Below are 72089 nucleotides of genomic sequence, written 5' to 3'. Positions count from 1 at the left end.
CTGTTTTAGGTATTGGGAAAGGAAGGGGGAGGGTTGGTAGGTAATATCTGGACTGAAATATTGAAGGTGGATGGAACATTGCTGCTATAGGATGTGATCAATATTTAAGCTGCAATTTCTTTCCCAAGCAGGAAACTGGAAAGACTATTGCAGACTGTTTTTTTTTTTTTTTTTTTTTTAAACCTTGGGTTCTTACTAATGGGGCAAGTTTCACCTTTCTCTATTCCCTAGGGCTGGCTTGTTTGTCTTCTGCCTCTCTGCTTAGTCATCCATCACACAGACTGAGCTTTGGTGATGAACTCAGGCCCCAGCCAGCTCTGTGTGCCCACTCACTATTTGTCTTTATAGACATGATTGGAGCACAGAGTGGCAGAAAGGAACCCTCATCCTTTCATTTCTGAAGTCAGCTTCTTAATTAGATTGAGAGATAAGGAAATGGGATCAAAGCATCCTGAAACCATTAATTTTTTTCCTTTTTGAATGAAGCAAAACCATCAGAAAAATTAATAAATGATGAGGTAAATCTAGCTAATGGGAAGAAAGGGAAAAGAAAGACTTCTAAGGTGGAAAATTATAGTGAATAAATTAAGTTAGTCTAGAACACATTTTGATAGGAGCTGGAAATAGGGAATTAATTGCACACCACAGTTGAGAGGAGAAAGTTCTGCTGAGAGAGGTGGAATAAGGAATAGACCACAGAGATAAGAAAGGCAAGAAAGTTCAAGAGCACTTTACAGCCATAGAGAGGCCCTTGTGTGTTGTTGGGCAATAGCCAAGTCAGGTCAGAATTACTTTAGCTGGGGAGGTGTAGAGAAATGATAAGCCTGGGCACAGTATTGCAGCTATATGAAGGTGCTGGTCTCAGCACACTGATAGAGGCTGGAAACATATAGCAATGTTCAAGTTGCTTCAGAGTAAGATGTGAGAAACTTTATGCATATGAAAATTCAAGTGTTTGGAGAGATATTACAGGAATTCAGGTGTTTTTTCTGTTTGTTTTTGGAAGTATTTTACTGTTTTGAATTGCATTACAATTGGTATGTTTAATAATTTTTTAAAATAATTTTTATTGACCAAAGTGAATTACAAATATTTTACAGTAATATTTAAGGTACATAGCGACATTGAATCAGAGCCATTCCCACCACCAGTGTTGTCCTCCCTCCAACTCTGTTCACAGCATGTATCTCATATCCCCTTCCTTTGCCCCCTGGACTGCTAGTATAACTGGTCCCCTCTGTGTCTAGCTTGTTGTAGGTTGGGTATTGATTCTGTTGTCGTTGACTTTGGATTTGGTGTTTAAGTCTGATCATTTTTTAAATTTTCTACTCAATGTTAATACTACTGTTTGGTCTTGGTACCACCCATTCCCCAACTCCCCTCAATTTATGCATGTGGCTAATATGGTTTCATTCCCTGAGCACCAACAGGAGTGACCTTGAGCACAGAGCCCTAAGCAAAGCCAGGAGTGTCCCCCTCTGATTCCTCCAAATAAACAAGCAAACAAGCAAACAAACAAACAAACAAATAAAATGAAGACTAGGGGGCCGGAGAGATAGCATGGAGGTAAGGCATTTGCCTTTCATGCAGAAGGACGGTGGTTTGAATCCTGACATCCCATATGGTCCCTTGAGCCTGCCAGGGACGATTTCTAAGCATAGAGCCAGGAGTAACCCCTGAGCACTGCCGGGTATGACCCAAAAACAAAACAAACAAACAAACAAAAACAACAACAACAAAAAGAAGAGGTAGGGTTTGAGGGAGAGCTTGAATGGCTGGATAACTTGCTTTGTACAAGAGAGCTCTGGGAACGAGTCCTGGCATTATGTGGTTCCCTGAGTATCACTGGAAATGACTCTAGTGTGACTCTAATATAACCCCAAGCCAAAAAGATAACACAAAACCAAAAACCAAAAACAAAACTCCAGAAACCAGTATATGCATATGCACACATACACTACACATAAACATTAGCCCATATTTCTACCTTAACATATGCTCAAAGTACTAGTTCCTAGTGAGCATAGCCCAAAGCAAACCCTGTGTTTTTCCAACTAATGAAACACTACATCTAAATGTGAAACCTGACACAGCCTAGCTAAAGTTCAATCTTTATAGTGCTTTATTTCAACCATTCAGTTGACCTAGTATATTTCCTTATATCCAGCTTGTACTGGGTTCAGCTGGTCCATCTCAGATGTTCTACACTAGTTTATGTCCCAATTTATATACCAAGAAACAAGGTACATTATTGCTACTGATCTATATTCACCCCTATGCATGCTGTCTTTCACTTTCTACTCATAACAATGTAGTTTTTGTGCCCAAAGCCCATCAATATTTCAAGAAATATTTAAATTCTATGCATAGACCCTGTCCTAACAAAATATATAGTTTTTCTAATTGTTATTAATTAATATCTACACTGTACTCAATTATTGAGGGATAAGACTCTTGTCCGCCTCTTCAATTAAACTGAAATGCTATTGAAGACAGGACTGATTTCATCTCTGTGTCATATATGTTGGACAAACACAACATACAACACTTGCTCATGCTAGGCATGAAAATTAATATCCAGAAGAGAAGAAAAAACTTGTTTTTCTTCATTAATTATCTCATATTTTGAACTACAATACTTGCATTACAAGAGAAAAAGTAAAACATCAGCTAAATGCCAAAGTGAAAAATATTAGTGGGAACTATTTTTCTAGTTCCGGAAAAAATGTGAATATGCTATTGATCCTCTTTTGAAATATTCTTTAAATATACAATCACAGCTTGATCAATACAGCACTTTCTGCTATTCTTTTTTTTAATTTTTAATGACTTTTCTTTTTTTAATTTTTTATTTTATTTTATTTTTTAAATTTTTTTTAAAATTTTTTTTTATTTAAACACCTTGATTACATACATGATTGTGTTTGGGTTTCAGTGATGTAAAGAACACCACCCATCACCAGTGCAACATTCCCATCACCAATGTCCCAAGTCTCCCTCCTCCCCACCCAACCCCCACCTGTACTCTTTTACACTTGGCAATGCTCAGGGCTTACTCCTGACTTTGCACTTGGGAATCACTCCTGGCAGTGCTCAAGGACCATATGGGCTGTTGAAAATGGAACCAGAGTTGGCCATATGCAAGGCAAATATACTACCTCTCCAGTCCCTGTTAATCTTTATTGATTTTATTCTCTTTATTTTGCATAGTGTTTCCAAATAAAAACTCTTTCCAGTCTTTATGTTCTAAGAAAACAATGTAGTCTGTTTAGCCAGGGGAAAGGTGTCAGGTAAGAAAAGAATGATGTGACGAGTAAAAAAACAAGATCAAACTATTTTAATCTAGCAAACTATATACAGAATCTCAAAACAAAGCAATACCTGGGCAGGAAATGGCTGCAATGGAAGGACCTGTCTTATAAGAATAAGCTATAAGTTTGGAACCCAGAGTTGTCCACATGCTGTGATCACAATGGTAAATATTTATCTTTCCTTCAGGTAATGAATGCCTTAGATTCCCTCACTATTGAGTGAAGACATTCTGGAAAGGAGACAGCTGCTTGCTGTGGTGGCAGCTTTTCACCACTGCCTGGGGGCAAGTAGAAGATACTGGATTGTTGAACAGAATGTTCAACAACTCTTTGAACTAATTCTAGGAATCATAGATTACAAGAGTGACTTTATGAACTCCTTACAGGAGGGAGCAAGGTCTGGATTCATGGAGATATTTACAAGAAAAAAGAGTATTTCAATTATTGCATGGTTTCGGCTGGAACTGCTTTGTTTGTGAATATTGGTATCAGGCAATGTAATGTTCCTAGAAGAGGCTCATTCAGGACTAGGAAACATTTTCCCTTGGAGACATCAACAATCAGGTCCACAGAGTGACATAAAGAGTGAACACACATCACTGAGCTTCTCTTGATGGCCAAGGACATTTGGAACATAAAATTCTATTTTTATTGGTTGAATACAGCAGAAACCAAATTAATACAAAATTTTGCTAATGAATGCTTGATTTATAGGGATGAGATAGGCTAGTAAAACACAATTAATTGGCAGTTTAATGCAGTGAAGGCAAAGTTTATTTATTTCAATTAATTAAAAATTTTTTTTTTGTCTCAGAGATCACTGTGTTCTCTGCAATCACTCCTGGCGCTGGGCTCAGTGATCCTGGCAGACTCAGAGACCATCTGCGGTGCCAGAGATCAAACCTGGGTCAGTCACATACAAGACTATCCCTCTGTTCCCTGAATGTAAAACTTTAGAGAACATTTTTTTTTTGTTTTTGTTTTTTGGGCCACACCTGATGACGCTCAGGGTTACTCCTGGCTATGCACTCAGAAATCGCTCCTGGCTTGGGGGACCATAGGGTACGCCGGAAGATCAAACTGTGGTCCGTCCTAGGCTAGGGTGGGCAAGGCAGATAGATGCCTTACCACTTGCAACCCCACTTCAGCCCTTTAGAGGACATTTTTAAAGCTTTGTAATATTTACATGCTTACACACAAATATAATTTTGTGTTATTATTCACTCCATCTGCTGAAATTTGTGACATTCAAGATGTAAGTAAAGAGTTGCTAATTTAGATACGATGAAATGTCTTATTCATCCTGGATTGCTATAACAAAATACTAGAGACTTAAACAGTGGTTTAAACAATAGACGTTTCTCCCAGTTCTGGAGACTGGGAAGTCTAAGATGCTGCTGATGACAGATTTAACTCTTGGTGAAACTCTCTTTCTGGCCTGACGCTGTCTGCCTTATTGCTATGTTATGATGTGGTAGAGAGAAGGAGAGAGAGAGAGAGAAATGTAAATTCTCCCACTGATCGTATCATGGAACAATGAGAACATGATCCCAGTAATCATATTATTATATTCATCCTCAACACAGGCAACACCTCCTTTAACTAGGAACTTAGAATTTCAACAGGATACTATGGGGAAACCCACCCACAGACTTCATAGCAAGACAATGGGGACTTTATTGCTGAACAATATGTCTACGTATCACCAGTCTAAGAAAGAGATCAACTGTTTTGATGAAGTTAGATTGATGACAATGATTTCAGATGCTGTTTATTGACACAATCTTGACACAGTCCTTTTTTTTTTCTTTCTTTCTTTTTTTTTTTTTTTTTGTTTTGTTTTGTTTTGTTTTGTTTTTGGGCCACACCTGGCGGTGCTCAGGGGTTACTGCTGTCTGCTCAGAAATAGCTCCTGGCAGGCACAGGGGACCATATGGGACACCGGGATTCGAACCAATCACCTTTGGTCCTGGATCGGCTGCTTGCAAGGCATATGCCGCTGTGCTATCTCTCCGGGCCCGACACAGTCCTTTTATCTTTAAGAAATAAGCGAGGGCCAAAGTGATAGTACAGTGGATAAAGTGCTTGCCTTCCATTCAAATTAATCCCAGTTTGGTGCATGGCATTGCATATGGTTCCCTGAATACTGCCAGGGGTGATCCATGAACACCCAGAGGAGTTATCCCTGAGTATCTTGGTTTGACACTCTAGAAAAACAAGACATAAGAAAGAAGGGTTCCCAAACCTGCTGTTAATTACAATAAGCTTCAAGATGAAATGGAGAATGGAAAGTTCCTTAGCTCCTGAAACTAACACTCATTAACTCAATTCACCATAGAGCAAGTTGATGTTGCCTGACCGAATGACTCTTCTCTCATGGATTTGATAAGAAATGGTTTTATTAACCATAGTAAAATTTCTCCCCATACCTCCTCTCTGTCATTGAACTAGTTTAGTTTTGTTTTTAAAGCAAAATTACTCAGTATTTTCTCAGTAAACCTTAGGGATAGCCTCTTATTATTGAGTTTTCAATCTAATGCACAAAATGGTACTCACTGGGATGAGACAAGTCTGGAGAATATAATCCATTAAAGGGATTCCAAAGTACTTAGTACTTAAAAAAAGTGTATTTATCATCTCTTCTCTGTCTCTCTCCCTTTGTCTACTATTTCCTCCTTTCTTATTCTTGCTTTCAGTTTCTTTCTCTTCTGTCTCTCCCCCTTAGTTTCTAGCCCTACTCATTTTGAGCTCATTGAGCATCTCCCACACAACTCAATGTGATTTTCCTTGTACTTGATGTTCATTCTCAGAATGATTTTTTGTTTGTTTGTTTGAAGATTGCTGAAGATCAAACCCAAGGTCTCACACATTGGAGGCATGTGCTCCATCACTGAGCTATTTTCCTTGGCCAACACTTTGTGTTTCAAGACTAAGCTATTTGGGGGGGGGGTTGGGTCATACCTGGCAGTGCTCAAGGGTTAATCCTGGCTTTAGGCTCAGAAATTGCTCCTGGCAGGCTCGGGGGACCATATGGGATGCCAGGATTCGAACCACCATCCTTCTGCATGCAAGGCAAACACCTTACCTCCATGCTATCTCTCTGGCCCCAAGACTAAGCTATTTTTAATTTCAGAGGAAACCAAACTAAAGCGAAGCAATTATTCCCCTCTAGAAGTTGATCAATATCTCCTCCCACTTCTTTCCTTTAGCACCCATCTGGAGACAGTTCCTCAGTAAATTTTTTATTATTCTAATATATGCTTTGGTCAAAGTCTGTCTTTTTCATATATGAAACCTTGATGCTTATCAAAACTGTATGCTCATGGAATAAATAAAAAAGCTAGTGAAGAAATTACATTAATAATTTTCAAATTTGAGGATTATAAATAAATACGACAATATTTTTGTGTCCAGGATTGCTTTACTCCGCCATAAAAATTGATTTTATTTATCAGTGTTGATTTTATATATCTATCAAGCTCTGTGTTTCTATGGATTACAAAGCAATATTGAAAATAGAGATTAAATATGCTTTAGGGGAACATATTAAAAGTAAAATTAAAGGGGAAAATGGCATTTTGTTTTATAAATTACAGGCCTATCCATCTTCTGTATCTCCCTTCACATCTGTATTCTGGCTTTATTCTCAATAAATGGCTGATATGGGACTCCCAATCTAATATCCTAGATGAGGAACAAGTTGATTTTGGGCACAGATATTTTGCTATTAGTTTTTTTCTTGTTTTTATTTTTATTTTTTTTACATCTTTTTTTTTTTTTTTTTTTTTGGTTTTTGGGCCACACCCTGTGACGCTCAGGGGTTACTCCTGGCTATGCGCTCAGAAGTTGCTCCTGGCTTCTTGGGGGACCATATGGGACGCCAGGGGATCGAACCGCGGTCCGTCCTAGGCTAGCGCAGGCAAGGCAGGCACCTTACCTCCAGCGCCACCGCCCGGTCCCTTTTTTTTACATCTTGAAAAAAGTATGGTTGAAGATTAATTTTAGGATTTATTGACTTCATGATTCTTTATATGTTGTTTATTAAAGTATATATTGAATTTTTTATTATTAATTCTTTGGAATTTATTATTGTTTTTAATTGCTTAGATAAAAAGTCCTTTCTGTAAAGTTCCTGACCAGTAAATGTTACAAATAAGCTTTTATTGTCAGACTCTGACAACCATGGTGAAAGAATTTACTAATATTCTTCATGAACTGCTTGTTATGACCAAAATTTTGAGTCAGATCCTCTTATTTTTAAGTCTTGTTTTAACAATTCAGGGAGGTTTTTTAGGAGAACTATATATACAACCTCTTGCCACATTATAAGAAAAATTTGTTTTCATAAAGTTGAATATTGAATTAATTCAAAGTAGCCTAGGTAGGGCTAATTTATATGCCAACTCACAGTTTTTATTCCACACAGGAAATGCCTTTTTCTTTTCAACTAAATAAGAAATTAGTCTTATAAAAATACATGAACTTCTAGTTATCTGTATTTAAAGTTCTTCCTAATCAGTAGCATGGGCAGATAGAAGATAGTGGTTACATAGTTGTTTTAACAATAGAAATTTAATTATTACTTGATATTTGACTTGTTGGCTGGGCTTTGCTGGGTGGTTCTTCTCCACACGGATGACACAACTCTTCTTTAGGCATTCCTGGGATGGCTGCTCATGGATCCTGACCATTGACTAGAATCCTTGTTTTCCCTTAGAGTGGCTACTCTGGTACTTTGGTCTAATTCAAACATGGTTGCATTCCAAGAAGTTGTAAGTGGATGGTGCCTATTGTCTGAAGGTTTCTGCAATTGTATTTCATTGGTTATAGCATGAAAACACAGAAAAGGCCTTTTTATAGGTTAGGTATAGTCTGTGCTCTAGTTCTCTCTATATATTATATATATTTCAAGGTATATATTTCAGGGTAGGAGGAAATTTTTAATGGTTCTCATGGGTTTTGTCTACTATTGATCCTTTGTTAAAACATTATTTCATATTATTTGCTATTTACCTGTATTTGAAACCATGGTAATATTTATTACTTATAGAAGTTGGAGGGATAGACTGACTACTACATAAAGGGGTTTATCAAATGAGAATGTAGGAACTAGATGTTAGCAAAAATATACCCACCCTTTGGGGGTAGCAGTTGTGCTTTGAAATCAAATGTTTATATGTGGCTTACTCAGATTCAGTGTCTGGCATCTTATACTCCCTGAGCTTGCCAGGAGTAAATTCTGAGCACAAAACCAGGAGTAATCCCTGAGCACAGTTAGGTGTGGTCCCAAAACAAAAAAATAAAATAAACTGTTTAGGTTCAAAAGTATTCTAAGTTTCCTTTTGATCTAATCTAAGCATTGTAATTCACGTACTAAGTTGTCTTATTTGAATAAATTATTTAAATCTTCCTAAGCATCTGTTTTATAATTTGCAAAGTAAGCACAATGTTTTATGTGTTCCATAGTTTGCTGTGAAATTTAAATGCAGATTTATGTGATTCACATAAAGCTTTAATATGGGGCTTGGAATATGGTAAAAACTCTGAAAATATTTGCTATTAATTAAAATATCATTATCATTTTTATATAAGGCTCCACATATATTTTATATAGTTTATCACAAGCAGTTCTTGGGGAATTTAATGCTGTCCTTCTTGAACTCTGCAATAGTTAAGAGCTGCAATAACCAAACTCATGAATGATGGTAGAGATCGACTGAACTCAGGGTCTCCCTCAAACTAGGCCCGTGCTCTGGCATTTTCACTATACTCAAAGCTCAGCAATAAATATTCTTGTAATGAGCCAGCAAGTAGCAAAATGAGTAAAAACCATCACCCTGGATCCTCTGACTGAAACTCAGTATTGAATTTTGGGATAGAGAAGTATAGTCAAAGGCTTAATTGCTGGCGTCATTCATTGAAACCATGCCCACTCAGGATTCAGATTGAACCAGCTGCTTATATATATATATATATATATATATATATATATATATATATATATATATATAAAATAGACCTGGAGAAAGTATCTGTGCATTTTATCCTGCTCTTTGCAAGCAGGCCACAGTGGTGGTGTGAAGTCACAGCTTGTTCTCTGCCTACTTATTGCTTACCCAGAAAAATGACTTGTATCTCAGATGGTCCTTTTTTCTTTTTAAATAATTTGTTTTATTTGTTTTATTTTTGCACCACACACAATCGTACTTAGGTTTTACTACTGGCTCTCTGCACAGGAATTCCTCTTGGTGAGGCTAATGGGACATAATAGGGTACTGAGAGATCAACCTGGGTTGGCTACATGCAAGGCAAGTGCTTTAACTCTGGTGTAATCTCTTCAGTCCTTCTAGAGATTCTCTTTACTGATCTCCCTGATTTTTTATTCTTGCCTCCTTGTTTCTCATCTCTCTTCATTCAGGGTTTCTTCACTGACTTTTTTTTTTCTTTTTGTCACCCCAGTGACACTCAGGGGTTACTCTTGGCTATGCCCTCAGAAATCATTCCTGGCTTGGGTGACCATATGGGACGCCAGGGGATTGAACTCTGATCTGTCCTAGGTTAGCGCGTGCAAGGTAAACACCTTACCACTTGAGCCACTTCTCCTGCCCCATTTCAGGCTATTAATTGAATACCTACATGTATGAGTTTCAATAGTGATGAGTCTATCAGCGTCTATGAATGAAGAACTCAAATGGGGTTATAGAGTAAAAGATAAATAAGAATGTATTGGAAAAATCTCTGGATATCAATGTCCAAAGTAGAAGGAACCAGTTGGAACTTACACATGACTCTTGGAAGTGAGGTAGATTTGACTGCTGGTATGGGTCCTGGAAGGACAGCTGGGAAGCAGATGAGGCAGTTGCCTTTGTCTACTGTGGACTAGCAATTAGGAAGAACTGAACATCTATGGAGGAGAATGGAGGACAAGTTCGAAATTTTTTTGCTTTTGTTTTGGATCACACCCGGCAGCGCTCAGGGGTTACTCCTGGCTCTATGCTCAGAAATCGCTCCTGGCAGGCTCAGGGGACCATATGTGATGCTGGGATTCGAACCACCGTCCTGCATGCAAGGCAAATGCCCTACCTTCATGCTATCTCTCCGGCCCCACGAGTTAGAATTTCTTACACTCCTATCATGTCTTTTGCCACACTGACCAAACTGTGTGTGTCTAACCACAGTACCTTCAGGGAGTCTTGATTGATACCATTAAGGGGAGAGGGAACACATCCAGTAGTGCACAGGGTTTACTTTTGTTCTCAGAGATCATTCCTGGAGGAGCTCAGGGACTCAGATGTGTTTCTGGGGATTGAACTCAGTTTAGTCAGATGCAAGGTAAGTACCCAACATGCTGTATTATCTCTCCAGCCTCCCTGGAGATATAATTTAGTTCTGCATCTAAAGCTCACCCAATGTTCTTTGGGTTTAATATAAGAGGTAATCCTCTCTCAATTTTTTTTCTTTGTTCTTGGGCTACACCTGGTGACCCTCAGGGGTTATCTCTGGCTATGAGTGTTTATGCTCTCAGAAATCGCTCCTGGCTTGGGGGACCATATGAGACACCGGAAATGAACCTAGATTTGTCCTGGGTCAGTTGCTTGCAAGGCAAATGCCTTACCTCTGTGCTTTTGCTCTGGCCCCAATAAATGGGAATCCTCTAAAGAAGCAATTCTGAATCCAGATTAGTCCAACACAAAGAACCATAATAGCTTACTCCCCTTGTTTTCTCATTTATGAACGCCTGACAAACATATTCTTGCCTGGGAAAACGCACATTTCGATATCCAGTGAAGAAATAGAGTGACATGATTCTGGTTATCTACATTGATATGTATGATAAGCCCAACAGATTGCCTTAAAAATTTAGACATCATGAATTAAGGAATTCTTTACCATTAAGTTTCAGGTATTCAGTGTTTTAACCTCTAATCCTACTACCTCTGACCCCATCCCTTCACCAATGACCCCAGTACCCTCTAACCCCAATCTGACTTCTTGAAAGGCACACTTTAAAATTTAATTATTGTGGTTTGGACTTCAAACTCTCTCCCTTTCTGCTCTCCTTTCTACTCCCCACTTCACTCCCCCCACTTTCTGCTCTCCCCTCTCTGCACCCTCTTTCTCTCAGGAACCTCCTTCTTAAGGATGAGGATGAGATTCTGAAGGATTACAAAGCTTTGAATGCTACTGCTAGCTCATGTCTGATTGCATTTTCTAAGTTATTTAGTTTGCTTGCACCCAAATAGGAGAGGAAGCTTATTAGAAAAGAATTCCCTAAGGCATAGGAGTCTAATCAATTTCCTATATAACTCTGTTAAACATAAGCACCTATTTACTTAATCTGGGGACACCTTAAACTCTGAAGCCTTGGCATCCTCTTCAGTAAGGTCGGTTAGAAGGAAAGAGAGACAGAATGATTCGTTTTCTATGTGGGAGCTAGAGATACTCAGTAATGGGGAAATACATGACCAAAGGTAACAGAATTTGAGAACTGCTCTATAGAACTTAGCTGAGGGTGTGGTTCTGGAAGACGAGTGTGTGTATTGGGGAGACTTTGGGATTTTGGTGGCTTTGGGATTTTTTGTGGTGTTTAAATGATTCATGCATAAAACTACCATTAACAATGGAGGCAATCACAATACCTCAATCAAGATTCAAAAAGACTTAATATTTTTGAAATATTATATTTCAATAATACTGAAGTCAAGTCAATCAATCAAATAAATGTTTATTTATTAAAGATAAACTAGATAGCTGTTTATCACTCAAAAAGATTTGTAATTGACAAAATAGATGGTAACTTCCAGGTAATATTAGTTAAGACTTTATTACACAATAATTTGAACAATGAACCTTAAAAATAGAGATAGTATAAACTAAGGACTTTATTCAAAGTGGGAAAAAAGCAAATAACTTCATGCTGATATTCTGAAGTCTCTCTTTTATTAGCTGCACAGGAACTTGAAGGATGATATATGTTTTATAGGCAAATTAGCCAATTTATGAATTCCCTGCAATATTTCTTTAAATATTATTAATAGCTTTTTAAGTCAGACATACTCTCTAGAGGAATGGTTGCCTTTAATTATTCAAAATATGATTTATATTTTTATGCCCAGTCAATATAAATATGAAGGTTTTTTTTTTTTTGAATTGGGGTACCTGTTAGTTGTACTCAGGCATCACTCCTGGGTTTCATGCAAGCCTAGTGACTGATCTGCTGTACTAACTCTCTGGCCTTGAAAGTGACATTTTATAAAAGAAGGCATCCATTGTAAAAATGATTTTCTTATTCAGTGCTCAGAAAAGAAGCAATTTCTTCAACCATGAGAGAAAATTAGAGTTAGATAAGTAAATGCTGGTGCAACGATTCCAAAATATTGATTCTCCAAATTTTCATTTTATTTTGATTACCACTCTTATAATTGCTGTTAAAAAAGCAATTGAATTCTTAGAAGTTCTGGGACTATTCTGGCTAGCTGAAAGGTACAGGCTTGGAGTCAGGTGGTGGTTGTAAATTAGTGTGGACAAGTCTCTGCTAGCTGCCTGGGCTGTATTCAGGACTCAACAATTCTCAGCTGACCTCACTCCCAGAGCAGTCAGACTTCTTAGGGAAGCTCTGCAGGTTTGCTTAGAAGATATGGAGTATACAGGGACTACAGCCAGAGGTGACTGCAAAAACCACAGGCTAGGATTAATGAAGCTGTTTTTTTCAGCAAGCTTTTGTGTTTCTGTAGTTCAGCTTCTGTATACACTACCAATAGGAAAGATAGTGAAATCCTGCTTAGGTAAGAGACATTTCAAGAGCCAATCTAAAGAGCGGCAGTGGGCTAGAGAGAGATAAGCAAGAGGCAAATGGATTTCTTTTAAATTCAGGAATCAGATTGGATGCTCAGTCGTGGGCTCTGCCCTGCCTAGTGTGGCTGTTTTACCCTCTCTCAGATTAAATAAAAATTTATTTTTATAATTTATTTACAAAAAATTTTCCCAAATGCCCAGTGCCATACATAAATAAATAAATCAGTTACAGCATTTTCAGTTATCGGTCAAGCTTATCAAGAAGATAAATAGGAGGGAAGTGGGAGTGGGGGAGATAAATAGGGGCCAGAGTGATAGCACAGCGGTAGGGCATTTGCCTTGCATGTGGCTGACACTAGATGGACTCGGGTTCGATCCCTGGCATCCTATATGTTCCTCCAAGCCTGCCAGGAGTGATTTCTGTGTGCAGAGTCAGGAGTAACCACTAAGTGCCGCCACGTATGGCTCTCCCCCCAAAAAAGATAAATAAAAGATATCTATAGGGTCACAGGAGGTAGGGCACTTGTCTTGCATGCAGCCAACCTAGGTTTGTTCCCTGGCATCATAAATGGTACCCCGAGAACCACCCGGTGTGATTCCTGAGTACAGAACCAGGAGTAATCTCTGACTATTGTCTAGTGTGGTCACCAAACAACAAATAAAGACATAATAGACAAGTTCTAATAAAATATTTCATTGATGTAGTGCAGAAATCTAAAAAAAGATGAATCCTGTCATATGAGTATTAGGGACTCTCAGGTACCATGTTTTGGATGAGGTGTGTACATGTAGAAGTGCAGAGAAGGTGAGTGCTTAGGGCCATCAGTCAGTCACAGCTCCAAGTCGACATCGCTTCCCTATAGTCCTGCACACTGACCTTGCCTCCTAGTCACTCAACCCTGCCAAGTTTCTGAGCCACTCTGAGTGAAATGCTTCAAGTTTTAATGTGTTGCAATATTCTTAGGTCTTCTTTGCTTTTCAGGCCCATAATATGACATCTGGAGATGTCCAGAATTCTTCCTTATTTTATACTGCACATATTTTGTGCATTGATTGTTTCCTCTCTCCACATCCTTAAAAATTTTTTTTGGAGGGTGGTTTGAGTCACAGTTGGTGGTACTCAGAGGCTATTCTTGGCTCTGTGCTCAGGGGTCAGTTCTGGCAGTGCTCATGGGACCATTTGGTGCCAGGCATTGGAATGGGGTTGGCTTCATTCAAGGCAAGCACCTTCACCACTGTAATGTCTCTGTCTCTCTGACCCTCCACACAAGAAGTTTGAAGTTGTAATTCCTGTTACATCTATGAATGTGACTTTATTAGGAAATAGGGTCTTCCTTTGCAGATGTACTCAAGTTCAAGGTGAGGATTACTGGATGAGGGTGGATGGGTGTTAATTACAAAGAAGAAATTGGACATAGAAACACAGAGGAAAAAATACTGTGTGAAAACACAGGTCAGGTTTGGAAAGATGAAGCTAGAAGCCAAGGATAGATGGTACCAAACAACTAGACGTGAAGAGAAAGGCAGATGTCCTTCTTTTTCTAGAACCATCTAAGGGAGCACACTTTGGCCTCAAGGATTTTTGGAAAATTTTTCTCAGCAGCTACTTACGTTTATAGTACAAATTTCTTTTTGGTGGTTATTTTCAATGCTGCACTTATATAATGGAGATGAGATCAACAACAGTCAAAAGAGTAGATTAGGTCAAGAAATGTTTGTTTCTCTCCATACCATTTGCTATGAAAGCATTAAAAAGAGGAAGAAGGATATATATCTTCCTGTGGAAATTCTACGCCTTTCAGTGAGAAAAGAAAATCATTTAACTTTGTTTAATATATTTATTTTAAAATGTAAATATAATCAAAGTTACATAAGAATAACCGCAAAAAGGAATCTGTTAAAGGCAAATAGTGGTTCACTGACAAAAAGATTAAGGGTAATTTATATGTATTTTTAACTGATAGAATTTTTTTGAATTTATCTAACCACATTTTTATATGTCACAAATTTATTTAAAAATTGTTTGACAGTCAATTAATGCTGTCATACTCAGCTAGGTCTTTTATACATTAAGCTTTTTCCCTTTGGCTGTTTTTGACATAGTTTATGCCTTCAATTGTTTTACATTTTACTTTCTCCATCCAGCACAGCAGATTTGCTTTATGGGTAAAACCCAATTGTGTGATCAATTCTCTCTTTGTGTTGCCTTTGGCTCTTGTTGCTACCTTGCTTTGCATTTTTTGTTGTTGTTGTTTGTCGGCTTCTGGCACTGCTTGGGGCTTACTTCCTGCACTCTACCAGCAGGCCTATCTAGTCAACAGCTGTGTTTCTTGTTTCTTTATGCTCCACATATGAGAAAGATCATTATGTATTTACCAATTTCCTCATTTAAAAATATATAAGCATAAATTACATTTCTAGATTCTTTAATATCTACAGTTCTAGCAAGAAAAAATGTTTAGAATTTTTAAGTTAGTTATCATTATAGAAATTTATTTGGATGCTGCAAGCAGAAATAACAGACAAGAAAATCTTACTTGTGAAATCTCACTTTCATAAATTCCAATTTTCCTAAGTAATATATTAAAACACACTTAGAAGTTGATTTTTTTATCTCATAGAGTAAATGAAAGAATAAAATTTTATTTTATAAAGAATAAATTTGAATTTTCCTGTCTCCTTTACATAACTATCTGAAACAACATTTTCCTCTCATTTTCACTGCATACATATCAGCCTACATATTCAAGTCTACATGTATCATTTCCAGCTTGTTTTAAAAATTTATTGTGCTGCACAAACATAAAATAATCTTGAATCCAGGCATTAACTAGACTAGAAGTCAATGTTAAAAAAAAGGTATCAGATGAAATAGATTATATTTTTCTTCTCATTTTTGTCACATTATTTGTTAATAGAACTAAATTTCTAGTTTTTGTCCATAGAGATACAAATGGTTCTGCCTAGTAGAAAAGAAAAGTGGAGAGAGTGGAGAGAAAGCTTGTTTCAGGTAGGACTAACTTGTCTTACATGCAGCAAACACTATTTTATTGTCTGGAACCTGCTGGTCCCCAAACAACAGCAAGAATGATTCCTAAACATAGTCCTAAGAACCACTGGCTATGTATGGCCCTCCTAACAAAACTGTTGGATATATAAACATCCAGGAAATAAATATGCTTAATTAGATAGATGCAAGTCTGAGTAGAGGGACTGAGAAAGTGGTTTAGGGACTCAAATACAAATTCCAGAATGATGGAACAACCTATTGGTGGGGGTAGTGTAGTCACTCTTATCTGCCTCCCCTCTCAGAAGACAATCCAGAGACTTTTTCATTAGCTACTCCAGGCCTCTTTGGTATGCAAAATACATAGTAGGTTAGATTAGAATAGTCTATTAACACTTGTCTTAACACTGTGTTTACTCATTCTAAACACTAACATGATATATTTGAAGGACAATCAGGGCTCTCAGTCCAGGAGATTGTGAGTCCCTTGACCTTATGCTTTTCTCTTTTAAATCTATCTTGTTTTGGGGCCGGGCGGTGGCGCTAAAGGTAAGGTGCCTGCCTTGCCTGCGCTAGCCTTGGGCGGACCACTGTTCGATCCCCCGGTGTCCCATATGGTCCCCCAAGCCAGGAGCAACTTCTGAGCACATACCCAGGAGTAACCCCTGAGCGTTACCGGGTGTGGCCCAAAAACCAAAAAAAAAAAAAAAAATCTATCTTGTTTTGTTAATCCTTGGGAGGGTACCAGGCACAGAAACAAAATTGTTTTGAAAAAAAAAAAGTCAACTCTAAACACTTTTTTTTGTCTATAGAATGCCAACTAACATATTACCTATCTTCAATCTTATTTTCTTACTTTAATATTCAATTCTTTATATATATGTATTTCCTTATAAAGGTTTGCAATGTGGATGTCTAAGGGATTCCCTAGATCTCAATCTGAAATGTATTCTCTTTCTGTGTGTCTGTCTCATTTCTTTCTGATGGGTGTCTACAGTCCTTAAATCCTATAGTATATAAGTGTCAGAAAAAAAAAGTCTCATTATGCTGAGTGAAATGAGTCAGAGGGATAGAGATAGACATAGTCTCACTTATCTGCAGGATATAAGAAAAATAAGAAACAGCATGGCAATAATATCCAGAGACAATAGAGATGAGTGCCTGGAGGACCAACTCATGACATGAAGCTTGCCACAAAGAGCAGTGAGCACAGTAAGAGCACTAACCACAATGACAACTACCATGACAATGAGAGAGATAGATAGATAGATAGATAGAGAGAGAGAGAGAGAAAGAGAAAGAGAGAGGCAGAATGTCTGTCTAAGAGACAGAAAGGGGTTGGGGTGTGGTAGAGAAATGGGAGATATTGTTGGCAGGAAGATTGCCCTAGTGAAGGGTGGTCTGCATTCTATTACTGCAACCCAGGTATGAATATTTTTGTAACCACAGTGTTTAAATAAAGATATAATAATAAAAAAAGAAGTCTTCCATGTATGGGATTCTGCAAACAAATGAAATGTATACTCGATGAAGTCATCGGTAATGGTGCCTCTGGCTTTGGCAGAAACAACAGGAAACTTTTGCTTTCTGGGGCTATATTGGGTCCTCTTAGACAAAATAATAAACTAATACTAAGGGAGAAGACAGTTTGGAAGTAGAAGGACAGAAGTGATAGGCAGAATTAGCTACCTAATATTTAAATTTGAGTTGGATATAATGCCTGTATGTAACTTGAAAATTTGGAAGTGGTGAAATGAATTTGAATGCTGAGAATACTTAAGTAAGAGATACTTTGAACATGACTTTTGAAAGGAAGCTTTTTAAGCGTAAACAAATTATATAGTAATTGTTGGTATTAGCCAGTTTTCACTTGGCCTAGTCCCTGCAATTGATGTTGGTATTAGCCAATATTCACATAGCCTAGTCCAGGCTCTTGGAGATGGTCTTTGCTTTCTCAATAAGCTGCTGAAAAATCCCAGAGGGGAAGCTGCCATCTTGGCTCGCCTTTTCATGTAGTGAAGCAGCAGGCTTGTGGATGTACAGCTTTAGGTGTGGGTTCCTGGCCTGTTATCCTTTCACAATCATGTGTGGATTATTTTCTGCATCAGAAGAGCAACTGGACTGGCCTCTCTTGTCCTACCCAGAATCTCTTTCCCTTGCTGGGATTTGTGGAACACTCATCATTCAATTTCACAGTAATATGTTATGAAATATATTTGTCATGTATACTTAAAAATTAGGCATATGTTTACCAATAATGACATTATATACATATTCCAATTTCCCGTGTTTTTGCTACAATAAATGCATTAAACTTTCAGAAATTTTTATTTTGTTATTATTGCACTATAAACCAACTCTGTAGGATTCCTCCAAAACTCAACAGCTTAGGTGATATTTCCAAACAATGTGAAGATCTACAGGCATCTGGAATCCTTCAAAATTGTGTCTGAAAAAAATGTGTCTGAGTTCCATGATTAACAAGCCCAGGTGAAAATGACTCTACCCTCACCTCAAGGATTTTTCAAGCTGAAAGCCTTCGATGGAAAAGTTGAATGCCACTGGTCATATTTGTCTATAATTCCTCTCCACTGTGAGCTGCTGGGATATCTAACTACTTTATGGCCAAGGGGGAAAGAAGGTTAGGGATGGGGACTGAAAAATTCCGTTTGATTTTTTGAGATAATCTGCCATTTTGGGATGCTTCCCCTTAGAATGCAGAAGAGACATTCTAGTGCCACAGAGATAGTACAAGGGGTAATAAGGCACTTTCCTTGCATGTTATCACTGTTCTTGGTTTCTTCCACTTCACCATATAGTTGCTGAGAGCTGGTATGGGTGATTCTAGAGCAAAGAACCAAGAGTAATCTATGAACTCTTCTGAATGTAGCTTGAGGGCACCCCTACCTCCCCCAAAGGCTTCTATTGAGGTCTCTTTACCTCTCCAAGAAAGTCTCAGAGGCAAAATTATTTTTAAACAGTTCTAGGCATGTTCTGCTCTTTAGTGCTACCTCTCTCTCTCTGTCTCTCTCTCTGCCTCTCTCTGTCTCTGTCTCTCTGTCTCTCTCTGTCTCTTTCTCTCTGTCTCTCTCTCTGTCTTTCTCTCTGTCTCTCTTTCTCTCTCTCTCTCTCTTGGTTCCTGGATCACACCAGGCAGCGCTCAAGGGTTACTTTTGGCTCCACACTCAGAAATCGCTCTTGGCAGGCTTGGGGGACCATATGGGATGCTGGGATTTTAACATCCTTCTGCATGCAAGGATAAATGTCTTACCTCCATGTTATCTCTTCAGCCCCATAGTGCCACTTCTCATTCAACCTTTTGCAGAAAATTTAGGAGTTATTTTTAATTGTTGGGAAAATGTTCGTGAAAGGAAAAGAAACATGACTTTATATTTCCTCTCAAGGTCTTGGCCATTCAGTTTTTGGACCCATCAGTGAAGGGTACTCTTTGGGTAATAAAACCACATCCTGTCAAAGCACCAAGTAAGGTACATGTCAGGATGAACTACAAGACTCATGTTTCATATTATCTCAGCTTGCCAGTCTTGGCACCAGGCTTAAGGGAACTTAAGGACTTGCTCAAATCATGACCTCTAAAAGGGTTGAAGGGTTGACCCTGTAGTCACAGAAAGTGCCTCTCTTGTTGGCAACTTCTGCTCACCCTAGAGTAGGGAACAGTAGTGAAATGGTAGAGACTGGCTCTACCCTGACTTTTGCCCAAGTACACAGTTTAACATGCCCAGTGGATCAATTATTTCATTAACAGAGTCCCACTGGATCTTATTATTATTTGTCCAGACCACAAAACACACCAAAGATCTTTTGATAAGAAATATATCCATTGATAATATAGAGCTCAATAGAAATGATTTTCATTTTAAGTATCTTATTATAATGGTCACAGTAGACATTGTTGGCATTTTTAAGTGGTTGAGTTCAAAGAAGATATGGAAGACCTGAGTGAAAGATTCCTTGGTGCTTTCAAATAGTCTCTATCTTTTGGCTTCAAAATACAGTAGATAGTCTCCCCAATTGTCTCACTTGTATTCTTGGCAGCATTTGATGCAACAAATCATTCCCTGTCCTTGGTTTTCTTTGGTTCCTTTAGCTTACTCATTTTTCTGAACTGTCTTATTCCTCTTATGCTGTTCCCCATTTTATTATTAACTATTGTTTTTAAGGTTCTGCCACCATCTTCTTTCTTTGATATTCTGCATGTTCTTTTAGGTAGACCTCTTGCTAATATCCAGGCTAGTAATTTTACTTATTCTCTAACCTATAATTGAAAGTTCCATCTCTAGATCCACTGTCTAGTTATCTACTAGATACTGGTTTTTCATTGGGAAGACTCATGGAATGGAAAAAAATCATCCTACTTCCTGCATCTTAAGCAGAACTTGTGGCCTCCATCCTTTTAAATCTGTTCTTTACCCCCTCTGTTTTTTTTACTGTACTATTTTTATGAAGGTAAAATAAATGTTTTTCTGATATAATTTTGAGCATAAAAAAGCTTTTTAGATTGAAAACATTTAGCCTACTTTTAAGATTAATAGAACTTAGAAGTCTCAGCCTTGATCTTGTTTTTCGAGAGAGTTTGGGTCACAGTTGGTGGCTCTCCTGTGCTTGCAGGAGCCATTCCTGGTTCTGTGCTTGCAGGTCACTTTTGGCAGTGCTCATGGGGCTATGTGGTGACAGGGATAAAAGCCAAGTCTCATACAATATACTGTGTTGTCTTTCTGGCCCCACTATTTATTTAGCTTTAATTACGTTAGCTGAAAAGTGTCTCTTAAAATATGTAACTTACAGTCATAAAATTATATCCTGTAGCACCCATTTACAAAGAAGAAAGAAATAAATCTGACTAGTCAATAACTATTAATCAAAGCAACTGACATTTATTGAGTATTTACAATGTCAAATGTACTTGACTAAGTGCATTATTTCATGTTCTCTTATTAGTTGAGAAGTTATTATTACATGATGAAAATTAGGAAACTTCAACCACCTGAACCTACTTCTGCTGGCTGTATCAGATAATGGACAAGCCATCAAAACTCAGGTCATCTGGCTCTAAAACCCAGGACTATAACTGTTTGCACCATTCTGACTGTTCATTTTAGGCTAAGACAAAAACAACAGAAGGCAAGAAGCAAAGATTTCTATTTCGAGAGCAGAACACAGGCTAGTTTAGGATGCACAGTATGCTGGCAATACCTGGCGAGGAAGAGAACAGATAGGATGCTCAAAGCCAGGATTCAGTGGGAGGAAGCATCAGCTAGATGAAGATTCAGAACTTTAGAGACTTGGGATCTTCATCATTGGACAATCTCTATGAGGCATGACCAACTAATTCCAGGATCTAGCAAGCAATAGGAGCATTAATATGCCAATGCTATAAATCTTGATATTACATTTAACTGTTCTTTTTCTACAGCTCACAAGGGGGCTATGTTTTGCAACTTTTAAATTATTGGGTTTGGCATGATTAATAGCACTCATCTGTACAAGGTTAAAGTTAATATTAGTGTAAAAGAATAGTGAATTTTAATACAGAGGAGCATAGGAAAGCTGAAAGAACACCATAGAGGCAATAAATTAGAATCAATTTTGTATTTACAATGTAATCACATTAATAGTCTGAGCACAATGTATTTTCCTGTTTCATCCAGGAGTGCTGTGGGGCACTGAGGGAGGATACAGGTTTGGCTCTAGCTTGGACTTCCATAACCAAATAGACCGGGCTGGGCAGGTTCAAAGATGGGAATTCATTTTCTCAATGTCTGGAGATAGAACTCTCAGATTTCGATGTTGCCAGGGCTGTTACTGGTAAGATTGTTATTTCTTATTTGTAGAGTGTATTCTCTTAGTGTCATCACATGGCCTCTTCTTCAGCACTCTCTTGAAAGAGAGAACAAAGAAGGAAATCTATAGTATCTCTACATGTCAGAACATCTGTTCTGTTAGGTGAGGGCCCACCCTCAAGACCTCACTTAATATTTTCCTTAATATCCTAACTCCACATGTAATCCTTTGATCTTAGGGCTGCAACAAAAAAATTTATGCCTATGTGGTAAAACTCAGCTCATAACACTAAATTATAACCTGATGTCAGGACTGACTTTAGGCAATAGGCTGGTTGCGTTAGTTCCCCAGAGTTCCACTGTCTGGGTTTGAATTTTACTTACAGAAAACAGAGAGTCCCTGACTTCTTAAAACTCTCTCTGGAACTCTTTTTTTCCCCTCCCCCATTTAGTGAAGATGTTAATAGTAATATCTCTCTCACAGGATTGTGCTGAAGATCAGAAAAAACAAACATTAAAGACACAAAGCATAGACAACCTGGCCTATGGGCAGGCTCAAAATATGTTATTATTGTTGTTACTAGATATGATTTTTAATATTTGGCTAAATAAGCCAATGGGTTATAAACAAGAATTTGCAAAATAAATGACATATAGTGTTTGTTATAAATGGGTAGAATTGACATGAGGGATATTAGAGAGATCCTACGGGATTGGCATTATTTAAAACCTAAAGGTCAACTTGTTTACATCTTTGCTCCTAAGAAGAACACAGTTCTAAAACAATGTGAAAAAAAGAAGTTATTTTGACCTTAGTTATTCTTGTGAAAAATGTCTGCCCTATGAAGAATTTACAAACTTGTACTGGCATCACATTAATTGCATTTGTGAAGTATGCCAATAGAAGTCAATATTTAAGTGTGTGAAGTTCTGAATAAAATAAAAATTTCTCATGAAATATAATAGTTTTTGCTCTAATATTTTGAGAAATAACAAAAATAAACAAATGTTAAAAGATCTTTAGCATGATAATTCTGAAGTGTCCTCAGGGGAGGGTGGTATTGTAAGGAGTCCCAACCCTGTCAAATCTCTGGCAGCTTCATGTATTTTCCTCAGTGGCCTCCATGCCAATGGTCCATCTTCACTACTCTGCCACTATTCTCTGCAGAGATACCTAACTAACAAAAACTCCACATATGCTAGTTTTTGGACTAATAACTCTGGGACTTTTCCTAGAGGGGCTGGGCAACCTCCTCCAACCACTCCATACTTCCAGAAGCTTCTATAGCCACACCCACACCTCACATAATCTTTTTGTCAGCTCCAAAATATAAAGGATCTTTTTCAAGACTAATAGCCTGGTATAAAATGAGTTGTGATTTTGTTTAAATCACATTGGGATTTTGCAGTAAGTGATAACCCCCTAATGAAATGATATAGTACAGATGATTTTTTCCTTGGGGATCATTATATCCTCAGAATTAGAATAACTATACATATATAGTGATTCACAGACAATGTCTATTTAATTATAAATTTATTTAGTGGTATTTTATAAACAAATCATTAAAGGTTTATTTATGATGCTGATTGGGAGAAATTTATTTATTTATTTTTATTTATTTATTTATTTTTGGATGGGGTATTACACCTGGCAATGCTCAGGGGTTATTCCTGGCTCTATACTCAGAAATCACTCCTGGCAGGCTCGGGGGACCATATGGGATGCCGGGATTCGAACTGCTGACCTTCTGCATGTAAGGCAAACCCGACCTCCATGCTATCTCTCTGGCTCCAAAATGTATTCTTTTATATATATTGAATCCTAGTGAAAAACTGATGCTTCAATTTGATTATCTCCCAAATGTAGCAGCTTTGTACATTTGGGAGATAATAACAATATCATAATAATAACAATAATCATTTAACATCTCTCAGTTTCTCTGGGGCAGAAATTCTAGTATAGTTTAGCTGGGTGGTTTTCTGTCTTGAAAAATTTCAGTGTTTTCATCAACACATATTCACTTGAAGGCTTGCTGGGGCTTGAGATCCTTATGAGGGAGCACAGAAAGCCACTGGCAGAAGCAGGATTCCTATGTCATAGCAGGCTAAGTCTGTGTGTGCTGGTGAGGGGTGGCAGCAGGCTGCAGTGGGTAGCTGCTGGGGTGGATAGGTGGGGTTGTCTAAAGTTAGTAATAAATTACCTAAAATGTCTTAAACCTCTTATCAACAGTTTTGCAACCCACAATTCCTAAATTAAAAAGAAAATTAAAATGGAAAATAATGAGCCATGAGAGAAACCAGACCCTCATGGACTTCCTGATTATCCTTCTCCTAAGCAAGTTAGGGATTATAGCTCCTTTCAGTCTTATAATGAGTCTAGAGTGCCTAAAACCTGCTTAAAAACTACATTTAGGACAAGTATTCACCTTTGGCTAAAACCAGAAAGTGGGGTAAGATCAGAGTACAAAACTAGGGAAACTGAGGCAGGAGTGATGGCAGTAGGTCTCTGTTTATTCATGGCTCCTAGGTTCTTTCAAAATTAAAAATATTGAGTAATAAAGTTGCTTAGACTCAGAAAGTAAAAAAGTTGATTGAGTTTATTGAAAAGAAACTTTCTATGTAGGGAAGAATTTAAAGTATAGAAGTTAAAGTTAAATGTGGCCTTTTCTCTATCAAGAAGAAAGCCATCATTAACTTAGTCCTATACTACTTTTATAGGAAAAATATTTTAAACTTATTTAGTACAGTAATTTCTTATAATGAAAATATTTTAATAAAAAGATATCAGAGACATGTGGGACTTAAGAAAAATAAAAGACATTATTGTAATAGCACCCAGAGATAGAGATGAGGGCTGGAAGGATTGGCCCATTATATGAAGCTTACCACAAAGAGTGGTGCATTCCATTAAAGAAATAACTACACTAACAACTATCATGACAATGATAGTGAGTTAAAGAAATAGAATGCCTGTCTCAAAGACTGCAAGGGTAGGGGAGGAGGGAAGGTGGTCATTGGTGGTGAGAAGGTTGCACTGGTGAAGGAGGGGTATTCTTTTAAGAGAAAGCGAAAAGATATCATATGCAATATAGTTTTATAATATATTTTATTTTTATAATATACCCTTTTAGTAATAAAGGTCTGTTTATTTAACTTATATTTATTCTTTTTTTTTTAAATAGGAAAACTGGGTTTTTGTGTTACTTGTCAAGTGACAAAAATGCTACAAAGGTGAAAAGAACTTTATGGAGTAACTTGGCTATTTAGGGCCTTTTAGGTTATCTGACAATTTTCTTAGTTTCTCTTGACAATCTCTGACACTCATGAGCCTAAGATGTGTGGGGGGATTTATGATTTTAGAAATGATTCACTTCCCATTTTCAGAAAGCTCTCAGGGAGCTTCAGGATTGTTTATGTGTAAAATGGAAACAACTGAAGTGGAGATGCTCCCAGCAGTTGGCAAGAAACTTCCTCTTACTTTTTAATTTAATTCTTGTTTGTTTGTTTGATTGTGGGCCAGTCCCAACTATGTTCAGGGCTTACTCCTGGCTCTGCACCCAGGAATCACTCCTGGAGGAGGGGACCATATAGGACTCTGGGGATCAACCCAGATCTGGCAGCCTGCAAAACAAGTGCCCTCTCCAGTACTATATTACTCTGGACCCAGGGTTTCCTCTTTCAAAACAGAAGCTCTTCAGGACTGAAATACAAAAACATAAAAACATAAACTTGTTTTGTTTGTTTTTGGGTCACACCTGGCTCTGTGCTCAGGAGGGCCATATTCAGAGACCCCAACTGAACCTGGGTTGGTCTCTTGCAAGCCAAGTGCCTATACTGTACCTCCAACCCCAGAATTGTGTTCTCTCTAGTGTTGAAAGTGGGATGGTGCTTTTGAAGCACCTGATTTACTGTATCAAAGAAACGTTGTTGGGGAGGAAAAGTGGCATTTTCAAACTAGCATTGCTGTTAAAAGACTTAAACAATTTGGCTCAGGCAATATAAATGGTTGAGGTTCCAGATTTCAATAGTTCTGATTTCAGGTGTTTTTTGTTCTAAACTGAGGAAGTTACTGAAACTAAAGAGAACCAGCAGCTGAAAAACAAGAACTTTAAAGATCAACCCTGAGTGCCAGTGATATCCGCTAAACCAGAGCTGGGGAGGATTCTGAAACACCCAGTCCTTACTGGGTTTTTCCTTACAGGGATAAATCCTTACAGGGATTTATCCTTACAGGGATACATAGGGAAGTAGTGGTAAGCTCTGGGCCAAACTTTTGTGAGGACATTCCCTATTGTTGGGCCTGGGATATAGATAAACAGGCTTTTGGCCTAGAAAGTGGTTTCTCCACATACCCTGCTCATGGATTGGCAGGATTAACATCATTAAAATGGCAATACTCCCCAAGGCATTGTACAGATTTAATGAGATCCCTCTAAAGACACCCATGACATTCTTCAAAGAAGTGGATCAAACACTTATGAAGTTCATCTGGAACAATAAACACCCTCAAATAGCTAAAGCACTCCTAGGGAAAAGGAGTATGGGAGACTACTTTCCCCAACTTTAAACTGTACTACAAAGCAATAGTTATCAAAACAGCATGGTATTGGAATAAAGACAGACCCTCAGATCAGTGGAATAGGCTTGAGTTCTCAGAGAACGTTCCCCAGACATACAAGCACCTAATTTTTGACAAAGGAGCAAGAAATCTTAAGTGGAGCAGGGAAAACCTCTTTTACAAGTGGTGCTGGCAGAACTGGTTAGCCACTTGCAAAAAAGTGAACATAGACCCCCCCAGTTAACAGCATGTATGAAGGTCAAATCCAAATGGATTAAAGGGCTTGATATCAGACCTGATACCATAAGGTATATAGAACAACACGTAGGTAAAACACTCCATGACATTGAGACTAAAGGAATCTTCAAGGAGGAAACTGCACTTTCCAAACAAGTGGAAGCAGAGATCAACAGATGGGAATACATTAAGCTGAGAAGCTTCTGCACCTCAAAAGAAATAGTGCCCAGGACACAAGAGCCACTCACTGAGGGGGGAAACTATTGACCCAATACCCATCAGATAAGGGGCTAATCTCCAAAATATAAAGGTCACTGACAGAACTTTACAAGTTCAAACAATGGGGAGAAGAAATGAACAAAGAAGATTGACAAAGAAGAAATACAAATGGCCAAAAGGCACATGAAAAAAATGCTCCTCATCATTATTCATGCAAATCAAAACAACAATGAGATACCATCTCACACCACAGAGACTGGCACACATCACAAAGAATGAGAACAAGCAGTGCTGGCAGGGATGTGGAGAGAAAGGAACTCTTATCCACTGCTGGTGGAAATGCTGTCTAGTCCAACCTCTATGGAAAGTGATATGGAAATTCCTCCAAAAACTGGAAATTAAATTCCCATTCGACCCAGCTATTCCACAAGAATACAATACAAAAATCCCTTCCTCACATCTATATTTATTGCAGCACTATTCACAATAGCCAGGCTCTGGAAACAACCAAGATGCCCTTCAACAGACGAATGGCTAAAGAAACTGTGGTATATATACACAATGGAATATTATGCAGCTGTCAGGAGAGATGAAGTCATGAAATTTTCCTATACATGGATGTACATGGAATCTATCATGCTGAGTGAAATAAATCAGAGAGAAAGAGATAGAATCAGAATAGTATCCCTCCCTTTCTTCCTCCTTTCCTCCCTCCCTTTCCCTTTCTTTCCTTCCCCTTTCCTTCCTTCCTTCCTTCCTTCCTTCCTTCCTTCCTTCCTCCTTCCTTCCTTCCTTCCTTCCCCTTTCCTTCCTTCCTTCCTTCCTTCCTTCCTTCCTTCCTTCCTTCCTTCCTTCCTTCCTTCCTTCCTTCCTTCCTTCCTTCCTTCCTTCCTTCCTTCCTTCCTTCCTTTCTTTCTTTCTTTCTTTCTTTCTTTCTTTCTTTCTTTCTTTCTTTCCTCCTCTTTCTTCTTCCTTCTCCTCCTTCTCCTCCTCCTCCTCCTCCTCCTCCTCCTCCTCCTCCTCCTCCTTCTTCTTCTTCTTCTTCTTCTTCTCTTCTTCTTCTTCTTCTTCTTCTTCTTCTTCTTCTTCTTCTTCTTCTTCTTCTCCTCCTCCTCCTCCTCCTCCTTTTTCATCTTCTTCTCCTCCTCCTCCTTTTTCATCGTCTTCTTCTCCTTCTTCATCTCCTCCTCCTTCTTCCTTCTCCTTCTTCTTATCCTTCTCCTCCTCTTTCTTCTTCTTCTTCCTCCTCCTTCATCTTCTCTTTCTTCATCTCCTCCTTCTTTTCCTTCTTCTCCTCCTCCTTTTTCTTCTTCTTTCTCTCTCCTCACTTTCCCCATCTCTTCCTTTATTTTTCTTCTTCCAAATACTGTGATTTGTAATATTGTTACTGAGGGGTATCATGTTTATTAATTTATTTCCTTTCATAACCCAGTTCTTGTCCAGAGTGACCATTTCCAACTTCATTGTCATAGTGATTCCTTCTATGCTCTAACTGCACACCACAGTTATTTGCGGCAAGTTTTCTACCATAGTCTGGTCCTCCTGGCCCTCCTCTCTATTATCTCTGAAAAATATTACCATATTATCTTTTTAAATCTAAAATTATGAATGAAATGGAGGCATATACCAAGAAAAACCAAATAATTTGTTAACAAATAGAAAAAAATACATAATTTTACAATGTGCTAATAGGATATTTTATGCTCCAGAATAGATCTTTTCTTCTTGATTGCATACTTTGATAAATTTGGTAAGCATTTTCATGACATATAATTTCCTTGTATTCACCTTTGAGCCTTCTTTGACTTTCAACAAGTGCATAAACTTATGATTCACTCTCATTTACTAAGTATACTATTTCTCTTTTTCACATCAAGTTGCTTATTATCTGAGTTTTTGAATGATAGTTTCTTTAGACCATCATTATGAGTTTCACTATCTCCTTTATACTTTCTTATAGTAAATAAGAGGAAAACAATTGGATCCCTTTAGCCTACACAAGACTATGGATGATTAATAGCCTGTCAAATCTTATAAGTGTTTTTGCATCAAAAATAAATGCAGTAACAAAAAAAAAGTTCACCCAAATTAATATCTAGATGACTGATTACAGACTTTCTGGGCAGGCACTCAAGAAGAATAATAGAATTTGAGCCCTATGGAAAAAGTTGGGATGAGAATGGCAAAGTATCTTTTTTATATTGTAGAATACTGTAGACCAGGTTTTTATTGTGTAGATTAACCTATTCTGTTGTCTGCAGACAATCTTCAAATTTAGAATGAAAAAATGAAGTAAATGACCCATTATTCATTGACTCACTTAGATCCAATCTGCTGGTGCCCTATCTTTTTTCTTTGTTCTTTGTATTCCATACCTAATCCATACTCAATCCTAATGACTCTTCATAATTAAACCAGATCACTCCACTATTGTTTGTTATTTGGGCTGCACCCAGAAATGCACAGAGCTTACTGCTGGCTCTCAGAAATTATTCCTGGTGATGCCCTAGGGACCATATGAGCTGCAAGGGAATTAAATTGGGTTGGTTATGTGCAAGGCAAATACCTATCCTCTGTCTTATCTCTCCAACCCCAAACCACACCACTATTTGCTTTCTTTATGTCTATTCTGGAACTAGAGCCCCATACTATGGTTTTGACTTTCTTTGTTCTCCTACCATCTCCTCAATATTCCTTTTCAAGTGAGGTCAGATTATGTCAACTCTGATATTTTCTGGCTTTAGTGGGCCAATCACTTCCTGACATACTCAGAGTAAAATGTTAAGTCCTTCCAGTGCTCTGCCCCCTGTCTATCTCTTAGATCCGACTTTTTTCTACTCTCCTTGTATCCCAGAGACTCCAACTAAGTCATCATTTCTGCTGTCTTTGTAAATGCCACGTGCTTTCCTGTGTCAATGCTTTGTGATTTGCCTTTCCCCTTTGATTCTTTCTTTCACCTGGGGAAAATTCTTCCAGATATCTACATGGTTTCTAACTCCATTCTTACCTTAAATGTTACTGTCTCAAAAACTATACCCCTACATTCTCCATAATTCTCTATAAAATATTTACCCTTCACCTTGTTTTATAAAATGTGTATATTTATTATGATTGTTATTCTCTAGATTAGTACTTCTAAATAATTAACCCTCTATGGACCTCCAGAATATTCCAAGGGTTCCATAGGTGAAAAATGCACAAATAGGGGTACAGCATGAAGGTGTACAACTGGTAGAACAGGGGTTATATGAGAAAGAAAACACTTTTGGAAGGGTGTAATGTAAAATATGTACATACATATTTATAATCTGTTGACATCTCTATCTGTAAGTGGGATAGCCAGGAAAGCCAACGAGACTTTGGTTTTTAGTTCAAGTCTGAAGGATGGAGGAGTGCCCAAAGAAGAAAGCTGGTTCCAGTTGAAACAATTGGGCAGGAAAACTGACTTTTCCTCATTTATTGTTCTTATACAGACCCTCATACACAATGAAAAGGGTAACTCACCTTACTGGGTTCACCAATAAAATAAAAAAACTAAGATATAAAAAAAGTGCTAATACTGTTTGGTAGCACTCTCACATAATGGTAAGAAAAATACTTGGATACCCTGTGAGGCCAGTCTAGTTGACAGATGAAATGAGTCATTATGCATTTATGATAAATATATGCATATATATGATTGCTTATTCTCTACCTCATTAGAATATATGTCCATATAGCCAAGGACTTTGTGATTTGTTTGTTATTTTATATATCTCCAACACCTAAGATGGTAATCAATATATGATAGCTGCACAATGAATATTTGTTGAATCAATGAAAGTTATTTTTAAAATTAGACATATCTTTCTTATGATTTTGTTTTATAAGTATATATTTATGATATATGCCATGTGATACAGTAGTCAAAAATCAATTAATCTGCTGCTAGGTTAGATTATTCCTTGAACTAAAAACTAGGATTTCAGTGTGTAGGGTTTACAGAAATGTAAAAAATGTCAAAAATCTCTTGTTAAGAAATTATACATAGGAGAATGAATATTGCCAATTATTTTAATACCAAATTAGATTTCCTATATATATAGAATGCTTTAAAAATTAATGCAGTTTTTCTTTAGACACTAGAATTTTCAAAGCTGTTGATAATATAGCTTTGACATGCAGTGACACCCCCCCACTTCCAATCCCTCCACCAATGACCCCAAGTTATTTCCCATCCCTTAACCTTTCTCCTTCTTAGTGATGTGTCACTGGATTTGCAATACTATGCAATTTTAACTTATAGCTGTATATATCTTATAAACATATAATTTTATATGTCTGTAAGACTTTGAACTGACCACCAGAGTTCTAATGTTGTTCCATATCTAAAAATACTTCCTTTCTTATCCCTTTATCTTCCCTTTTATTTTATTTTAAGGAAACTATAAAGAATTAAAAAGTGACTGTATATAGAATTCCAATCTTCACATTTCTTTTTTATTTGGACCAGTCTCCTCAGAATGTGTTAAAACCAGTGGGGCTACCTGTGGAAGTGCTCAGGTGGCCAAGAGGTCCTAGAGACTGCACCCAGAATCCTAGATAGGCCTGACAAGCACTCTAGGCTTTTGATCTATTACTTATTCCTATTATGAGTTTTAATTGATTTTTTCTAATTCCTTTCTTTTCTTTTTTTTTTATTTTTATAAGTTTATATAACATTTTATATATAATATATATTATTTTATATTACAAAACCATTTTCTGATTAGGTATAAAACATAGTAAAAACTTTATAGAAATATATTACTATAGTTCATTCAATTTCTTAGTATAGTACCTTTTATTTCTCAGCATGTAGTATGATTATTCTTTTTTTGGCTATGTTCTCTTCCTTAGTAGAATTCTTTTTCTTAGAGTCTGACTGGGATAAATGCCAGTGGAGCATGAACATGGTGAACATGGAAAGTTATGAGCTCACAAAAGCTGCCTTCTGAAGGCTGATCAGCATAAAGTAGCATCAGGAGCTAATGGCTAATTTTCTAAAAATCTGAGGACAGGATGTTTCCAGGATAGAATAATCCTGACCTCAGACACTCCAGCAGTTACATTTCCTCTGAGTTCTGCCTCAGTAATTTCAAGAGAGAATAAGACAGCCCCAATACCTAATCCAAAATCCACCTATGCTGAATGCAGGGCCACAAAGTTGTCAGTCATGACTGCTGAAAGTCTCAAAAAAAAAGTTCAAATTTAATAGAAGCTTTTGTAGGATGCTGGGGAAGTTTGTCTCAAGGAAGACTCCATTTCCCATGCACCACTTTTAATAGCAAAATTATTTAACTACAGCTATGTTATTTACTTTCTCTTAGTTAACACACATGACCAAACTATATCATTGTACCAGTGGTCCTCATATATCTCCTTGGGATCTTTTCAAGTTCATTAAGGAAGAGAGCATCAACACTTTTTAAGCAAAATTATATCTTTTAGTTTTTTTTTTATCATTTTCTTTGTTATTCCAATGAAGAATAGGTGGAATATGAACAGAAGTCATGAAAAATGACTTTATATTTGCTTCTATCCATCTCCATTTTATAATTTGAATATTTTTGCATTTTCTGTTTTACTGTCATTCAGTTTGGATGTAGAGTTTCTCACTTTGTTTCTTATCCCTAAGAAGTTGAATGTCTTACTCTTATTTTAGTTCAAAGGAAATCTAGATGCCATTCTTCCTGCTCGCCTGTATTATTATATTTTTACAAGCAAGGAACAGAGGGAGCCATAAGAAAGTAAGTGGTTATAATACAAAATAATGTCTCTAGCAATAGATTGCATTATCTATTATCTAAGGCAATAGATAAAGGAGAGATAAATAGGGGCTGGCATTGTATAGTAATATATTTTACTTTGATTCTGAAACAAGAAAAGCTTTGAAGTATAGTTAGTAATGGTATTAAGTCTTTATTATATTAAAACACAAATACAAAATTTTGTATTTAGTAAAGATTATTATAGTAATTTTTAATTTTATTATAAATGAAGTAAAGTAATTTGCTGTAATATTAGTGAAAAGCAGAGAGAAGTCAGATTGCTGTTAGGGAAACTGTGGGTAGGAATGACCATCATAAACAGAGTGTAAAGCCAGGTCTTATATAGGATCCTTGGTACTTAGTCTAGTGAGACTTGAAATTATTTTTATCTAAGCTTATAATTCACAAATCTTTGTCCAGAATAATGTTTTAGAGTGGTAAGATTTCTAGAAGTAAAAAAAAATGTTAATATGCTACTTTCTTTCAAAAGTATTTCCTAGGGAAAGATCCCAGGGCTCTGGGGCTCTTGATTTGCTTTGTAGGGACCCTAGTTTGAATCTTGGCACCACAAGATGCCCTAGTACCACACCAGATCTGCTGGGCCCTAGTGACACAGCATCACTGAGAGAGAAAGAGAGAGAGAGAGAGAAAGTGAGAGAGATCTTTACCTTCACCAAATCTTGCATTAGTATGAAACCAGGAAATCATAGAACTTATTTCTTCTGTTTACATCATAACCAGCTTAAGTTATCCTGGACAACTTTACTGATGGGTCATTCGGAACCTAATGAGTGACATCCAGAAATAGGAAAGGAGAATGGTTCAGTTTATTTGATAAATTGAATTAGTATCAAGAGAAAGGAGACTAGATATAGCTCTCAGGGACCTTTTCTGTGGTGGCATTGGCTTGTTTCAGATGAAAAGGCCTTGTGCTAAGACTGCAATTGCTTTATTCTGGGCACACAAAGTTTCCTGAGAATCTCTTATGCTTCTCAAAATGTCTCTTTTCCTCAGAGCCCTGAGGGCTTTCATCTTTACCTCCAGTCAGCATATATATTTGTCCATCTGCCAGGGCTGAATCAATATAGCATGCACAGTCCTTGGAGAATCCTGATGCCTCACCTTATCGGTGCCTTGAACAAGTGAGATGGGGTGTCCATGGGGACCACATAGATTGGATGTTCACTTCTTTTCCAAAAATTATGATTTCTATCCTGGAGAAATGATGTCTTCCTCCTCTATTACCTGCATTTGTTCTAAAATGTGAGTAATCATATGCTTTTTAAAAGTTAGTTGGGGAAATGAAAATAATCATTCGAAGGATGAATTAATTGCATGTTTCATCTGCTTGTTTGCAATGATTTTAGGTCCCTACTTACCTTATCTACTGCTGCCTTATGTCAGGATAAAGGATGCAATAGAAAATTCTAACAGAAAAAGAATGATTTAAAAAAAGAAATAGCCCACCTTAAAAACAACCCACTTAATAAATGGACTCAACTGTTTCTTTTCTTTAAATACTGCTTTAAAATTTTACTTTAGACTTAAAGTGTTAGCAACATTTATTTGCAACTGTGTGTCATAATTCTAATAGCAAGGCCATAATAAGTTCCTGTCCTGGTCCAGTTGCCTCCTGAGATAGTCAGGACAGAATCTTTCCTGTGTGCAAATTCTCTTGGGGGGAAAATATCTTTTTACTAAACTTCTCTGATGCTTATTTTTTTTTTATAGTTTTTATTCTCACCACATTCATTTTAAACTCTTATTCAAGCGCAGTTATGGAATATGCCTGAGTAGGTATCAGAGGTGAATAGACCATGTAGGGGCAGGGAGAGGAAGAAGGTGTGAATAACTTGGCTCAAACATACATTATAGAATGTTCCTGGAGCACTCCCAGGAGTGACTCTGGAGCAGTGTGCTACTGTGGTCTCAAAACCAAACCAAAAGTCCTATCTGTATTATCCTCAATTCATTGCCACTATACATACTTCTGTGAGACAGACTGGCCCTGGATTTGGACTGTCAACCTCAACCCGCCCATGTAGACTCGAACCTTGCCCTACATTTTTCATCTGGGTGTTACATTCTCTTTCTATCATGTACTCAGGACTATAAAATGGTCATCTCTGGCCATGCCTTCACTTTTCCCTTGAACAAACCTCACCCAGATAAGGCAATTCTCTCAGTCACAGAGACATCAGCTCTGGTCCTGCTGACTGCCAGGACCCTGGAATTGCTAGTTTTGTTGGCATTTAGTTTCTGAATGAGTAGACTATTCTAAAACAAATGATTTTGCCCAATAGTCAGAATCTGGAAACAACCCAGATGCCCGACAACAGATGAGCAGCTAAAGGAACTGTGGTACATATACACAATGTAATACCATATAGACATCAGAAAAATGAAGTATGAAATTTTCCTGTATATGAATGGACATAGAAAATGTCTTATTTTCGGGGCTGGGCGGTGGCGCTGGAGGTAAGGTGCCTGCCTTGCCTGCGCTAGCCTAGGACGGACCGCGGTTCGATCCCCCGGTGTCCCATATGGTCCCCTAAGAAGCCAGGAGCAACTTCTGAGCGCATAGCCAGGAGTAACCCCTGAGCGTCACAGGGTGTGGCCCAAAAACCAAAAAAAAAAAAAAAAAAAAAAAGAAAATGTCTTATTTTCTATAAATATAAATAACATAAAATGTATTATTATGCTGAGTGAAATAAGTCAGAGGGAGAGAGATACAGAATAGTCTTACTCATCTATGGGTCTTAAGAAAAATAAAAGACATTATTATAATAATACAGAGACAATAGAGATGAGGTTTGGAAGAATTGGACCAAAATATGAAGCTTACCACAAAGAATGGTGAGTTCAGTTAGAAAAATAACTACACTGACAACTATCATGACAATGGTAGTGAGTGAGAAAAATAGAAGTGCCAGTCTCAAATACAGAGAAGGGATGAGGAAGGAGGGAGATGGAAGGCATTGGTGGTGGGAATGTTGCATTGGGCATGTTCTTTTTTATAAGTAAAACCCAACTACAAATATGTTTGTAATATGGTGCTTAAATATATTAAAATAAATAATATTTTTTAAAAAAGAAATGAAACATAAATATTGCTTTCCCAAAGTTTCTCCTTTGCATTCTTCACATGCCACATGATGCAAATATAGGAAACCATCTCATCTGAAAAACGTGTCTTTCCAACAGATGCTGCACTAAGTCAGAGGGCTGGGATATTCAAAGTGTGCTCCCAGCACTTCAACTTCAGATCGTCTACAACTTGTAAGGCTCATCAACATTAGGGCCTACACCCAGATTTGCTGCACCAGAGATTCTAGGATTGGTGCTCTCTGTAATAGAACTGAACAAGCCCTCTCGAAGATGCTAATTATGAGACCATTGAGCTGGTGAATGAGATGCTAACTAAACTCTGAGAATTCTAACAAATTGGGTACCACCAAGATGTGAACATTTTCTAGAGCATTCACAGAAACATATTAAGAACTTGGAGATAGTTTGGTCATAGAGCTGAGGAATGAGCCCTCTCTGCAATACTTTAGCTTTGTGAGAAAGGAAATATTCCTCCCTACTGTGGAGTAGAGAGGAAGAATCAATTTTACAGCCAAAGTCACTTGCCCACCGAGGTCTCCCACATTACTCAGGCTGTTGAAGTACCACATCCTGGGGTTGGAGGGATAGCATAGTGAGGAGGGCATTTGCTTTGCATGTGGCCAAATCACCAGTATCCTCAATGGTCCCCAAACACCATCAAGAGTAATTTCTAAGTGCCGAGTCAGGAGTACCCCTGAGCACTGCTGGATGTGACCCCAAACTAAAAATAAATAAAAATAAATAAAATTTAAGTACCACAACTTGAGTGGCTTTATTGTCATAGAAATGAGTCATCTCATGGCCCAGAGGCTGGTTGTCTGATGTCCAAGGTGTGGGTAGGTATGGTCTTTTCTGAGAGTTTCTCATGTTCCTCCTACTTTCTGGGGGCTTGTTGATTATCTTTAATGTTCTCTGACTCACAAATAAATAAGGCCTTGATCACTACCTTCATCTTTATGTGGTGTCTTTTCAATGCATTCTCTGAATTTCCCACTTAAAAAATATTGGAAGCTGTTTTTGTTTAGAAGGCCTACCCACAAGGACTAAAGAGACCATGTAAAGCCTAGATTAAACTAATTTGTACATTCTGAGTTTGACCACTATCATTTGAGCTACACTGCTAGACTCCTTTTTTAATGAAGTCCCCAGTCTTTCAGAATTAGAACTTGCATAATTTTCTTGTTTGTTTCTGGACTCTATTTCCAAGTAAGACCATATTCTGAGTTTTAAAATGGGTGATTTATATTTTTCTCTTTATATATAATGTATATGTGACTCATTTTAACTCATAACATCTATCCAATTGAATGAAGGCAGATAGTCTTAGTGCTGATACACAAAACAAAGAACACCAAAGCCATTTAATTAAATCAGAAATCCAGAACTTAGTGTTGAATTTACCAGTAAACAACCCAAATATTTATATCCAGGCTAGTTACAAGTCTGCTGTCATTCTTTATTAAGGGGAAAGAATATGAACGTCTTTAAGGAAAGCATCTTTGAGTCTTGATCTATATTTCTCTGGCTTTTATCCTTAACTTTTGCAGATAAAAAAAAAAGATAAAGTGCCACTTGGAAGTGGAGCCATTCTGTACTGGGCAAATATCTGCAGGCGTGACTTGGAAGATGGTGACTCTGCTGAAGCTTAATGGATGAGATCATTGTTAAAAAGATGACTTGGTAAACTGTGACAGGCAGGAGGGATGAAAGATGGCTTGGGCCATACACTTACTATACCTGACGTAAAGAGATCTATGTTGCCACAGTTTGAGCCAGAAATCATTTCCTTGGCTCTGGAGAAAACCTGGCAGTAGATATTTAATTTAATAGCTAAATATATGCCAATGGATTCTGAGAAGTTCTATTGGCATAAAGCCCTGGTCTTTCTCTTCACTTTCTTGATGAGAAACTCAACTCGTGACAGTTCAATTGAATATAAAGGTCATCTTTGACCACTGGCAGTGTCCTGAGCTAACCTTACAATATGATTCTGGCTTTGAATCCCTTCCCAGTAAATTTCTTCTTAAATGGTAATCTTATTTCTGAGTCCTGCATCATGTTTAAGAGATGTCAGATCTAAGGACCGGGGCAGTGGCACAAGCAGTAAGGCATCTGTCTGCCTTGCCCACACTAGCCTAGGATGGACCTAGGTTTGATCCACCAGTGTTCCCCAAGCCAGGAGAAATTTTTGAGTGTATAGCCAGGAGTAACCCCTGAAGCATCATTGGGTGTGGTCTCAAAACAAAACAAAACAAAACAAAAAAAGAGATGTTAGATCTCAGGGCTGGGATCTCTCTCTATGTCCTTTGGTCATGGTCTTTTTAACATGCCATTTTTTGTGCTGTCTTTAGATTCATCCCTGGGCTCTGTCACCTACAGGTATCTGATGCCAGCTTACTGTTTTGATTCTGCTGCTCCTGAGACCTACCTATTATTCTCTTTGTCAAATCCAAGGAATCTGCCTTTTCTGCTCCAATTATATTTTTTGGTGTATAAGATGACTGGGCATAAAAGACAACCCCCTACTTTTCCTATTAAAATATAGGGTTCTTTGTATAAGACTATCTCTTTTAATGCACACCAAATGGAAATTAAAAAATATAATAGAAAAAGAGTAGAACCCTTAAAGTTTAACAGTATATGTTTAATAAAGCTAGACTTTGGAGTGCCAACAAACAGTTTACATTTGTCATTTGTAGTGAGTGACTGATATTTAATTGTTATCTACATTGAGAGCTGGGAGAGGGGGCTCCTCCAATAGCAGCTGACTGGGGTGCAGTGATTAATAGGATAGCTAGAGGGAGACAGAGAGCCTCCTCTGTGTCCCATAGAGGACTGAGCACTGGAAAAACCACATACTCGGGGGGCTGGATGAGATGCTGCACGCGATAACTTAGCTCCTCTGTGTGCCCTGAAAGATGAATCAGGACAAGCAGAGGACTGAGTGATGACGCCTGGCAGTTGGATGGGATGCAGCAGTAAGAGGGTGGTAGGGTGGTGGTGGAGGTGGATCACTCTTTCCTGAAGCTGGAGTAAGTTTCAGCATGCCGTATACGGCGTATAAGACGACCCCCGACTTTTAAGAAGTTTTTCATGGGTTAAAAAGTCATCTTATGGGAGAGAAAGCATGGAGGTAAGGCATTTGCCTTGCAATCAGAAGGTCGGTGGTTCGAATCCCAGTATCCCATATGGTCCCCAAAAAAGTCATCTTATACGCCAGAAAAATATGGTAGCCCTTATGTGGACAAGTGTCCCACAAAATAAACCTTTGCTCTCTTATCAAACCATCACTAACGAGGAAGCAAAGAATTCTCAATTCTCATATCAAGGCTAGATAACCGTCATTCTAAACAAATCTCACAGGAACAGCTCTAGCAAACCTAACCTCTAAATATGCTTATAGAAATAGAATAAATGGGGCCCGGAGAGATAGCACAGCGGTGTTTGCCTTGCAAACAACTGATCCAGAACCTAAGGTGGTTGGTTCAAATCCCGGTGTCCCATATGGTCCTCCGTGCCTGCCAGGAGCTATTTCTGAGCAGACAGCCAGGAGTAACCCCTGAGCAACGCTGGGTGTGGCCCAAAATCAAAAAAAAAAAAAAAAAAAAAAAAGAATAAATGGTCTCAGTAGAATGTGGATAAAGGAAAGCTCTAGAGAATTTTGTTGGGAGAGAGAACAGATGGAGCCACAAAGCCATGACCAAGTTGGAAAGCACAGGTGATTAGATTGGAAAACCCAGCAAGTATAGCTATTAAGCAGGTACAGTATTATTTCCATTTGAAGGCTGTTAGCACATCTCCTAGCTTTTGAAAATTTGGTTTATAATAAAGAAAGTTCTTTCTATTTTAACTCTCACCAGTCTGTGACATATTTAATTCTATATGACAGTTTCGTCTATTTCTATGCTGGAAACACATCTCACTGCCTTGTTATATGCAGGTCAGTATTGGTGAGGCTTGAACAAAAGGTCTAAAAACAAAGTATTTGGGAAAGAAAGCAGCCTCAATAGTGAATTTCTTTTTCAATCTCTTAGCCACATATTAGTGATAGGTGGTTCAAGATAAAGATTCTCTCACAAAAGAGTCAATCCTTTTAAAAATAATTATTGTGCGTATGTCATTAAAAGTATATACTTAGAAACATAAAATGTTCAATTTATCTGATGTGGCACCATCATGATTTTCTTCTTTCTTTTTTTTAAATAGAATCATTCCTAATTTACAACACTATGGAATTTCAAGTGTACAACTTAACCCATTTTTCTCTATTTAGGGTTCACTGTATATACCCCAAAAGTTCCAGTGCCATCATCAGAAGCCCAGCACCCAAAAGTCCCCTCTCCCCATTATTCTTTCCACCCCACCCCATATCTTTCTTTCTAGTAATCAGCATACTTTCTTTTTCAAATTGCTCTTTCTGCCAATTTGTTTGTGTTGGTAACTTATATTCCACATTAGATAGTTATAATTGTCTTTTTTTGGGGTGAAGGATTGGAATCACTCCTATTGATGTTCAAGGTCAATTCTTCTTCTTCTTCTTCTTCTTCTTCTTCTTCTTCTTCTTCTTCTTCTTCTTCTTCTTCTTCTTCTTCTTCTTTTTCTTCTTCTTCTTCTTCTTCTTCTTCTTCTTCTTCTTCTTCTTCTTCCTTCTCCTCCTCCTTATTCTTCCTCCTCCTCCTCCTCCTCCTCCTCCTCCTCCTTCTTCTTCTTCTTCTTCTTCTTCTTCCTTCTCCTCCTCCTTATTCTTCCTCCTCCTCCTCCTCCTCCTCCTCCTCCTCCTCCTCCTCCTCCTTCTTCTTCTTCTTCTTCTTCTTCTTCTTCTTCTTCTTCTTCTTCTTCTTCTTCTTCTTCTTCTTCTTCTTCTTCGTCTTCTCCTTCTCCTCTTCTCCTTCTCCTTCTCCTCCTTCTCCTTCTCCTCTTCCTCCTCCTCCTCCTCTTCCTCCTCCTCCTCCTTCGTGTCACACCTAGCAGCGCTCAGAGGTTACTCCTGGCTCTATGCTCAGAGATCGCTCCTGGCAGTCTCAAGGACCCTCTGGAATGCCAGGATTCAAACCACCGTCTTTCTGCATGCAAAGCAAACACCCTACCTCCATGCTATCTCCATGCAAACGCCCTACCTCCATGCTATCAGGGTCAATTCTTGACTCTGTGATTCCTAGTTGTATTCAAGGAAACCTATGTGGTGCTATAGATCAAACAGGGGTCAGTAGTATGCAAAGCAAGTGTCTTATTACTTATTCTAAGGCTCTAGTCATTGCCATGCATTTATTAAATAAATAATACTTCCTTATTCATTAAGGAAATAATACTTCTTTATTTCACTTACTTTAATTACTTCAGGTTTTATCCACTTTTCAACATGTGGCATAGCTCATCTGTTCTTTTATTTCAGGGAGAGAGAAGGAGAGGGAGAGAGAGTGAGTGAGAGGGAGAGAGGGAGAAGGAAAAGAGAAAGGAGAGAGGAAGAAGGAAGAGAGAAAAATAAAGGAGGGAGAGATGGAGGAGTGAGAGGGAGATTGTCACAGGCCAACATCTCATCTGTTCTTTTTAACAGTAGTGTAGTAATATTTTATTGAGCATATAAACCATAGCTTCTTTATCCAGTCAACTGTTGATAAATATTTTTTATCTGAATTACATTATTCCAGGTGGATGATACCACTATGAACAGATCGTAAAATATCTTTTTAAATTAGTGTTTTTATATCTTTTAGATAAATACCTAGAGTCATCTTTCTTGATTACATGATTTTTCATTTGTTTGAAACAATCTCCTAATTTTCAGAGTCACAATTTACATTCTCAACACTATGCTGATAATTTCCAACAATTTCTATTGTTGTAGTAAAAAAGAAATGCTTGGTGCTTATTTTCAGAAATCATCTAGAAGCTATTACAGAAGGTTAGGATCCTGAGCATCTATTTAGCACAGAATGCTAAATGCAGGCATATATTCCATACTACTGGGGACAAATGGTAATTTATGGCATATACAAATATTTAACTTATAGAAAGTGGGATATCATGAGATAAATCTAATGAGTAGACCACTAAAAAATTCAGAGTTCTTGTGTTTTAGAAGAAAGCTGCTCTAAAGGACAAAATAATATATTTTTTGTTTGTCAAGAGCTTGAGCCATGCAAAAGAAAGATGAAAAATAATTATACATTACCAAACAGGCATAAATCTGATGTAGGGATTAATTATTTTCCAGTAGAATGCTTCTAAAGTGAGAGTAATTTAATTTCTTTAAAGTTCATGATATTACCTATATATTTGCTTGTTGGGCAGTAATTTTAATACTAAGATGGAACTAATAATTTAGTGCTTGTGTTCTATAATAGCTTTAATAAAAACTTTTAATATTTTTTCATCATGATGATATTGTGGAGTATGGAAAGTATCATTATTCCCATTATAAATATAAGTAAATGGAAACAAGGCTTTTCTAAATTGTTTTTGTAGGTGTTTCTGGGGAATCTAGGTTTCTTTATCTGGTCTGGGCTCTTGTTAGCTGATCGAATTGGGGGAGCCGACTGAGGGTAATAAAGAGTCTTTGACAGGAAATAACACCATATTGCCTGTCTAAAAAGGGAATATTACAAATAGAAGGAACCTTGAGAACTGTTCCCAGATCATTGTTTTGGAGACAGTGTCTTCATTCATTGGCCGAGCAAAATGTCCAATTTGACATTTGACTAATGTCAAAGGCCATTTTACTTAAAAAAATTCAGTATTATTTCTTGTAGCATACTTTAGTCTTGACATCACTTATTTCTTTAATTTCTTCCTCAGAAAGTTCAAGTCAAAGCAACATTTTTAGAGAGCTATGAGAAACATTAAATTGTCATCAACTTCAACATCTTGGATTGAATCACACATAACTTCAGCCTAGATTAGTTTGCCTCATTAAACATTTATTTACCAAAAGCCTGACCAAATGAGGGCACAAACAAGTATGTTTGTTAAAGAAAGAGAAGGTAAGGAAAATTTGGCAAAGTGGGCATTAAAGAGTAGAGTTCAGGACACTTACAGACTGGTCACTCAGAGCCTTAGTCAAATGCCAAGTTAAAATGCTCTGAGGATCTGATAAGCTCACAAAGTTCTACTGTTCTGCCAAGACTAATTATGTTTATGTTTTTTTTCTCAAAAGCTGTCATTTTCTCCTTCATCTTTTTTACCAATATGAGAAAGAAATAGTAAATTTATATCAGTAAATAAAGTTAGGGGCTTCATTTGATTATTTCACATTGTAGTTGTATTGAATCACTCTTTAGTTATACATAAATTCATTCAAATTATATTAATTATATCTGATCAGAATATATGAATAAATATTTATAAATACATATATTTAAATGTAAAGCATTAACTACTTTGGTACTTAGTAATTTTATGGTTATTTAGGTTTCTTTTGGGAGGGGCACACCCGGTGACCCTCAGGGTTACTCCTGGCTATGTGCTTAGAAACTCTCCTGGCTTGGGGGACCATATGGGACGGCTGGGGATTGAACTGCAGGCTATCCTAGGTTAGCGCATGCAAGGCAAATGCCCTACTGCTTGTGCCACCCCTTCGTCTTCTTATTAAGATTTTGTGTTTTGTTGTTGTCGTTTCTATTTTTTGGGGCCACACCGGGTGATGCTCGGGGTTATTCCTGGCTATGTGCTCAGAAACTGCTCTGGCTTGGGGGATCATATGAGATGCGAGGGGATTGAATCACGGTTTGTTATAGGCTAGCGCCTTACTGCTCTGTGCCACTGCTCCAACCCCTTATTTAGTTTTTGTTTGTTTGTTTGTTTGTTTTGGGTCACACCCAGCAGCGCTCAGGAGTTACTCCTGGCTCTATGCTCAGAAATCAATCCTGGCAGGCTCAGGGGACCATATGGCATGCCAGGGTTCGAACTACCAACCTTCTGTGTCTAAGGCAAATGCCCTTGGGCTGTGCTATCTCTCCAGCCTGGAGGTATTTTTTCTTTTACAAAACTTTCAAAATAATATCACAATGAGCAACCATACAATATTATATAATGTTATGTCTCAAACTGACCACCAGCATGTGGAGTTAACAAATTAGTGGATAAGCCATTGAAAGGATAATTTAATTATAGACTCAATATATTTCTTGTTTTTATTTAATTTTATAATTAATTTTTATAATTTAATTTTATAATTAAAATTTTATAATTACTGTGAATTACAATGTTACAAAGTTAATGATGATTAACTTTTAGGCATACATTATTCCAACACCAATAACTTCACCAGTGTTCCCTACCCTTGACCACTATCTTCACTTTCCCTCCTACCTCTGTCTTTCACTGTGGCAAGCACTTTTCCCATCCCCCATTGTTCTAGTACTCTGTCCCCTAATTTATTCCCTTACCCCCCCCACCCTGCTCAGTTCTCATGCACTTCATTTAAATTGCCACTTGGAATTTGATACTCCCCTATTTTCTTTATACCCTGCATATGAGAAAAAACATTTTGAGTCTGTACCATTTTCTCTGACTGATTTCACTTAAGATAAATCTCTCCAGATCTATTAATGTTGCAGCAAATTGCATAATTTTATTTTTTCTTACATTCGAGTATTCTACTGTGTGTATGTACTTTATCTAGACAGCTGTCTGTGGGCATTTGGGTTGTTTCCATATTTTGGTTATCAAGAGTAGTTCTGCCATGAAGACATGAAGGTAGATAGATGTTTTTTTCTGCATTGTAATTTTGGGCCCTTAGGGTATATTCCCAGGAAGGAAATTGTTAGACATATGGAAGCTCAATTCTTAGTTTTATCTAGTCAAACTTTCCAGAGAAGCATATTTTCTAATGCTTCCTTTTATGTCAAGGAAATTCAATGTGCATAATTTTTGGATTCTCTTTACTCATTTAATTATTATTTGATTAACAAATGTGGAATAATAATTGGAGAGTTTTTTTGTGTTCATAGTCATACTTAAGAGTGAATAAATATATTCATATTCAAGATTTATCACCTCTGCTATTTGGAAAACCAAAGGGGATAGATGAAACTCATAGTACATTAAAGGATATAACTAACCTGTCTTCTAAGACAGGGAAGAAAAATGGAATAAATGTGGCTTGAACACTGATCAAATGTGTGAAAGAAATGAAAGTGCTCTTCATGTGAGGGCAGTTAATATTAATAAAGATCATATAAATCCATGTATTATTTACTTACACACAATATACATGTATGTGCACATATGATTCATGTGTGTGGAGCAACATGATCTACATATATGTGCTAAGACATGATCATTGACAATAGCATCTCAATACCTTCTTGGTCATTCTTTGGCAATGCCAACTATGATTTTCAGTGTTTACTGACACAGCTATTCCTGAGCAGGTCTGGCTTTTTGAGAACGAATTTTTGTTCATACGTTCATCCTGCTGAACACCTCTCTACACTCAACCCTGATCTAGGTAAAATGATGCAATCAGAGATATTGGACATGTTATAAAACTTTCATGCAAGATTCAGCATCATGGTCTTTCATTACATACTATAACTTTCCCATGTCTTTCCTCTATTTTTAGTATATGTTTTAATATTACTCAATAAACACATAGACTATTTTCAAATGGAGATTTGAAAAAAAAAATGGCCCACACTCATTCAAAAATCACTCCTGGCAGGCTTGGGACCAGGTGGGGGTAGTCATATAAAGTGTCAGGGATCAAACCTGGGTTGGCTAAATGCAAGGCCCTATGTGCTATGCAATTTTTTGGCCCAAGATCTTGTCTTTTTTGACAACATGGATGGAACTAGAGGATGTCATATTAAGTGAAATATGTCAGGGGAGAAAGACAAATAATGGATGAATCCTACTACTACTATTATGTAGGATATAGATTGGAATTCTATGACAAAGCAAAGAAATAAAAAATGTTCCACAAAGACAAGTTCATAGATTTTGACCATAGGAAGGTTGGAGTGAGAAGTGGGCTGAGAGGATGGAGAGGCTCCAACAGACCATGTGGAGGTATTGACACTTGGTGGTGAGCATGGTTGATAAAATTACTATAAAATAACTGAAAATGCAGATACTGAGATCTTTAGACACAGAGGTCTGATTGTACCACCCAGAACAGAACAGAAGTCTCCCAAACACGACAAAAGACCACCGGGAGAGTAAATGATCCTGAACAGAGTCTATAGTTGATCCCATGACAATATACTCCAAGGACGGAGAAACCCATAACTCTTAGGCCAAGTGAATTCCTTTTCGAATGACCCCAATATTTACTGTGCCAGGGCAGGAGGGAAAAAAAAAGCACAGAACATTGTTTTCTTTTTATATATTATTTTTTACCTTCATTTATTATTATTATTATTATTATTATTATTATTATTATTATTTTTACTTACCTAACTATTTTTGGTCGATTTCTCTGTTTGGGTGTGGTTATTGAAGCTGTTGTCCCCAGATATACCTATTTTTTTTTCTTCTTTTCTTTTCTTTCTTTATGGGCTATGTCATGTTTCTTATCTCAAGACCATGGTGGTTTTTTTTTTTGTTGTTGTTGTTGTTTTTTGTGCATGTGTGGTGCTTACCATTATTGTTGGAGTCCTCACTGGATATTGGACACTTTTTTCATTTGTACTGATGGAATGTTTCATTTTCTTTTTTCTCCTTCACCCCTCAAATCGATGATAAGAGCCTCTAGAAGGACTCTGCCCACTTTCGGAGTATTAGACTTTTACCCCAGTTTACTACTTTTCTCTTCTTCAAACCAAACCACACAAATTTAACTAGCTAGGCCTGCATCCCAGTTAGAGGGGGAAATTTGGGAGGCACCTAGACCAATCAGATGCAAGACTACTATGTAGTAGGATAGGTACATAGGGGACCACATATTCTAGCAGCCCTGGGGGTGAGGGAAGAGGATACGGGAGATAGGACAAAAAAGGAGGTGTAGGGAGGACAATTTGGTGATGGGAATGCCCCCTGATGTTATGTAATTATTTAACTAAAATATTATTGTCAACAACATGTAAACCACTATGATCAAAAGAAAAATTATATTTAAAAAAATAATTGAAAATGTTATAAAGGGCCAGGCAAAGTGTAGGCTTTGCAAGTAGAAATTCTGGGCTTGATTACTGGTACTACATGATCCATTAGGCTCTACTGGGAACAATCCTTAAGTACAGAGCCAGGAGTTGACCTGAAGTTCTGGATACATTTTCCCTTTCTCATATCCCTTGATCTCAATAAAAATGAAAAAAATCAATAAATTTCTTTGACCTATGAAACATTTGATTCTATTACTTCTGAAGTGGATTACTTAGTATTTGACTTGGATGCAACCTTGCCAGCAAAAGTCCTTTCACGTGGGTCGACTAATATTCATGTCCAATGGAAACTAGTAGCTTGGCAAGAGTGATAATTTCATGGATGTCCTAGGATAGACTTTCTTCAGGGGGTGGCATGTTTTACTAGTGCAGTGGTCCACCAGTGTTGCCTTTGATTTGATGGGAAGTCAGCTTTATCTTGCCCTGTGTGTTCTTACACTGTGCTAATATAAACTTAGATTCTAAAGATAACATTGGTCTTTACCTGCCATTACTGTCTGTTTCTTCAGTAGCTGGGTATAAAAGAGAAATGCTATTGATGGAACAGCCCTGTTCACCTAATGGTGGGGAAATGAGACCCAGGTAGTCCACAGGCCTTTTAGGTTGATCTTCTTACCAGGGTGGTGGTTAGTGGAATTCTTATTTCCTTTAGGCTGAGCATTAAGTTAAGCTTCTAGGTGACTTTAAGAGTTGGATGGTGTCTTCTGATCCTTAATTGAGTATACATGAATTCTTCCATGTTGGGGCTATGGTGTTCTATTCTTTTTTTTCCTTCTGCATATTCTAGATGTAGAAAGATTTTTTTTTTGCCCATAATGTTCTATTGAATCACCTTACAGGTGTCAGGTTATCCTGCCTGGACTTATTTATCTCCTTTTTTCTCTCTGTATGTCTTATGGCTAACTATAGCCTAAGGAGTATTTCTCATTAGTTTCTTGGAATGATTCTGGATACAACAATCTTGGCTAAAATTAAACACTAGTTTGGTGCTTTCTTCATGCAGGCAATTTAATCCTTTGATACTCTATCATAGTTATGTAAGCCTGAATTTCCCTCAACCCCCAAATTTCTACTCAGGTTCATGTGTTGAGTCTGCCACAGTCCACTTGTAATTAAGAACCTGGCCTTAATATACCACTTGAGTTCTTGGTTCTCTAACTTAGAGATGTCACTGTCTCTGCCCTTTCTTCATTCCATTTCCTTCCACTTCAAGGAAGTGCTCTTATTTTATTTTTGAATTTTGTGGGAGAAAGCAACTTTCCAGATAAAATGATTAAGATTTCTTCACAAAAATGACAAAATACTTTACAAAATGACAAAATTACTTTATCAAGAGTAAAGTTCAGTTACCAGTAACACTGATAAATTAGTACTTTCTCTTATATATAATTTCTGTTTCCAACTTTCAATATCATTCAATTTCTTTGCCTGCTACATAGGTTCATTTTACTTCAGTATATGTAGTTATTATTTTATTTATTCATAATCTCCAGGGCCTTGCCCAGTTTCTGGGATGGGAGGAAATAATATAGAGTAGTGATTATGTGCTGTTAAAGGCAAACTGTTTTTTCTATTTTCATTAGGTGTTTTTCTTTTTCTAAAAAATATTTCAATATTTCTTTACTTGTTTATTAATTCACAGTGCTAGGTTTTCACACAAGTGAGAGATTCTCACCCTTGAGATTTGGTTTCTACCAATGAGTCCTATACATGGCTTTCAATATTTCCACTTGAGAATTATTATTTCCCAAACTTACTGGATATATGTAATCTGACAAAATTATGATTCATGAAACCAGACAAGTGGGAGTGTGACGCAGGCTATGCTTTTCATAAACCTTCCCTGACAGCAGAAGTTACAAACAGCAGCAACAAACTAAATACAAACACTGAAACTAAATGCTCATGATCAGTCACTGTGTTAGAACCCTATAGAAAAAGATGCTAGTTATTATTTTCCCTTAGATTTTTTATACCATATACTCACATTTAAGAACATTTTATTAACAAAACTAAATAATCATGCTTTTGTTTGTTTGTTTTGTTTTTGTTTTTTTGTCACATCCAGCAGTGCTCAAGGGTTCCTCCTGGCTCTATGCTCAGAAATCGCTACTGGCATACTCAGGGGACCATATGGGATGCCGGGATTTGAACCACTGACCTTCTGCATGCAAGGCAAACGCCTTACCTTCATGCTTCTCTCGGGACCCATAATCATGCTTTTTTGTTTGTTTAGTTGTTTGGCTTGGGTCACACTACCTGTCGATACTAAGGGGTTACTACTGGCTCTGCACTTAGGAACCATCTGGGATGTTGGGATTGTACCCAGGTCAGCCATAAGCAAGGCATACACCTTAACTGCTGTAATAACTCTCCAGCCCCTCATCATGCTTTTTATGAAAAGACAACCTGTTGAAACTCTAAGGAACAAAATAGCATATATACACATACAAGTACTTCTCTTGACATTTAAGAAGAAATATTTTATGCCAGCATGCATCCTTGAAGAAAGTAAATTCAAATTTTCATTTAATTTTTGCACTTTTCTATTTCTTAAAGAAACTTTATATTCTAGCACAGTTCACATAATGTGCAACTGATTATTTAATAAAGGCTTTTAGTATGCTTATAAAGTGCAACCTCTTCTCTCCAGTTCCAAAGCTTTTTCATCACCACAGAAAATAACTCTACATCCATTATGTATTTACTCCCATTATTTTACCAGTTCTGGCCACCTAGATGCCTATTATGATTTCTGGTCCTTGAGCATTCTCTCCAATTTTTGTGAGTTACGTTATATCCTTTTGATACTTTTATTCTACTGGTATTTTCAATGCTACACTCTCTTTCTTGCAACCCAAATGATTCTAACTACTTCAAGACTAATGGACTATACAGTTAAACAAATCTCTTCACAATTGTAAATGGTAATTGTCAGGAATAAGGGAAAAGATTTTCTAAAATTCAAAGAATCTTAGTGTTAATTCTGGTGCTTATCTTGGTAATGAACACATTAAGTAGATGTGACTCCTCAAGCTTTACCAGTACTAGACATTTAGATGCTTATTAATGAGTGAATTATTACTTCATATATTTGGTCTATATTATATGCTTATAGTAACTGAACCTTGTTGAGCCTAAATGGGGGTAGGTAAGATGACTATATATAAAACAAGTACACATATATGTTTATTTGGCAAAGGAAGAGAAATGAGATGAAGTAGAAAATGACTTAGTACATTACTGGAATAGCATAGGACCTATTTGTCTCCAATCCCTGATTCATCTTCCCCAGGAAGGAATATCAATGATGTATCCCACTGACCATTCTTCACCCATTCATTATTTGATGATTTAAGAGCGAAATAATGGACATTAGCAGAAGACCATATAGAGTGCATGGGAATGAATCTGGGTCAGCCATGTGCAATACAAGAGCCTTACTTGCTGTCCTATCTTTCCAGCTCTTGCTTTTGTTGAACTTGAGCATGAGTTTTCTTCAGGATGCAAAGCATAGGTCATACTCTCATTGGTTGAAGGGTAGCTGGAATGTGGAAAGAACTGAAGGACTCATGAATCCTTTCTCATTTTCTTCTGGAGTCTTTTGCCTTCTTTAGGATGACACCATTTTTTCACTTGGGTGAAAATACTATTTTATTGAATAGCAAGAGTTTAAAAAATAATGCTACTGATATGGGCATTGCAAATGTAATGAAGTAGAGAGAGCTACTGTGCTGATTTTCACTGGGTACATTTATTTTTGGATAACAGTTGTAAAATCAACACCTAGGTGAACCATGGAAAGACATCTCTTTATATGATTTAAAAGAGATTATTGAATTGATTATACATTCACCTGCTTTGCTTGAAGGTACTTGAGTTAATTTATGAGGTTTAACTAGTACATTTTGAAGCTTACCTCGCTTTGCTAGTTTGAATTAGAGCCAGTGTTTAATTCTTTCCCATGGTGAATTAAATAAAGCAAGCATAAATCTCAGCTATGATTTATGCAAAAATACTTTCTTAGTGGAAACAATCGTTTTCTATGCTAATGGGAAACAATTGCCTAAGTACATTGGAAGAGACGTGATTTCTTATAGAGTTAATTATTTTAGTATTAAGTTCTTTTTTTTTTTTGCAAACTCAACTATCAAGAATGATATCAAGGAAGGTCAAACAAAGAAGCAGTTTCCAAGAAAAAATGAATTTTGCAAAATATAGCCAATATAATGATTACAATAACATGGGTCAGTATAATATTTAAACATACAGGCTTTCTTGAACAAGATTTCTTTGGTTTTGGGTTTGCACCAAAAGAGAAAATATATCTGGTTTAAAATTGAAGTATCCTGGTCTTTTTCTTCAGATTTTATAAAAAAATGTTTAAATTAAATAAATTCTTTAATTGAATATGTGAGACACACAGTTAAAAAATTGTTCATTATGGAGTTTCAGTCATACAATGTCCAACACCCTTCACCAGTGCACATTTCCTACCACCAATGTCCTTATTTTCCCTCCTACTCTTCCTCCTGTCCTCCCCTTTTAGCCTCTCTGGCAACCACTTTTGTTCTCTCTCTCTTTTTTCTTTCCTGTTAGATACTATGGCTTGCACTATTGATTTTGAAGGGGTATCAGGCACATCACTTTATCTTATTTTAGTATCTAGTTATTGTCCAGAATAATTATTTCCAAAATTATTGTCATAGTGGTCCCTTCTTTGCCCCAACTCCATTCCCCCTCTCTTTCTAGCAAGCTTCCTACCATGGATTGGTCCTCCTGTCTCTCATCTCTATTGTCTTTGGGTATTATTCCCAGGAATCATACTGTTTGACCCTATAGGCAAAAAAATGGAGAAAATCTTATTCACCTAAGAGGCTTGCCTATGCTATCAAGATTGAAATATTATTACAAGTTCTCATGTTGGAGCCAAGCTAGCCTTAAGTCAAAAACATATATATTGAAAACTATGTTGAATATGCTTAGAATAAAGTCATAGTCTGAATTTTTTCCCACAAAATGTATAAGTTAGTCTCACCACTATTTGTACTATGGATACAAATGATGTTATAATTACACATAAAATTTGCCTTTATAAAAATGACCATAATGGTCAATTTAAAAATTACTATTAAAGTAACTATCAACTTTGGTGATGAAAAAAAATAAATGCATGATATAATTTAAGGTGGAAAAGGCAAAAAGGGGGAATATCAGGTTTATTTTTCAGTATTTTCTTGTAAACAGGAAGTCTGAGGTCAGTCTTTGAAGCTCCCTGTTCAGGATATCCCATGTAGTTGCCCATTATACTGTATTCATAGGTCATGCTTTAGGTTTCCATTCACTATGCTTAGAGCATTTAGTTTTTAAAATTCTAGCTTTAGGAGAAAAGTACAGTTTTAGGGAAAAATGACAATATTATTACTCTTTCAAGTCTTCTCTAGGCACCCAAGCAAAAAATAAGAATGGTTTCTTCCAAGCAACTCATTGTTATATTGCTGTTACTCATGGTATTACACAATCCTGATTATTCACTTTGGCTATTTCTGATCTCGGAGTTTTTTAGTTCATTCATCTTTACAGAACCCACAGAGCTCTTAGTATTAAAACTAACTAATGATAAAGTCTCTCAACACATGTTTAACCCGAGAGTTTTGCTTTGAGTGGTTAGCCTCATTAATGAGAGAAAAAGAACCAGTCTTTGTGATTTAGGATAATCAACATCTTACAGTGTGGATAAAGGTATGGAAGGTCAGACACTCCTAGTTTGTTGAAGAAATATAAAATTAATTTTTGGAAGAAATGTTTAGCTAGCAAAATTTGTGGCATGACGATTTTAGCCAGCAGCTTCAATTATAATGAGACTTTCCAGAACAGACTCTCCAGAACATACAAGTAAGCATATGTTCTTCAAATAGTGTTTATAATAAAAAAAACCCTATTCTAACAAATAAGAAATTCAAAGCACTAAAATATTTTAGGAGATACCATGAAAATATTTTTTAAAGTAGGGGGCATACACAGGGCTTCTCTTCATGCTTACTTTTGGCTCTGGGATATGAACTCAAGAATCACTTGGGATCATATGCAATGCCAGGAACTGAATTCTTGTTAGCTGTGCCCTACCTGCTGTGCTATCTCTTTAGTTCCCTCTCCTGATTAGACTTTAATATCCTATGTATGCATTTGCGCATTTTAACCTTTTGTTTACATTGAACATGAATTTATTTTATATAAGATAAATACTCAGTTGTTTTTGCTTTTCACCCAAGTCCCATGCTCATCTTTTGGAAGGATTCTTCCTGAATATTAGCTCATCATCACTTATTTTATCTTCCCAGTGGACCCCAGAATCTAGTGAGGAGAAAGAAAGAAATTGAATGGGGGAGGAGAAAAACACGTATGAAATGATGAGACAAGGACTAAAGACTTTTGGGTTCATTGTTGGTGTTAAGAAAGGACAGAACTGGGGCCGGTGAGGTGGGGCTAGAGGTAAGGTGTCTGCCTTGCAAGCGCTAGCCAAGGAAGGACCGCGGTTCGATCCCCTGGCGTCCCATATGGTCCCCCCAAGCCAGGGTCAATTTCTGAGCGCTTAGCCAGGAGTAACCCCTGAGCATCAAACGGGTGTGCCCCACCCTCCCCCCAAAAAAGAAAGGACAGAGCTATAATTTCAAGCCAGAAGCAGGGACCGGAGAGATGGAGAGATAGCATGGAAGTAGAGTGTTTGCCTTGCATGCAGAAGGATGGCGGTTCGAATCCCTGCATCCCATATGGTCCCCCAAGCCTGCCAGGAGCAATTTCTGAGCGTAGAGCCAGGAGTAACCCCTGAGCGCTGCCGGGAGGAGACCCAAAAACCAACCCCCAAACCTCCGAAAAACAGAAGCAACAAAAATGAAATCGTGAGGAGACCTAAACTTTAACAACCAAACTGAAAAATGCTTGCCCTGGCAGGCTGGAGTTAGGAGGTGGTGGCATGGCTCAACTCTGGGAACATTGATGAAGGGAGGTTGACACTGGTAGTGGGTTTTGTCCTGAGACTCTGGATGTCTAAAGCCAAGCTATAAATAACATTGTAAATCACAATGGTTTAAATAAGAAATTTTAAAAAAAAGAGTGGCTCATTCAATAGACTCATTGATTCCTTATTCCCCAGGATAAAAATCTAAACATGTATAATTGAAGTCTGACTCCCATAATTCTGTCCTAATTAATCTTTCCTCTTCATCCCTCTTAAGACATGATCACTCTTCTAGACCCACTTTAGGCAACACATTTTCATGCTTTTAAGTTTTGCCCCTTCCAGAAGACTGCTGACAATCCTTAGTCTCCTTTTCTGCACTCTTGAAGTGTCTGTCTTTGTGCCATGTTTGCAATGGTACCTTCAGGTGTCAGAAATCATACTCTGTGATGCTTGTGTACTTCTCTTTCCACTGGAAGATTGCATGGTTTCAGATGCATTATTGCCATCTCATTAATGACTTTAAGACAAAATGTTCTTTAGGACAGTATGCCTTTGTATTCCCAGCTGTTAATGTTTGCACAAATATTATAGATGGAAATAGGCTATCAGAGAAAATTATGTTTCTCTTCAAAATTCAATCAACTGGAAATCATGGGTTACTGTCTTATCAAAGAACATTTTTTGCTCCACATGATTTCACTTTATTATGATTATTTTTGGAATTTCTTGGGTTTGAGTTGTTGGTTTTATTTCCTTATCTTGGAGCAAAAGGACCCCTTCCTTTTATATATGCATCTGTGTGTCTTGAATAAAATTCTGGATTTTAAGCAGGAAGCTCAGTGGAAGAAAGCTTTGGTAACAAAACAGGATAGAGTTTGCAGGGTGGCTGAGTGATGAAACCATGGATTGATACCAGTGTCTGGACATTGGTGAGATGCTACTTCTAGTCCTTGGTCCCTTCCTCTTGAATTTTCCCTTTCTCTCAGTTCCTGTCTGATTTTAGTTAAAATGCCTTGATATTCTCTAGCCTGAGAAACTAACATAAAATGATCATTAAGTAATATTGGCAAGAGTGATAAAAGACATTATCCTTTTCTCTTTTTCTTCAAGGAGACATTTTTGGGGACATTTTGAGAAAGCAATACTATCTTTTCTTGTATTTTTTTTCAGGGTACTTTTCATTCAGGCACTAAAGATTTCTTTTTTAAACTTTATTTCCTATTTTTGCATCTTGGATGTGCCCATAGTTTTGAGGGTCAGCAAGAATTTAATCTCATTCTACATCAATAATTTGATGCAGTGTGTGTTTGTGTGTGTTTCTTGTTCTTTGAGGAGAGTAACTTTAACTCAAAACTTCTACACAACTCTTCTATATGATTTCTAATACCAAAAAGAGAACTGCCTTTTTAAGAAACCATTTCTGAATAAGCCTGTGGCCTGTCGGTATCAGCTTATAGTTCCCCTGGTAGTACTGTAGAGTTTGGGAATTGTCGAGTCTATTTAAATCTATCCATTATGGTTCTGTTTTAGGGACCCACTTCCTTCTGTAAAAGTCACTGTGTAAAGTGTGGGCTGAAAGTCCTGATTCTCCTATTCCCAAAAGGGGAGAAAAAGAGATTTTCTTACTTTTTCCACTGAAACTCAAAATTAAAGTCTTAATCACTTGTATTTTCAGAATGGCATTGCCTCTGCCCCTTGAAAGAACAGTTTCCTAGTTTTCAAAAAGAAAATTTCAGTTTGTCTCCAACAAGCCTTCAGTTTCTCAGTTTCTTAAGATTATCATTTTTTTTGGCACAAATGACTTGATTTTTACTTACCCTTTTGTATATAGATGAGAAATCTTCTGACTCCAGAGTTACTTCTTATTGGTAGGTACTAAAGCCTGAGTGTTTAGTGTTGGAAAAGCAGCTTTTATGCTCAGAGTCCATTAAAGTGTTAGCATGAAGACAGAATGTTATGCCAATGATTTCAAGTGTACATGTAATTATTTTTTCTTGCCCACACATTCAAATTTTTGTATATGAATTGAGTTTTACCAAAGTCTAATGTATAGGTAGTTATGGTAACTTAAAAAAATTAAAGCCCTTCCAAATACAGAAGGTGTTGCGCATACTGCCTGAGATGACATTTTTTTCTTTCATTGTTATATTTAGATTAAGAGAACAGTCTGTTCACCAACATTTACTGGGCACCCACTGGGTGTAATGAGCACTGTGCTGAATGTGGGGAAGTTGAAAAATGGCTTTTTCAGCTTCTTAAATGAGTTAGGAGTGGAGTGATGCAAAGAATAAAATATTCATCTTAAAATGAAAATAAGCTGAGTTAATCCTATGCCTGAAGATGCCTCCTACATAGACTAAAGACACCAAGCACACAGCAAGTCATTAAGGGCACCTTGTGTGGTGGAGTGACACATCAATCTGGTATGAAGAGAGCAGAGAAAGCCTTTCAGACTGATTCTCTCAGCATCACTTGGATTATCTGGATGAACAGTTTAATGTAGACTTACTTTATGTCTGAGAGGTTAAATTAAATTAGCAGAACTTCATAGACTTGTCCAGATTTGTCCAGGTTGATTTTTTTAAATTACTTTATTTAAACATCCTGGTTACAAGTTTTTCATAAACTCTCTTGGGAGGGCTAGCTACTATAGATAGTATTCAATTGAGTGGACATAGCAATTGAAGATATATCATTAACCATTCTATCATTAACTTTCTACTGCCTGGGAACCTGTATCATCAACCTGTATCATCAAAGTCATTGATGGAACCAGAAGGTAACTTAGGGGTCTGGAACAAACTTAAAATTAAAAAAAAAAAAAGTAAAAGAAATAAAGGAAAAGTAGAATTTTTCTCTTTTAAACAAATTTAGGTCTTTGTTAATTTTTTTTTTACAAAATATAATTTGGAATATCATGTTGTGGAGCCAGTAGTACAGTGTGTAGGACACTTGCCTTGCATGTAGCCAATCTTGGTTCAATTGCCAGAACCTCTAACGATTCCCTGTCCCAACAAGAGTGATCCTTGAGCACAGCACGAAGGGTAAACCCTGTGCACTACTGGGTGTGGCCCTTAAAATCAAAAAATTAAAACTATATCATATTGAATAAAATATGGCAGAGGCAAAAAGACAAATTTAGGGTGATCCCATTCATTTGTGATATACTGAGAAACAAGTCACAAGAATGGACAATCAGTCCATAATAACTGTCTGGTTCTAGACCTGATTGTCATGTCAAAGAGAAGGGGGTGTTGGAGAAAAGAGGAAGGAACTGATTGCCAGGACATAACAGAAACAAAAGTGGAGAGTCTTGACAACACATGAGTGTTGTTAAGGGAAATTCCATACAGACTAAAACTATAACTGACAGTGAACAGATATTAGGGCAGAAATGAGAGGAAAAGAATCTGGGACCTACTAGATATAAAGATGGGAGGTTAAGGACACTTTTGGGCCAGGGATAGGCAGTAACTTTGTACTTCAGTATCAGAAATGTGAACACTATTCTAACCCTATCACCGAAGATATTATAAAATAATTTTAGATGGAAAAAATCCTTATAATGTTGACATACCTATTTCAGAGCTCATAATTAGAATGTTAGAAAAATGGAATTTCATTTAATATTTATAAATTGTTCTTTGATGAAGAAATCCATAGAAAAAAATGAAAACCAAGTCTGTTTTTTTATTTTTTACCTTAAAATACTATCTAACATGTGCCTTCTATGCTAAATACATAATGGAGATTGAAATGTGGTTGAGGACCATTAAGCAATCTGTGAAAAATTATCTTGGGTATCATTAAAGTGATTAGAAATAGCATCATTTCAATATGTCATTTCTTAGTCATTTATTTCTGTGAGCTTTTAAAAAAATCAAAGTCCAACAGAGTAGAGAGGCAGAAGGGTGCTGGCATCTGAGATCCAGCGAAGTTCAGTGGCTCCTCCCTTTCTGGGCGTGTCAACTCACCTCCACGGAAGGCTCACGGGAAGGCAGACTCCTCGGAAAGTTCACAGGAAGGCAGGCTGGCTGATGAGCCGCACCAAGGGTGAAATCAGGCCGAAAATGCAGGACAGCAGGACTTCTGCCTCTCTACTCTGTTGTCCTGCATTTTCGGTCTGATTTCACCCTTGGTGCGGCTCATCAGCCAGCCTGCTTTCCTGTGAGCTTTCCGGGGAGTCTGCCTTCCCATGAGCCTTCCGCGGAGGTGAGCCGACACGCCCAGAAAGAGAGGAGCCACCGAACTCTGCTGGATCTCAGATGCCAGCACCCTTCTGCCTCTCTACTCTGCTGTCCTGCATTTTCGGCCTGATTTCATCCTGGGTGCGGCCCATCTGCCAGCCTGCCTTCCTGTGAGCCTTCCGTGGAGGTGAGTCGACACGCCCAGAAAGGGAGAAGCCAGAGGAGCACGGTTGCTCCGCTCCCCTTCGCGACGGTGCACAGCATTTAGCCAATGAATACAATCACAACACGTAGAAAAACACGCAGTACTAGTGTGACAATGGGGAAACAACATGGGCCAGTGCCAGACATAGAGAAAGAAGATGGCAACTCTGATGACTTGAACATGATCAACCACCTAGTCAGTCTCTCAGATAAGGAGTTTAGAGTTGCAATATGGAACATGTTCAAAGAACTCAAACAAAGTATAGAAGAGAAAACTAAAAAGAATCAGGAGAATATGAAGATAGAAATGAGAAAACTCCAAACGGAAATTTCAGATCAAATAACAGGTCTGAGAAACTCAGTAGATGAATTGAAGAAAAACATGTTTGAGATTTCCCACAGGTTAACAGCAGCTGAGGATAGAATCAGTACACTGGAAGATGAGATACATAACAATTACATACAGCAGAAGAAATTGGAAAAAAGCCTCAAAGCAAATGATCAAACAATGTAAAAATTACTCAAAGAATGGGAACAGATGAAAATAGAAGTCTATGATAAGCTCAACAGAAACAACTTAAGAATCATTGGAGTCCCAGAGACTCAGGAAGAAAATCTCCGGGAAGAATCAACAGTCAAGAACATCATTAAAGAGAAACTACCAGAGATAATGAATACATGTGATCAAATCCTGCATGCCCGAAGAGTGCCAACTAAAAGAGACCCCAGAAAAAACACCCCAAGACACATCCTAGTCACAATGACGAATCCCATAGATAGAGACAGAATTCTGAAAGCAGCAAGATCGAAAAGAGAAATTACATTTAAGGGAACATCCTTGAGATTTACTGCAGACCTGTCACCAGAAACACTCAAGGCCAGAAGGCAGTGGTGGGACATAGTGACAAAACTCAATGAAATAAATGCTTCGCCTAGAATACTGCACCCAGCAAAACTCACTTTCAGGTTTGAAGGAACAATACATAGTTTCACAGACAAACAACAGCTCAAAAACTTCACAGACTCAAAACCATTCTTAAAAGAAAAACTGAATGGCATACTTTAAGACAAGGCTTACCAACAGACACACCAAACTTTAATATAAAGATGCCACTAACTCCCAGGACAATTCTTTCTCTCAATGTCAATGGACTAAATGCACCAGTTAAGAGACACAGAGTGGCTAAATGGATCAAAAAACTCAATCCAACCTTCTGCTGCCTACAAGAAACGCACCTGAATAGTCAGAACAAACATAGACTCAAAATAAAAGGCTGGAGGAAAATCATCCAAGCAAACAACACCCAAAAAAAAGCTGGAGTGGCCATATTAATATCAGATGATGCAAACTTTATACTTAGGAAAGTTGTAAGGGACAAAGATGGACATTTTGTATTAATCAAGGGATATGTACAGCAGGAAGAAATCACCCTCCTAAACATATATGCACCGAATGAGGGGCCAGCAAAATATTTAATACAACTGTTGACAAATCTGAAAAATAATATCAATAACAACACAATAATTGTGGGAGACCTCAACACGGCATTGTCAACACTAGACAGGTCAACCAGACTGAAACCCAACAAGAATATACTAGACCTGAGGAGAGAAATGGAAGTAAGAGGCCTAGTAGATATATACAGGACACTCCACCCCCAGAAGCCTGGATACACATTTTTCTCTAATGTACATGGGACATTCTCTAGGATAGACTACATGTTAGCACACAAAACATATCTCCATAATATCAAGAGGATAGAAATTTTGCAGGCTGCCTTTGCTGACCACAAAGCCCTGAAATTATATATAAACTACAAAGGGACACAGAAGAAAAATGTTAACACCTGGAAGTTAAATAGCCTCATACTGAATAATCAGTGGGTCCGAGATGAAATCAAAGAGGAAATCAAAACCTTCCTGAAAACAAATGACAATGGAGACACAATTTATCAGAACCTATGGGACACAGCAAAAGCAGTACTGAGAGGAAAATTTATAGCTTTGCAAGCACACATCAGGAAAGAAGAAGGGGCATACCTGAATAGCTTAATGACGCAGCTCATAGAATTAGAAAGTGCTCAACAAAAGGATCCAAAAATAGGGAGGCAGAAGGAAATAACAAAGCTGAGAGCAGAAATCAATCAACTGGAAACCAGAAAAACCATCCAAAAGATCAACGAAAGCAGAAGTTGGTTCTTTGAAAAAATAAACAAGATTGATAGACCACTGGCAAAACTAACAAAGAAAGAAAGAGAGAGAAACTTGATAACTCGTATTAGGAATGAAAAAGGAGAGATCACTACTGATATGGTAGAGATTCAAAGGGTAATCAGAAACTACTTTGAGAAACTCTATGCCACTAAAAATGAAAACCTGGAAGAAATGGATAAATTTTTGGAATCTTATAATCTTCCACGATTGAATGAAGAGGATGTAGCATATCTAAACACACCCATTACTATTGAGGAAATTAAGAAAGTAATCAAATGTCTGCCCAAAAACAAAAGCCCAGGCCCAGATGGATTTACTAATGAATTCTTTCAAACCTTTCAAGAGGAACTACTACCAATCCTGGCAAGACTCTTTCATGAAATTGAAAAAACAGGAAAACTTCCAAATAGCTTTTATGAAGCCAACATTACCTTGATACCTAAACCAGACAGAGATGCTACGAAAAAAGAAAATTACAGACCAATATCGCTGATGAATGCAGATGCAAAGATCTTCAACAAAATCCTGGCAAATAGGATTCAATGCCTCATTAAGAAGATCATCCACTACGATCAAGTAGGTTTCATTCCAGGAATGCAAGGCTGGTTTAACATCCGTAAATCTATCAACATAATACACAACATCAACAGCAAGAAAAATAAAAATCACATGATCATGTCAATCGACGCAGAGAAAGCATTTGACAAGGTCCAACACCCATTCTTGATCAAAACTCTCAGCAAGATGGGAATGGAGGGAACCTTTCTCAATATAGTTAAGGCCATCTACCACAAGCCAGAGGCAAATATTGTCCTCAATGGAGAAAAACTGAAAGCCTTTCCTCTAAATTCTGGCACAAGACAAGGCTGTCCTCTCTCACCACTCCTATTCAACATAGCACTGGAAGTACTCGCTATAGCGATTAGGCAAGAAAAGGATATCAAGGGAATCCAGATAGGAAAGGAAGAAGTCAAGCTCTCACTGTTTGCAGATGACATGATGCTCTACTTAGAAAACCCTAAAGACTCTACCAAAAAGCTTCTAGAAACAATAGACTCATATAGCAAGGTGGCAGGCTACAAAATTAACACACAAAAATCAATGGCCTTTCTATACACCAATAGTAATAAGGAAGAAATAGACATTAAGAAAACAACCCCATTCACAATAGTGCCACACAAACTCAAATATCTTGGAATCAACTTGACTAAAAATGTGAAAGACCTATACAAAGAAAACTATAAAACTCTGCTCCAAGAAATAAGAGAGGACACGCAGAAATGGAAACACATACCCTGCTCATGGATTGGCAGGATTAACATCATCAAAATGGCAATACTCCCCAAGGCGTTATACAGATTCAATGCTATCCCTCTAAAGATACCTATGACATTCTTCAAAGAGTTAGATCAGGCACTTTTGAAATTTGTTTGGAACAATAAACACCCGAGAATAGCTAAAGCAATCATTGGGAAAAAGAATATGGGAGGAATTACTTTCCCCAACTTTAAACTTTACTACAAAGCAATAGTTATCAAAACAGCATGGTATTGGAATAAGGACAGGCCCTCAGATCAGTGGAATAAGCTTGAATACTCAGAGAATGTTCCCCAGACATACAATCATCTAATTTTTGATAAAGGAGCAAAAAATCCTAAATGGAACAAAGAAAGCCTCTTCAACAAGTGGTGTTGGCAAAACTGGGTAGCCACTTGCAAAAAATTGAACTTAGAACCCCAGATAACATCATGTACGAAGGTAAAATCCAAATGGATTAAAGACCTCGATATCAGCCCCCAAACCATAAGATATATAGAACAATACGTAGGTAAAACACTCCAGGACATTGAGGCTAAAGTCATCTTCAAGGAAGAAACTGCACTCTCCAAGCAAGTGAAAGCAGAAATTAACAGATGGGAATATATTAAGCTGAGAAGCTTCTGCACCTCAAAGGAAATAGTGCCCAAGATACAAGAGCCACCCACTGAGTGGGAGAAACTATTCACCCAATACCCATCAGATAAGGGGCTAATCTCCAAAATATACAAGGCACTGACAGAACTTTACAAGGAAAAAACATCTAATCCCATCAAAAAATGGGGAGAAGAAATGCACAGACACTTTGACAAAGAAGAAATACAGATGGCCAAAAGACACATGAAAAAGTGCTCCACATCACTAATCATCAGGGAGATGCAAATCAAAACAACGATGAGATACCACCTCACACCACAGAGAATGGCACACATCACAAAGAATGAGAATAAACAGTGTTGGCGGGGATGTGGGGAGAAAGGAACTCTTATCCACTGCTGGTGGGAATGCCGTCTAGTTCAACCTTTATGGAAAGCGATATGGAGATTCCTCCAAAAACTGGAAATCGAGCTCCCATACGATCCAGCTATACCACTCCTAGGAATATACCCTAGGAACACAAAAATACAATACAAAAACCCCTTCCTTACACCTATATTCATTGCAGCTCTATTTACCATAGCAAGACTCTGGAAACAACCAAGATGCCCTTCAACAGACGAATGGCTAAAGAAACTGTGGTACATATACACAATGGAATATTATGCAGCTGTCAGGAGAGATGAAGTCATGAAATTTTCCTATACATGGATGTACATGGAATCTATTATGCTGAGTGAAATAAGTCAGAGAGAGAGAAAAATGCAGAATGGTCTCACACATTTATGGGTTTTAAGAAAAATGAAAGACATTCTTGCAATAATAACTTTCAGACACAAAAGAGAAAAGAGCTGGAAGTTCCAGCTCACCTCAGGAAGCTCATCACAAAGAGTGATGAGTTTAGTTGGATAAATAACTACATTTTGAACTGTCCTAATAATGAGAATGTATGAGGGAAATTGAGAACCTGTTTAGAGTACAGGCGGGGGTCGGGTGGGGAGGAGGGAGACTTGGGACATTGGTGATGGGAATGTTAAAAAAAAAATCAAAGTCCTACCATTTGAATTTATGTGATATTAAAGTGCACTATATTTGATTCTTCAAAAGCAGTTTTTCTTTATCATTTTATATCAAACTAAGTTTTTCTAAGTTTTCTATATCATTGCCAAACCTAAAGAAAATTGCTGCCCTCAATATTTTTTTCCTATGTAGATTCTCTATACAGTTCTGCAGACCAAGAATAAGATGATTTACAAGAAAGGGAAAAGTCAAGTTATGGCATCACGGCAGAGGAACAGAAGTAATAGAAACTGTTAATGTGCAAAGAAACCTCCCAGAGAAAGGGGGCAGACATCACTGGGAGGGAGATACAGATGGGTTAAAACTGCAAGTGTCATCAAATTATCATTTTCTTTGCAGAACAGTTTCACCAATACAGGCTTATCAGATATAAAATAATGTTTATATTACTATCCAAATGGCATTTAAAGCTCTACTTCATCATGAAATAGCCCTCTTGACATTAATCTCAGTCATGGATTTGTTTGGTCAATTCAGCATTTGTCAGAGAGTCCTCTGTCTAAAGCACATTTTGTATTTATGTCCTACTTTTGACAGGAAGTCTATTAAGTGCTTTATGCTAGAGATATTCCTTCCTTTGGTGAAATGGTACCAGTTTCCACTTAGCTACCTGGAAACCTTTCTCATCTAATCATTACTAAAATAGATCAATTACCCCAGTATTTTTTTAATCCATCTCCAATATATCTACCATACTCTATCAAAATATCTATCATGTTGTTCTCAGATAATATGAAGAAGCTTCCTGAATTGACAGAAGAGTATATTTTCAATGTGACTCCTAAAATTTTTCTACTGACTTGTCTTCAGTTGCTCACTATTATATGACTGAATGTAAACTTGTATTGATTATAAGGTGTTTATTAAAGCCAAAACTTTCTATTTTCTGCACTATTATGAGTTGAATAGAACATCTCATATCTTAGCCTTCCTTCAAGATGCTTCTCTACAAAGAAAGTATTCATGTCTATACATTAAATCTTAGCTTCAATACTTTGCATAGAATCAAGTTAATGCCTCTTCTCATTTAGAAGCCTGAGCTTCCAAGACCTGAATGTACCTTGAACCTATGTTATACTATTATTGCTTGTTTATATATATATATATATATATATATATATATATATATATAATATAATCAATACAAGTTTACATTTAGTCATATAATAGTGAGCAACTGAAGACAAGTCAGTAGAATATATATATATATGGTTTTTGGGCCACATCTGGCGATGCTCAGGGGTTACTCCTGGCTGTCTGCTCAGAAATAGCTCCTGGCAGGCACAGGGGACCATATGGGACACCGGGATTCGAACCAGCGACCTTTGGTCCTGGATCGGCTGCTTGCAAGGCAAATGCCGCTGTGCTATCTCTCCGGGCCCTTGTTTTTATATTTGTCTCAACTCTTATATGTCTCAACTATAAATTTATTGTAGAAAAAGCCTCTATCTTTTTATCTTGTTTCTAGCTAACTGAATTGGGAAAACAACTACATACTACAAAAGATTATTGAACAAACAAATAAATAAATAAATCAACTACTTTAATATTTTTCTTTACATGAATCCTTATGTTCTATACTCAAATTTAAAACTTAACTATCTCCTCTCTTTATTTTTTTCTCTTACATAAAGCCACTCACTAACATGAGAAGTATGCAGGCAATTTCATATTGGCCTGTCTCATAAAATAGAGATACAATTGTAATAATTTAATTTACTAAATTTCTTTGGCCTCTACTGTAATTTATCGTGATTAATTATTACTCATGTATTTGTTCTGGAATCCTTTTATTCCAGTTTATTCTCCAAACCAATCAAATTATTTTTCTGAGATAGTGTTAATTTTGCCTCATAAGTTAAAAATTAGCTGGTTCAGAGGTGAGTTCGGACCTACACACACTGATTTCTGCTGGTTTCTGCCAGAAGTCAGAAGGGTGCAGAAGCCATCTTGGGCCATGCGGTTTCCAGCTGCCTGAGACTGGATTTCAGCAGAGTTCCTGCTGTGATCCTGCCTGCTTCAGAGGTGGGTGGGGAGGTACACACACTGATTCCTTCTGGTTTCTGCTGGGAGTCAGAAGGGTGCAGAAGCCATCCTGGGCCATGTTGTTTCCAGCTGCCAGAGACTGGATTTCATTAGTGTTCCTGCAGGCAATCCTACCTGCTACAGAGAGTTCTTGGCTGGCTCTGCCCTCCTGCTGTTCCTTGGATGACCCTGAGGACTTGAAGGGAACTCTTTGCTTTGCTTGTTTGTCTTTCCTGAATACTTGAAGTTCTCCTAAGAGGCCTAGGAAGCACACACCCCCCAAAAAAAACTGTCATCTAGAGGCCGCAGAAGAGCGCAGCTGCTTTGCTTCGTGGCCACACACTCTTTCTAAGCAATGAACCCCACCATAACACGCAGAAAAACTCACACTACAAGCATGACAATGGGGAAACATCGCAGGCAAAAAACATGCACAGAGAATGAAGATGATAGCTAGAACGACCCCCAAAATTCCAGCCATCTGAATAACCTCTCAGATAAGGAGTTTAGAATAGAACTATGGAAGATGTTCATAGAACTCAAAGAAAGCATAGATCAATCTGAACAGAACACAAAGACAGAAATCAGAAAATTCCAAACTGAAATAACAGATCTGAAAAACACGGTAGCTCAACTGAAAAACTCAGTGGATAGCCTCTCCAGCAGGTTAACAGCTGCTGAGGACAGAATCAAGATGCTGGAAGATGAGGTGCAAAAAAACTCAATACAACAGAAGAAATTGAAAAAGAACCTTAAGTCAAATGATCAGGCAATGGAAAAAGTACTTAAGGAATGCAAACAGATGAAAATAGAAATCTTTGATAAACTCAACAGAAACAACATAAGAATCATTGGAGTTCTAGAGGCCCAGGTACGAGATCCCCAGGAAGAATCAACTGTCAAATATATCATCAAAGAGATACTCCCAGAGTTAGACTACATGCAATCAAATCCTGCATGCCCAAAGGGTAACAGCTAAAAGAGACCCAAAGAAAAACACAAGACACATCCTCGTTACAATGACAAATCCCACAGATAGAGATAGAATACTGAAATCAGCAAGATGAAAAAGGGAAATTACATTCAAAGGAGTATCCTTAAGACTTAGAGAAGATATATCACAAGAAACTCTCAAGGCCAGAAGAGAGTGGTGGGATATTGTGACAAGACTGAATGAAATGAATGCCTCACCAAGAATACTGCACCCAGCCCGACTCACGTCCAGGTTTGAAAGAAGGATACATAGCTTCATGGATAAACAACAGGTAAGAAACTTCACAGATGAAAAACCAGCCTTAAAGGAAAAACTGACAGGTCTACTTTAAGACAAGAGAAACCAACAAACACAGCAAACTTATTTACAAAGATGACATTAAATCCTATGACAATCATCTCTCTCAATGTCAATGGACTAAATTCACCAATTAAAAGACACAGAGTGGCAAAATGGGTCAAAAAGATGAATCCAACCTTCTGCTGCCTACAAGAAACACACCTGAACAATCAGAACAAACATAGACTCAAAATCAAAGGCTGGAGGAAAATTATCCAATCAAATGGCACCCTTAAAAAAGCTGGGGTGGCCATATTAATATCTGATGACACCAACTTTATACTCAGAAAAGTGGTAAAAGACAAAGATGGACACTTTGTACTAATCAAGGGATATTTGCAACAGGAAGAAATTAGACTTTTAAACATATATGCATCCAATGAGAAACCAGCAAATTTTCTAATACAATTATTGACAAATCTCAAAAAAGAAATCAATAATAACACAATAATCTTGGAAGACCTCAATACGGCCCTGTCAACACTTGATAGGTTAACCAGACTGAAACCCAACAAAAACATACTAGTCCTGAAAAGAGAAATGGAAGAAAAAGGACTAGTAGACATATATAGGATATTTCACCCCAAAAAATCTGGGTACACATTCTTCTCCAATGTACATGGGTCATTTCCAGGAAAGACCACATGCTGACACATAAAATATACCTTCATAAAATCAAGAGAATAGAAATCTTGCAGGCTACCTTTGCTGACCACAAGGCTCTGAAATTAGATGTGAACTACAAAGGCACAAAGAAGAAAAACTTTAACAATGGGAAATTAAACACCCTGCTACTGAACAACCAGTGGATCTGGGATGAAATAAAAAAGAAAATCAAAAATTTCCTGGAAACAAATAATAATGAAGAAACAAACTGCCAGAATCTACGGGACACAGTAAAAGTGGTCCTGAGAGGAAAATTTATAGCTTTGCAAGCATGCATCAGGAAGGATGAAGGGGCATACCTGAATAACAATGATGCAGCTCAAAAAAATTAGAAAATGAGCAACAATAGGAACTAAAAATAGGGAGACAGAAGGAAGTAACAAAGCTGAAAGCAGAAATCAACGAAGTGGAAACCCAAAAAAACAATCCGAAAGATCAATGAAAGCAGAAGTTGGTTCTTTGAAAAACAACAACAACAACAACAACAAAAACAAGATTGATAGACCATTGGCAAAATTCACAAAGAAAGAGAGAGAGAAAAACCTAATAACCAGTATTAGAAATGAAAAGGGGAAGATCACGACGGATATTCTAGAGATCCAAATGATAATCAGAGATTACTTTGAGAAACTTTATGCTACTAAACGTGAGAACCTAGAAGAAATGGATAAATTCCTGGACACTTATAACCTTCCACGGTTAAGTAAGGAAGATGTAGCATATCTAAACACCCCCATCACTATGGAGGAAATTGTAACTGTAATCAAACATCTGCCTAAAAAGAAAAGCCCAGGGCCAGATTGATTTACTAATGAATTCTTTCAAACCTTTCAAGAGGAGCTATTACCAATCCTAGCCAGGCTCTTCCATGAAATTGAAAAAACAGGAACACTCCCAAACAGCTTTTATGAAGCCAACATTACCTTGATACCAAAACCAGACAGAGATGCTGCCAAAAATGAAAATTACAGACCAATATGCCTGATGATTGCAGATGCAAAGATCTTCAACAAAATACTGGCAAATAGGATCTAATGCATCATTAAGAAAATCATACACTATGACCAAGTAGGTTTCATCCCAGGAATGCAAGGATGGTTTAACATCCATAAATGTATCAACATAATACAAAACATCAACAACAACAAAAAAATAAAAATCACATGATCATATCAATAGACGCAGAGAAAGCATTTGATAAGGTCCAACACCCATTCTTGAACAAAACTCTCAGCAAGATGGGAATGGAAGGAACCTTTCTCAATATAGTTAAGGCCATCTACCACAAGCCAATGGCAGATATTAGCCTCAATGGAGAAAAACTAAAAGCCTTTCCTCTAAATTCTGGTACAAGACAAGGCTTTCTGCTCTCATCACTCCAGTTTAACATAGTACTGGAAGTACTTGCTATAGCGATCAGGCAATAAAAAGATATCGAGGTAATCCAGATATAAAGGAAGAAGTCAAGCTCTCATTGTTTGCAGATGACACGATACTCTACTTCGAAAACCTAAAAACTCTACCAAAAAACTTCTAGAAACAATAGACTCATATAGCAAGGTGGCAGGCTACAAAATTAACACACAGAAATCAATGGCCTTTTTATACACCAATAATAATAGGGAACAAATAGATGTTAAGAAGGCAATCCCATTTACATTAGTGCCACACAAACTCAAATAAGTTGGAGTCAACTTGACCAAAGACATGAAGGACCTATACAAAGAAAACTATAAAGCTCTGCTCCAAGAAATAAGAGAGGACACACGGAAATGGAAACACATACCCTGCTCATGGATTGGCAGGATTAACATCATTGAAATTGCAATACTCCCCAAAGCATTATACAGATTTAATGCGATCCCTCTAAAGGCACCCAAGACATTCTTCAAAGAAGTTGATTAAACACTTATGAAGTTCATCTGGAACAGTAAACACCCTCAAATAGCTAAAGCACTTCTAGGGAAAAGGAGTATGGGAGGCTTTACTTCCCCAACTTTAAACTGTACTACAAAGTAATAGTTATCAAAACAGCATGGTATTGGAATAAAGACAGACCCTCAGATCAGTGGAATAGGCTTGAGTTCTCAGAGAACGTTCCCCAGACATACAATCACCTAATTTTTGACAAAGGAGCAAGAAATCCTAAGTGGAGCAGGGAAAACCTCTTCAACAAGTGGTGCTGGCAGAACTAGTTAGCCACTTGCAAAAAAGCGAACATAGACCCCCCAGTTAACAGCATGTATGAAGGTCAAATCCAAATGAATTAAATAGCTTAATGTCAGACCTGATACCATAAGTTATATAGAACAACACATAGGTAAAACACTCCATGACATTGAGACTAAAGGCATCTTCAAGGAGAAAACTGCACTTTTCAAACAAGTGGAAGCAGAGATCAACAGATGGGAATACATTAAGCTGAGAAACTTCTGCACCTCAAAAGAAATAGTGCCCAGGATACAAAAGCCACCCACTGAGTGGGAGAATCTATTCACCCAATACCCATCATACAAGGGGCTAATCTTCAAAATATACAGAGCAGTGAGAGAACTTTACAAGAATAAAACATCTATTCCCATCAACAAATGGGGAGAAGAAATGAACAGACACTTTGACAAAGAAGAAATACAAATGGCCAAAAGCACATAAAAATGCTCCTCATCACTAATCATCAGGGAGATGCAAATCAAAACAACGATTAGGTACCATCTCACACCACAGAGATTGGCACACATCACAAAGAACGAGAACAATTTGTGCTGGCGGGGATGTGGAGAGAAAGGAACTCTTATCCACTGTTGGTGGGAATGCCGTCTAGTCCAAGCTCTATAGAAAGCAAAATGGAGATTCCTCCAAAAACTGGAAATTGAGCTCTCATTCGACACAGCTATTCACTCCTAGGGATATACCCTAGGAACACAACAATACAATACAAAAATCCCTTCCTCAAACATATATTTATTGTAGCACTATTCACAATAGCCAGGCTCTGGAAACAACCAAGATGCCCTTCAACAGACGAATGGCTAAAGAAACTGTGTTACATATACACAATGGAATATCATGCAGCTGTCAGGAGAAATGAAGTCATGAAATTTTCCTATACATGGATGTACATGGAATTTCATGCTGAGTGAAATAAGTCAGAGGGAGAGCGAGAGATGCAGAATAGTCTCACTCATCTATGGGTTTTAAGAAAAATAAAAGACATTTTTGCAACAATCCTGAGACAATGAGAGGAGGGCTGGAACTTCCAGTTCACTTCATGAAGCTCACCACAAAGAATGTTGAGTGCAGTTATAGAAATAACTACACCGAGAACTACTATAACCATGTGAATGAATGAGGGAACTGGAAAGCCTGTCTAGAGTACAGGTGGGGATGGGGTGGGATGGAGGGAGATTTGGTACATTGGTGGTGGGAATTTTGCACTGGTGAAGGGGGTTGTTCTTTACATGACTGAAACCTAATCACAATTATATTTGTAATCAGGATGTTTAAGTAAATATATTATAAAAAAAGAGAAAAAGAAGAAGGAGTATAGTGGCAAGCATGTTTATCAAAATTATGTATCTCCAATGAAGTCATTGATACCATGGCAGATTTAGTATGCTCTTGTTAGCTGCCCATTCTGTTAATTTGATGTGTTCCTATAGGGATAACAGCCTCAAACAAATAAAGTTATCCAGAAGTACAAAACACTATTACTGATACTATGATTTTTAGGGGCATGTACTCAGTTGCCAATCTTTCTGGAAGAAGGAAGACAGATGGTGATATCTGGTGATATCACTCCAGGCATATATTTCAGGTCCTTTCTTGGGGCCTGCAATACTACCTGCCAACTTTTTATCCTCTGGAACTAGTGCCTCCATTTGAATATTCTTATATATCATCCATCTGCCTACCCCTCCCACTCTTCTTTCTTAACACTGACTCTTAGTTTTTCAATACCTAAGCCCCCTGCTTTCTGCCCTCCTGGACTCTGGGAGATCCAAGATCTCTGGGAGTATCTAGTACCTGCTTGTTTGTAGCAGCTCCCTGACTTCCAGTTACCTTTTCCAGAATGCAATCTCTTTCTCTAATGTCCCAAAATCCAAGCTAGACATATCTGTTTTCTTACAGAAGCAAATACATATGCCTAACTTTCCAAACTTCTTCATATACTCTGCCTACATTATGAGTTTCCAAGGCATACAAATGAATCAAGGTGTTCCTTGCACTTACTATTTAAACATACTGCTTCCTTTGCATTCTCATGCAAACACCTTGGGATAATGTCCTATAGGGATTCTTATTAGCAATATTTTCTAACTCTGAAAAAAAGTCTGTACAAGAGAAGATTAATCTTCCTGAAGTAATGTGGTGTTTCTCCTTTCCAATCCAGAAACCTAATCCTAACATCTCAGATTCTCTGTAATTTAACCATTTTTTCCATTAACACTCTTGAAGGTCACCAGTTCAGATTAATTTTGGAGCTAGACGTTTCCTGTACCATCTGCAAGGTTCTTTTAAGTCCTACATCGTACCCACAATCATCATCACCTGTCAAAGTAACAGCTTTTCTTCAAA

This window comes from Suncus etruscus, chromosome 10 (assembly GCF_024139225.1).
Source record: "Suncus etruscus isolate mSunEtr1 chromosome 10, mSunEtr1.pri.cur, whole genome shotgun sequence".
Taxonomy (NCBI): domain Eukaryota; kingdom Metazoa; phylum Chordata; class Mammalia; order Eulipotyphla; family Soricidae; genus Suncus; species Suncus etruscus.
The sequence above is the reverse complement of the archived record's forward strand: the minus strand, read 5'-3'. Positions refer to the sequence as shown.